We start from the raw sequence: 72089 nt of genomic DNA, 5'->3' as shown, positions 1-72089 counted from the left end.
TCAGTTTCTTCTCAGCACAATCCCGTATGAAGTGATGACGAATGTCAATATGCTTAGTTTTACTATGCTTCACGGGATTGTTAATTACTGAGATGGCGGCAGTGTTATCAATTAAAATAGGAGTGAGTAAGAAATTCAGACCATAGTCGCGTAATTGTTGCTGAATCCACAAAACCTGAGAGCAGCAGTTGGATGCTGCCATATATTCAGCTTCGCATGTTGAAATTGCAACTGATGTCTGTTTCTTGCACTGCCAGGAAACTAATCTTCCTCCAAGAAACTGACAGCCTCCTGTTGTCGACTTCCGACTCTGATTGCATCCTCCATAATCAGAATCTGTATATGCCACCAGTTCAACGTCTCCTCCCTTTGGGTACCACAACCCTAGCTTCGGCTTGCCTTTGAGATACCGCAAAATCCTCTTCACACCTTTCATGTGAGATTCCTTTGGGTTTGCCTGAAAACGAGCACAAAGACAAACAGCAAACATTATATCAGGCCTAGAAGCAGTTAAATACATTAATGAACCTATTATCGCCCGATACAGAGTTGGGTCCACATCTGCGTCACCATCTGATTCAGCGCCCAATTTGTGATTGACGCAGATTGGAGTGTCATATGGAGAACTGTCCTCCATCTTGAATCTCTTGAGTACATCATGAACGTACTTCGTCTGATGAATGAACATCCCGTCCTTCTTCTGATCAACCTGCAATCCTAGAAAGAAAGTTAGTTCACCCATAGCACTCATCTCGAACCTCTTCTTCATGACAGCCTCAAAATCCTGACACATAGATACTCTTGATGCAGCAAATATGATGTCATCCACGTAGACTTGAACTAGTAGGAAGTCGCTTCCTTCTCTCTTCACAAACAACGTACTGTCGATCAAACCTCTTTCAAAACCATTTTCCAGCAAGTAGTCTGATAACGTTGAATACCAGGCACGAGGTGCCTGATGTAATCCATACAGCGCCTTGCTCAACTTGTATACGTGATCAGGAAAGTCTGGGTCAGGAAAACCCGGAGGTTGCTCAACATACACAACCTCATCAACTTTCCCATTTAGGAACGCGCTCTTCAAGTCCAACTGAAATACCTTCATCTTTTTAAAAGAAGCAAATGCCAAAAACAATCTAATCGCCTCCAACCGGGCGACAGGAGCGAACACCTCATTGTAATCAATACCCTCTTGCTGATTAAAACCTTTAACAACCAGCCTCGCCTTATTTCTTATGATAATCCCCTTATCATCTCTCTTGCACTTGAACACCCATTTTGTGCCTATAGCATGCACATTCTTTGGTTTTTCAACCAAAGTCCAAACTTCCATCTTTTCGAACTGAGCCAACTCTTCTTGCATGGCTTCGACCCACGAGCTGTCCTTTAAAGCCATTTGATAATTCTTTGGTTCAATCTGGCTTATAAAGCAGGAGTACAAACATTCGTTCAGTATACCCGTTTCCTTAATGCTTGTATAAACACAGGTGTGCTCATTCAAGCTTTTTCTGGTTTGTACACCGGTGGACACATCACCTAGAATATTCTCCAAAGGGTGATCTCTGTGTATTCTCGTGGTCGGAACAGAACCGACATGCAAATTATCTTCCAAATTTGAAGAGATCTCATCAATGGTTGTTTCTGGCTGAGAGTGAAAAGGATTAATAAATTCATCTTCAGTCGAGGCAGTAGGGGTACCGATAGTGTTTGATGTGGAAGGTTGAGATTTCTCAATCAGCTGTCGTTGCAATAGATTCTCTTCCTCATCAAGTATCATCTTCGTCACAGCTCTTTCGTCTTCTTCAGAAATTTCCAAATCAGGTACGTTAAACGACTTAAAAAGCTTAACATAGTCGAAAAGCTCAGCAGGTCCATTGCTTGGTTTTGGCGATTGGTAACTAGTAATGTCGGTGTTACAAACCACCTCCACCTTGCAAGTCGACGTATTGAAGACCCGTCTGTTGGGAGTCCCAACAACATAACCGACTAAGATTCCCTCATCGGCTACTTCACCAAATTTCGAATTAGTCTTCAGAATCGAACAAGGAGACCCGAATGGTTCAAGACCGCACAAGTTGGGCTTCCTTCCATGCATAAGCTCGTAACATGTTTTTCCAAGTCTCTTAACGGTTAACACCCTATTCAGAACATAGCAGGTTGTAGCAACTGCTTCAGCCCAGAACATCACAGGAAGCTTCGAGTCTGCCAGCATAGTTCTGGCTCCTTCAATTAACGTTCGGTTCTTCCTTTCAGCCACTCCATTCTGTTGCGGAGTATACGGAGCGCTGTATTGATGTTCAATTCCTTTCTGAAGACAGAAGATTTCCATTTCAAAGTTCTTGAACTCTGTCCCATTGTCACTTCTGATGTATTTAACTGATTTACTCATGACGTTCTCAACCTTAGTAATTAGATTCTTCACCATTTGAGCCGTCTCATCTTTAGATTTCAGAAAATATACCCACGAATATCGCGAGTAGTCATCAGTGATCACCAAGCAGTAAGAAGTACCTCCTAGACTTTTTACATTCACGGGACCGAAGAGATCCATATGAAGTAGTTCTAGAGTACCGGCAATTGAATTGATCTTCTTGGTGAGATGGGATTTCTTGTGTTGTTTTCCCTTCTTGCATGCTATGCATTTGTCTTCAAAGTTAAAACTTTTTAAGGGAACGCCCATCACAAGCCCATTCTTGACAATGAAGTTCATCTTCCGAAGATGAATGTGTCCCATTCTCCTGTGCCATAATTCTGATTCTGATTCGCTTGCTTTTGTCATTAAACAAGATTCTCCGGTGGCCATTTCAGTAGACCTCATATCCATCACATATGTATTCGTTTCACGTGGAGCTTTCATAACTATCCATTCATCTGGTATCTGAAAACCAGGCTTTAATACGATCGCCTCGTTCTTCGTGAAATGGACAGTGTAATCTTTATCACAAATCTGCGACACACTCAACAGATTGTGCTTTAATTCCTCCACAAAATTCACATTCTCAAGTGTCATCCTTCCATTTGACACTGTTCCTCTACCAGTAATCCTTCCTCCGCTTTCACCAGCAAAACTAACTCTCGCTCCCTGAACAGGTTTTAAGTCGTGCAACAAGTGTTTGTTGCCCGTCATGTGCCGGGAACAGCCGCTATCTACAATCCAAAGATTGTTGGCAGCCCTGTTCAACTGTTCCTGCACAATAAAACAAAGAATTAGAATCTTGGGACCCAAGACCAATTGGTCTTGGATCGATACGTCCCGTACCCTGGCTTTCTCAAGTTAGCATCAGGATAATTCCTGTAAGTCCTGTTAGGAAATCTCCTTGCAGATGGAGTGTAATGCCTTCCAAACCTATGTGAATTGAAAGTGTTATATCTTGTGGTTTGGTTGAAAAGCTGAGGTTTGTTTTTATGAAAACTTGAAGTAGTTACATTTTGGCATTTTGAAAAGTTTTCATTTTTTGCAGTATCAAAATGATGCTTATGCTCAGTTTTATTTGGCTTCACGCCTCTGAATCTCGGCTTCAGAGGGCAATCTGCAACTAGATGTCCTAATTTGTTACATCTAAAGCAACACCTACTCTCTATTTTCTTGTCGAATGTTGTTTTGGATGTAGAGGCAGTGTTACCAGCCGTTCGTCTCACATAAGGTGGGACGTACGGGTTAAGTGGAGTACTCTTTTTAGAGGTTTTATTTTTATCTCCACTAGTGGGTATTACTACCTTCTCTTTCGTCTTACCTGATTCGGACAACTTATCCGAATCCGATGAGACTGGACTCGAAACAGAAATACTAGAAACAGGCGAACTCGTTTCGCCACAGCTAACACTTGGTTCTACACTTGTAATCTTGATTGGAGTTGTCTGAGGAACTTCGAAATCAACAGATTTCTGAACACTCGGATTATAAGTATAGTTGTGGTTAAAAGGTGGTGGAACCTCGTGATAACCAATTCCTCCCCTCTTCGCAGAGGTACCTTGATCACTAACGAGGTGATCAAGAATTGCCGAGGAATTCCTGAACTGCTCAAGTTTGCGATTCAGTTCCACCACTTTCACCTGGTGGTCAGCAATCTGTTTTTCCCGATCAGCAATCAATTTAGTCTTTTCCTCTAAAACTACATAACTAAGATCAATTATTTCGATTTTCTCAGCAAGTTTTGTTTTTAAGCTTTGAATGTCTTTTTCACATGCTTTTATTTTGATTTTATAACTATTTTCTCTTGCTTTCGTAAAATGGTGATCTTCTTTAATTGTTTTAAAATCAGCATCTAAACGGACGTACTGATCAGTTATCGTTGTAAGTTGCTCAGACAAATTCTCACAACTAGTACAAATATTCTTAGTACTTACCTCGGAGCGATTATCCTTGTCATCTGCCATGAAAGCGGTTTCTTCTTCAGTAGCTTTCTCATTTCCATCAACCTTCTCACATTCTTCAACCTCAGTCTTAGCCATGTTCGCCTGCTCACCAGATTCATTTGAATGCAGGTTCCAGTTGTATTCACCTGCCTCTCTGGTCAACATGGCATTAATCTCTCTATTAACTCCAGAGTGTTGTGTAGGCCGACCTTGTCCACGTTCAACTCTTTCATTTCTGCATTCTTTGGCAAAGTGCCCGTATTGCTGACAATTATAGCACCTTACCTTAGATTTGTCGAATCCAGGCCTACCACCAACAAACTTTCTCCCAGTTTTCTTCATAAACCGTTTTACTCGCCTCACAATCATTGCCATTTGCCATTGCAAATCCATCTCCTCCAGATCATCAGCATCGATCTGGTCATAATCCTCATCCAGAACAGCAGGGTCCACAATCTTCCCCTGGATGTAGTTTTCGTAGGAAGCAATAAATGATGCATAGACTGCAAACTGCTCTTCAGCAAATTTTACACTCATAGGCATCTTGGAATAATTATTGCTTGAGGCATTTGCAGAGAAACCACTTGTGGATGCTTGAGGCTTTGAAGTACTTGATCCTCCAGCAACGAAACAGACATCACCGTTCAAGTTTACAGAAACGTTTCCTTCATGAGAAGAGTCAGAACCTGACTCCCCTTTTGAGTAATAAGCAGCTGATTCAGGCCTCGAACTTGAGCCTGAGTTAACTTTTGCACCATACATACCAGGGTCTTGTATCTGATCTGTTGGTGTTTCTTTTCGAACCATATTAAGCTCATAAGTTCTGAGCTTGTTTACTGCCGTTTCCAAATCATAATTAGGAAAGTCTCTGTCTTCCCTCATAAGAACGGTGTACATTTCCCACTTCGGTGGGAGAGCATCGAGAAGCTTTTCAACGATCTCTTCTTCTCGGTAAGCAATCGAATAATTGTTAAGCTCTGTCATTAGATGATAGTATCTGGTGATAATATCATCCAGTGATTCGTTCTTCAAATATTTGAAAACGGAGAACTGGGTCTTTAAAAGTTTGATCTTTGATGCACGGATACCCACGTTCCCCTCGAATCTATTTTCAAGAGCATCCCAAAGCTCTCTCGCAGAAGTGTACTTTCGGAACGTATGGAGAACCTCTTGAGGAAGTGCCATTGTTATAGCAGCATGGGCCTTGCTCTCGGCCTCATACATTTTCTTATCTTCGTCCTCCATTTTGCTATACTTCTTAACCACATCACGACCTTCGTATTGCATAGTTGGAGGGATATATCCATCCTGGATGCACACCCACATTTTTGCATCCTGATATTTAATGTATTGGATGAATTTGTCCTTCCATGCCACGAAGTCAGTTCCTTTCATCAACCTCGGGGCCTTAGTGGCTGACCCCGCTTCTACTTCCATCTTGACTAAATCGGAGATGTTAATTGACGACATCTTTGCGAAAACCCGAAAACCCGAAAATTAAAAAAAATCTTCCAAACAGTACAGTAGGCGAAGTTAAGAATAACTTCGCTTGAAAGTTAACTTCGCTGGAAAGCGTAACTTCGCTGGGCCTTAAATTCGCTTGACTGGGCGAAGTTAAGAATAACTTCGCTTAGGATGAGCGAACTTAGGGGTAAGCGAACTTGGGAGGTAAGCGAAGTTGAGGATAACTTCGCTTAGGCGAACTTAGGAGGTAGGCGAAGTTGTGGTTAACTTCGCTTAATCCTTATATCTTCGCCGAAACCCTACTTCCAGTGACGGCAACTTCGCCTGAAGAACGGTAACTTCGCCCGATGAACAAGGAAACTGTTCAGATCTGATTTCGTCAATCTAGCAGTTTCCGATCGATGTTATGGCTTGCAAATGACTGTCAAACACGAGTAAAACACAATCCCAATAAAAAAACGTCCCGCGAATAGGTCAAACGAGACGTTTTCTACACCCGCGTGAAATCCCGAACCTCACAATCGAGCCGATGGCTCTGATACCAATTGTAGGTTCCTGGAAGGATCGTACACGGGATGTCGCTATCTTCGCAGGTGCGGAATCCCTGCGTAGGTAGATACGAGTGCAGAATATGTATAAATTAAACACACGAGCAATGAACGAACACGTTATATTGATAACCGAACACGTGACTTGAGGTCACTATTACAGACTCTAAAACACGTGAAATGATCTCACCCTGAAACTCGCTCAAAACGGCTAACCCTAAGTCCCTCACTAAACTGTTACGGTGAACAGTTTAAATAAGCACGACAACTTCGCCTCAGGCGAAGTTGTCTATAACTTCGCTTGTTCAACAAGTTCGCCTGAGCGAACTTGTTGACAACTTCGCTTGTTTGACAAGTTCGCCTAAGCGAACTTGTTGACAACTTCGCACATACAAAAACATAAACATAATCATAAACATAATTACATTACAGACTCGATTACAAATGCTAGACTATGAACTACTGACACACATGTACCAACAGAATTCAATTATCAAATAAATCGAAATACAAACATGCACATCACTTATACAACAATACAAATTTTATACTTCTTGATTAAAATATTCTTCTAACTAAAGTCTTCACTAAGTCTTCACCAACCTGCATATGCGTATAAAATAGAATTTTATCAACAACACATGTTGAGTGAGCAACACACCAGTTGTACATATAGTATAGTATAAAAATAAGTTTTTGCAATAAGTCATATGAGAATAACAAATTAACCAAATGAGAAAGTATAACTGAGATGTCGAGAAGCACAAAGGTTAATGACTGGTGTATGATCATACTAGACTGAGATTATGTTGAACCTCTCCGAATGCGAAAGCATACAAAGCAAATAAGCACATAAACAAATAAGGTATAAGATGTTAACACATAAGACAAAGTTGCAGTATTGTGTATAAGTATAAATGAGAAATATATTTACGCATACGTCCCCAAAACGTGAGAAAACAAGTAAAATAGGGGAATGTGGTACTCACCTGAATAGACAAACAAAGGAAGGTTAAGATAGCGAGAAGACGGGAGAGGTCACACGTGAACGTTAGAGCCTAAGACGAAACGAGAGCAAACGGATACGCTAAGTAACGAATTTATTACGACAATTTAACCAACAATATTAAGTTAATATTATAATAATATAATATTATATATAAGGATTAGTTATATAAAATAATTAGTTAAATAAAACACATCTTGGAAAATATTTATATATAATAATTACTTATAAATTTTATAAATATACATGGTTTACTTGATTTATACATATTTAAAATATTAGTTTTTAAGTTATTATATATACATACAGATATGCTTGTATACGTATATATATAAACGAAAACGTGAGAAAAAAACAAGTATTAACAAGTCGGTTTTCATTAAAATGGTTTTAAATTAATTATTATTATTATTATTAATATGATTATTAAATGTTCAAAAAGAGAAAATATATTAAAAACCTAAAAATCAGGGGTGCAGGGCGTTGAACCCGCGACCTCCACCCCATGATTCAAAGTCTTAACCAGCTGCGATATCTAGCATCTCGTGACATAACCAGAACCAAATTAATATAAACATAAGCAAACATCAACAGATTTGATTATGAACCCTAGCAGATTCAATTGCCCAAATCTGTAAACGTTAACCAAATTGGGCTTAGGGCTATTAATTATCATGATCTCGCGACTAAGGGATCATATACAGCTGACAATTACCTTGATTGATGACCGGAGATAGGTTAACTTGATGCTACAGTGGCCGGCGAAGGGAGGTTTATGGATGGGTAATCAAACGATGTTTATAATGTAATTATATATAGGGCTTAGGGCGGTTAGGGTTAAGGGATCATATCTTGTTAATTAATTGAGATAATAGGACTGATTTCGTGTTCTTCAAGATCCAAAGTATGTCGGCTAAGTTATAAGGAAATACAGATTGTTTATAATTGAATTAACATAATTAAAACTGTCGGTTAGCTGATCTTGGTAAGTATAACACAATAATTGATTCAATTACCAAGTTGATTGCGAGAATTTTGGTACAAGAAATTGATGATAATCGGGTCTATGAAGAAACGGGTTTGGATTAACGGGTTATTCAGATTCTAAGATGGGTTATAAAAAAATAATTTGCAGTTTAGTCCCTAAGGTTTGAAGATGGATACACAAAGTGGTAAATGTTTAGTTTGGGGCTAATATTGCCATAATTTGGAAGTTATGATTGTATAATATATTTAATTAAATAATATAATAATAATTAAATTTTTCTCGGCAAAGGCGATAAACTTCCCGAATATCGAAATAACTCGGTTTTTAAATATATGTAATAAATGTTTGAATTTCCGAGTTGTTACACTAGATCTTCCATTAATATTTACCATTTATGTGGCTAAAATTATCATTTTTTATTTATAATCATCTCAAGTATCATATTATGTTGGTTTTTAGTTAAAATTAATGGTACATTTAAATTATTAATTATTTTAAACTAAATTTATTATTAAAGTTTAAACTGTGAAACCAAACTGGAACCAGGCCGTTAGTAACGATTCAGTTTTGTCACACCCCCGTCTAAGGCCTAGGAGCATGACCCATAAGTTGGTATCGTGATTGTAAATAAATCAGAGTTGCGTTAGTTTGCGGAAAACTTATAAACTTTAAAGATCAAAAGTGTAATATTTATATATATATATATATATATATTCGAAAGACGGGATTATAACACCCGCTTAAGTTACAAAATATTTATGTGTTTAATAATTACAAACCACCATGTTTATATATTAAGTTACAAAAGAAATCCGAGCCATCGGATATATCAATAACACTTCGATATTCCAAGTGCTAATCTTGTTCACCAGCAAAATGTAATAAAATACGTCAGCAACGGATGCTGATGAACACGCTGACGCAAAATAACTTCTTTTACTTTATTACCCCTCGAGACTACGCCTGCCTCGGCCCAACGTGGCTTAGGAATAACAAAGTCAAATAACACATTATAAACTAGAGCCTCTACACTAGGTCACCTCACAAACACCGCATCGTTCGACTTCATTAAGTATCCGTAAATATACACAACGGTCGTACTCCCTGCAGGAGAGCGTCCTACGACCAAGGGTGGTGCGATCATGCCCATACATCGCATAGTACCACCTATGTAAGGATCCAGACATATGTATACCACAGCCTGAGGGCTAGGTTCATACCCATAGTTATAACGGTTTTAGGAACACATAGTTCCTTGTAAACAATTTCATATAACAAGTTTGACTCATTTGAAAACAAGTTTAAAAGTTTGGGGGCGTATTCACCTTATCTCTTTAGGATCGGCTTAACTCACCGTCCAAGGGTCTTTCCCTTTCTTTATCTCGAACCTATAGTTACGAGTATAAATATTTGTTAGTCGGATACACGATCCGGCTTAAGACCTTTAGTCTTATATCTCAATCCTCGATTGAACCTTTAGTTCATTCTCATTTACTTAAAAACATCTTGTTTAAAAGTAAATTATAAACCTTTAGTTTATATGAAAACCCGACGTTTCTTCTTCTCTAAGAAACGTAATCTTTTCTTTTATTATTTAAGAATACTCTTTATTCATTAAATAATAATTTCATAACAAAGAATATATACATATATACTTACACACATATATATTTTATCACACATTCAATATTCAATCTTTCATTCATTTCTTTGTTATGTTTTCTCTTTTTTTCTTTTATCGAGGTATCGGTATAACCTCGACTTAAGACTTAAGCCTTAAATATAATATTCAATTATATTGAATTTGATATTACGCCTAACCTTAATGGCGTTTAGAAATGCTAGGGACTTGAGCAGCACTCCGATGTCGCCTTACTTTGCTTGACACGCTAATCGAGGAACGCCAAAATCTTCAATACTCGAGGACACGACTCTCGAGATTCCTCGCCATTATAACAACACTTTCTTGATTGAGTGCGGAGGGTGGCACGAACTTCGAGGAAACGGTGGTACACAAACGAGGGTTCGGGACACGTTTATCGAGGCAGATCGTTAATACGAACTTGGGATTCTAGTGAGATGTTAGAGAGAGAAAGGAGAATGATTTGTGGGATGCCAAGAATGAATCCCGGACCTTGCTATTTATAGACATAATTTTGGTCCCTATCGCGATACGCGATGGGTCCCTCAGCAGACTAATCGCGTATCGCGATATAGGTCTGCTGACGCACAGCGTAGACCTGCCACGTGTCGACACGTGGCAGGCGCCGCTCCACATGGCGGCAGTGTTGCCACATGGTGACACGTGGCAGCAGACGGTGCCACCGTGTGCCACGTGGCACACGTGTCACAATGTGTCATGTACCCCATCGCGATACGCGATGGGGTTCTCCTCTGACTCATCACGTAGCGCGATGGGCCAGGAAATCATAATTTTCAATTTAAACCCTCAAGTTTAGATTTTGGCAATTTTAGTCCCTAGACTTTGGAAAGTTTATAATTTGAACTCGAAATTTTCATGTTGTTACATCCTCCTCGCCTTGAAACAAATCTCGTCCTCGAGATTTCTTTACTCGAACAAGTGTGGGTATTTTCTTTTAATTTCCAATTCGAATTATCATGTATATTCGGGCCCTCTACGCGAGTCCCATTTAACTTTCACAATTTTCAAAGTTTTTCTTTTCAATTTCTTTGTTTTCGAATCTTCAATTTTAATTGGACGTTCTACGAATTTTAAATTTTCATTTATTTCTACGTCTTTCAATGGCATAGCCAAAGATTCATCGGTCAAACACTTACGCAGATTCAAAATATGGAATACATCGTGTATCCCTTTCATTTCCTCGGGCAGTCGCAAACGGTATGCAACATTGCCGATTCGTTTGAGTACCTCAAAAGGTCCAACGAATCGAGGACTTAACTTTCCTTTCTTACCGAAACGAACAATGCCTTTCCAAGGCGAGACTTTCAACAGAACCTTGTCACCGACATTAAATTCTAATGGCTTACGACGAACATCGGCGTAGCTCTTTTGGCGATCATGCGTCGTCTTAAGTCGTTCTCGGATTTGGAGAACTTTGTCGGTAGTTTCTTGGACTATCTCGGGTCCAGACAATTGATTATCTCCAGTTTTAGACCAACACACGGGCGTTCTACACTTACGACCATATAACGCCTCAAATGGTGCGGCTTGAATACTTGTGTGATAACTATTATTGTACGAGAATTCCATTAGGGGTAAGTGGTCATCCCAACTTCCACCTAAATCGATCACACAAGCTCGGAGCATATCTTCCAACGTTTGAATCGTTCTTTCACTTTGCCCATCGGCTTGCGGATGATAGGCAGTGTTAAGGTTTAACTTCGTACCAAGAGCTTGTTGGAAGCTTTTCCAGAAATGAGACGTAAAACGACTGTCTCGATCAGATATTATAGACAGCGGTACTCCATGCAAAGCGACAATGGTGTTTACATAGATACGCGCTAGTCTATCCATAGAGTACGACTCATTGATGGGTATAAAGTGTGCGGACTTCGTTAATCGATCCACAATCACCCAAATAGCATTGTGTTGTCGAGTCGTCTTCGGGAGTTTGGTAATGAAGTCCATAGTAATTAACTCCCACTTCCAAACGGGAAGTTCGGGTTGCTGAAGCAATTCTGAAGGCTTTTGGTGTTCAGCCTTGACTTTCAAACACGTCAAACATTTCGCAACGTGCAAAGCGACATCCCTTTTCATTCAATTCCACCAATAGTTCGCCTTTAGATTGTGGTATATTTTATCACTTCCGGGATGCATCATGTATTTTGACTTATTAGCTTCGTTCAAAATTTTCTCACGCAATCCTCCAACGATTGGTACTCAAATCCGGTTTCCCATTCTAAGGATACCATCATTACCTTTGACTAACGAGTCAATGGTGCCATTACATTTTTGGTCGGAGATTTGGTTTTCATTGATTGCTTGAGTTTGGGCGTATTTGATTTGCTCAATGAGATCTATTTGGAGCTCTAAACGCAACGCTCGAACTCTTTTTGGTTTCTCGTGTTCTTTACACTTAAGGCATCGGCTACAACGTTAGTCTTGCCTTCATGATAAAAAATCTCGCAATCATAGTCGTTGAGCGTTTCCATCCATCGCCGTTGGCGCATGTTGAGCTTTTTTGATCAAAGATATGTTTCAAGCTCTTATAATCAGTGTACACGGTAAATCTTACTCCATAGAGATAGTGCCTCCATATCTTAAACGCAAAGATTATGGCACCTAACTCTAGATCGTGAGTCGTGTAGTTCTTTTCGTGTACTTTGAGTTGACGAGAGGCGTAAGCGATTACTTTCTTTCGTTGCATAATTACGCATCCTAAACCCGAGTGAGATGCGTCACTAAATACCACAAAATCCTCAGTACCTTCTGGCAAAGCCAAGATAGGTGCTTGAGTGAGCTTTTGTTTAAGTATATCGAAAGCCTCTTGTTGCTTCGTTCCCCATTCATATTTGATGTTCTTACGAGTTAAGGAAGTTAGAGGAACAGTGATTCGAAAAAAGTTCTCGATGAACCTACGGTAATAACCGGCCAAACCTAAGAAACTTCAGATTTCGGTTGGCGACTTCGGGATCTCCCACTTAGAGATAGCTTCAATCTTAGCAGGATCCACTTGAATACCGTTAATGTTAATGATGTGACCGAGATATTGCACCTCGTGCAACCAGAACTCGCATTTCGAGAACTTGACGTACAATTTCTCAGTTCTAAGAATTTCAAGCAAAGTTCGAAGATGAATTTCATGATCATCTTTAGACTTAGAATAAATGAGTATGTCGTTAATGAAGACGATAACAAATTTATCCAAGTAACGCTTGCAAATACAGTTCATCATGTCCATGAACGCGGCCGGAGCATTAGTAAGTCCAAACGGCATAATTGTGAACTCTTAATGTCCATACCTTGTTCGGAAAGCAGTCTTTGGAATGTCTTCGGTCTGAACTTTGAGTTGGTGACAGCCGGAACGAAGATCGACTTTTGAAAAATAGCTAGCACCTTGAAGTTGGTCTAAAAGATCATCAATTCGAGGGAGTGGATATCGGTTTTTGATTGTGACTTTGTTCAACGCACGATAATCAATACACATTCTCATGGAACCATCCTTCTTCTTGACGAATAAAATTGGCGCTCCCCAAGGCGACGAACTCGGTCGAATGAAACCTTTTTCCAAAAGCTCGTCGAGCTGTTTCTTCAACTCCTTCATTTCGGTCGGCGCTAAACGATACGGAGCTTTGGCGATTGGAGCAGTACCAGGAATAAGATTAATCCTAAACTCTACTTCACGATTGGGAGAGATTCCGGGAAGTTCATCAGGAAAGACCTCAGAAAAGTCAGAAACAATAGGAACGTCTTTGATTTCTTTTGGCTTTGACTCTTCAGTGACGTAGGCCATGAATGCGAGGCATCCTTGATTTAGATTTTGGCAATTTTAGTCCCTAGACTTTGGAAAGTTTATACTTTGAACTCGAAATTTTCACGTTGTTACAAGTTTCAACTTTCAATGGTTAAGTTTGGTTTTGGATGACAAAAAATCAGTATTAATGGTTGGACTCACAAGTTTAACTTTAAAACCATCAAAACAGACATTGAACACCCCTAAGTAACATATTAATTTATTAAAATGAAAAAAAAATTTACAACAATATCATATCCAAATTAAAGAGAATAAAATGCTCGTTTTTATGGTGCAATTTGTTTATAAAAATATTAATGTATGAAAAGGCTATAGTTGTTTAAAAATCATGGGTGGGAAGTTAGTTTACAAGTTAAATTAAAAACATAATCTGGTTAAAGATGAAGGACCAAACTTTTAAGTTGAATGAATTGTGTTTAAAAGACATGTTTACCCTTACTAACACATGTACTTCATGCTTTAAGTGTTGTAAATTACTTAAAAATGGGTGTCTTAATTTGCCATTGTTTGATGTATTATATATAGTATAGATGAGTCTGAATCATTAAGTGTTGTTTGGTTAGACCTCTGATGATGGTGCAGAATGATTATTTACCCATATGAACTATTTCGTGTTGAATGAAATCTATTTTTTAGTCAGAGCTCTTAATAATTGTACTAAATGACCAACCTTTTATTATAACCAATCAAAATACATTTTTAACATTATAATAAACTAAAATAAATCTTAAAAATAGTTCACCAAGACAATAACACAAATAACTTAACAATACAAACACAAGTAGACAAACCTCCTAAACATCAAACACAACTTGAGCTATATCTGGACAAAAATAACACTCATTTTATCACAACCAAAGTACGTCTTAAAAACTGAGCTGTTTCAACAATTACATGCATTTATCTTTCATTGTCTTTCTCTCTTGACCCCTTTTCCTGATAATCCTACAATAAATTATTATTGACACCAAAATTAGCTCCAAGAAACACATAGAAGGTTTCTTGATTCTTGAAAATATATGTTACTCGTGTTTACTGATTTTAAGCTTTTGATCATAAACAAAAAAACTAATTGCATAAAAAACAACCAATTTTGGTTAAATTTCTATATTAGATTTGACCGGTTAGAGCATTCTCAATCCATTCACCGTATTATGTGAGTGAATATTTATAATATAAGTAGTGGCTTAGTACAGTAAGTGAAACAGAAAGAAAATGTTGTGATTTTTCAGTATATTTAAAAAGTTTCTCTTGCACCCTATAAATTTTTTAATATTTTTTTAGAGTGGTTGTAAATAGAGAAGAGAAAAAAAGTAACGATAAATGTATAAATAAATTTTATTTAATTGAACAGAAAAGAAAAAATAAAATGATTTTTAATATAATTTTGAATTTAGAGATAATGGAAGGAATGTGAATGCTCTTACTTCACCAACCTCAACCTTCTACATTGTTGTATCACATAATAGCGAACATGTTTGAAAACTAACATTTTTAATGTAAATACTATGTTTTTAATATTCAGTTGGTCAACGAACACGCGGCTTGTGCACCTAGATTCAGCCCTATAACCGAGCCCGAAATACTCAAACTTATTGTCCCATTTGAGTACTTTTCTGGCAACCGCCACTATTGTCCCATCTGCAGTACTTTTCTGGCAACAACCATAAATACTATTTGGTCATCTTTTGTTACCCGCAATACCTCATATGTGGCTACCAAAAACCACGAGTTATATGACATGATTTGGCCTCAAAACCGAACCCTAAAGCATGACGTTGCTACCAGATTTTGGCCGCCTACATGGAAAAATGATTCGACTAAACTCAATAAAACGTTTTGAACTTGACAGTCTAGTTTATGAATAACATAATTATACAAAATAAAACTGTTGAAAATTGCAATCTACACGTAAATTGCAAATAACAAAAAAAACTAAGTCTTAATTACTTAATTAGTTAATTACCTTTGTATCATTTTATTAATATGGAGTATATACTGAATACGGATCCAGTCTAGAGGCAAGAATCTATCAAGATTCAAGATTTGCAATGATTGAAAAAAGGAATTAGCTGAGTTTAGTAAAAATTAAAGTGGGTAGGTAAGAATTTAGTAGAGATAAAAATGAGATTGACCTCGAGCCTAAAAGTAAGCCTGGGCTGAGCTTGAGCTTAAAAACTACTCACGAGTCAAGCTCAAGCTTTATAAATAGAGCTCTAAACGAGCTGAGCTCAAGATCTGTGTAAGTTAAACAAGTCGAGGAGCCGAGCTTGGCTCGTTTGCACCCTGTATAATCAATTGTTTATCTTTTGTCTTGAATTTGCATATTTTTTTGGTTTGTTGTTTAAATGTCAGTATTCTTCTTATATCAAAGTTTAAAACTTGTTACCCTAGGCGATGGTTCGACTTATGATACAAGTAAGCCTAAATAACAATATGTTTGATAGATTAATTTGCTTTTATACTACACAACTAACTTCATCAATGTACTATGAAACCTACATTAATATGCTATTTAGCAGAAGGATTAACCAGCTAAAAAACTATACTTGACAAAGAACAACCATGGTGCTATGGCTATCACTTCAGCCAACAACCTAACCCTAAAATTCTGCACCCCTCCCTTAACATTTTCCCGAACTAAAGCCTTAATCTCTAGAACTCCGCCCTAATCTCTAACAATCTTGTCAATCTAATTAATCCATGTTATAAAATACAAACACTATACATGTTTAGCAGATGGGAGAACAAAGAACAGTTTATCAATTTTGAATGTAAAACACACAAACGGCTATTGGAGGAAACAATTACATGTGTCATACCCCGACCTAAGGCGGCGAAACATGTCGGGATGCGCCGGATTGCCCATAAGCGCATGACACCATTTAAAGCAACAATATTTAACAAACTCGTTTAATTTCACAACATCAAAAGTCACATAACAATACTTGTTCATACAATAAACATAACAAAACATAGCAAATAAATATATTGTTCATTTTACTAATATCGTAATGGTATTTGTGACGTTTTATTCAAGCTCCCAATATCAACCTAAATGCAAACCTGTAATATTTCATAAAATAAAGTTTGTCAACACAAAGGTTGGTGAGCAATTCATAGTTTTGAAACAATATGTATATAATAAGAAATGTCCACAATCTTGTATACGAAAAAATAAATAATAGCAATAATTTAGATAATGAAAAGAATTATAGTTACCGTTAATAAGAATACATTAACGACACCTTGCTATAAGGGGTTGCCAAATAGACTAGGATTTATAGTTACCGTTAATAAGAATACATTAACGACACCTTGCTATAAGGGGTTGCCATATAGACTAGGATTTATAGTTCAACCAACCGAAAGCGGTAAACACATAAGCATATAGGCATGTACGCATAGAACACCAAATCGAGCAATTATTTATGTAAAGTATACAATAACGTTTGTGGTTTAAGACTCAAGTATAAAGTATTTAATTTGGATAAGTATGAAATGTCACCCCCAAAACGAAAGATGGAAAACGGGGTATGAAAGTACTCACTTTTAAGTAAGAAACTTGATTCGGAAAAAGTCGGGTAATCGAAAGAACGGGTCTAACGAGCAAAGCCTAAATAAAAATAAAAGCCTTGTATTAGATAGGTTGTCTTGAAAGTCTTTTAATAAATTAAATGTTTGAGAAATGTAAATAATTAAAGTTCAATGTTTAAAATGTAGCTATTTAAGAAAGTTATAACATTAGTCCTTTTAAAAATGTAAGTTTGCTCGAAACCGGGTTAAAGTATAGAGACTTAATATTTACTCAGCCTATGTTAAGTAATAAGGTGGGTAAAAATGCAAGAATGCAAGTCCCTTTGGAATAAAGATACTAAGACGGGTCTTTAACAAGTGTTCGGGTTGTTAGTTCGGGTCTTGATAATTGGTCAAACCCAAAGTCAACCTTCCAAAATAATAATGTCTTAACCAAGTATGTAGTTCTATTGTTTTAGAACTAACAACGCACATTAAGAGAGTGTTTGGTTTTGTCGGTCCAAACTTTGTTATAAGATCAAGTTGGACTCAACATTCCAAGTACTTTAATAAAATATTTAAAATCAGTTTGTAAAGTATTTTTAAATAAATATACAAGTCTTGATTGGTAAGGCACACTTGTGTGTCTTAAGCGAGTGGAAATAGGTTTAGTTCGGTTTGGTTCGGTTTCCATCTCACAATAAGTTTATAGATGGTTTCCACATGCCCAAATAGCAAAGGACTTGTATAATAACTTATAAATGTTGAAACTTAAGTTTTACAACCTAAAAGTTAACGATAAAGTCTTTAAACGAAAGTTTGGTTTTCGGTTCGGATCTAGTTTCGGGTTAAGACCGAGGTTAGAATCTACAAACCCATAACCATAGAACTTATAATAATGATTTTAGAAACTTGAATCTAACATAAAGCATGTTTAAACAATTATTTAACAAAACTAGTAAACAAAGTTCGGTTTACGGTTTAGAGCTATTTACGGTTAAACCGAGGCTAGACTTTTCAAACCCATAACCATGGAACTTCATAAATATGATAAACAAACTAAAATGAGCAGAAGTTAGTCATTGTTAGTATGTATAAACAAGTTATGTAGTTATATGTATATATATATATATATATATATATATATATATATATATATATCAAGAACACGAAGTTCTCCATGTAGCCTTACCTTACGAGGCCTGAAACTTAAACAACCGAGGCCGGATAAGTAACTACCAAAGGTAACAAGGGGTGTATATTATATATATGTTGTGTCATATACTTCAAGTATTAATAAGAGTTAGTAAGTTAGTTAAAATGTAAAAACTACATCAGTTTGACTTTAAAAGTCAAACCCGACATAAATATGAAAATAACATTGTATAATCTTTGAATTTGGGTGAGGAAAGAGTTTATGAGCAGGGATTAATGTGGGAAAGGGTTGGGTATTTATAGGAAGTGATTAATTTGATTAAACAAGTTATTTAGAGGGTAAAACTCGGATTTATTGGATAAAAGAACCAACAAGGAGACAAGTTATTGGATAAAAGAACCAATATGGGTCTCCCCCATCGCGTGGCGCGATGGGGTGGATGGCCAAAAATTCCAAAGTTTCAAAATGACATTTTTGGCCCCTGAAGTTCGTTTTAAGTTATTTTAACGCGTTTTAAGGCTCGTAAAGGATGTTTTCAATACCCAACAAGTATAAAAAAAATATTGTAACATAAAAACCATCATTTTGATTATATCATAAGTTTCGGTTTATAAAACAGGTCGGTTTACATGATAAACGGATCAAAACGAATACAAATGAGTACAAATGGGACCCGATTTTGACAAATGTCACAACATGGTCAAGAGTTGGGAGACATATGTAAAAAACAGCAAGCAACGTAGCAATTAATTGGGAGGGACATAGCGTCGATTGTTAGTTCATGGTTAGATGGGACTGCAGATGAGAAAGAAACGTTGTATTATGTTAGGGCCATTTTGGTCTACTTTCTCATTCAACGTCTTTTTAGTGAACTAGATGTTGAGAATTCCATTAGAGTGAATGAAATGTAGCCAAGCGCTCTTAATGTGAGTGAATCATACATGTCCATCTGAATGGAGCCATTCAGTCCTAAATAAACACTCCCTAAGAGTTGAGAGAGTTACGATCAAAGAGGAAGAACCGAACGCGAATCAAACGTAGTCAAACTTAAGGCCCTTACACACAACGTCAAAAGCTTTTAGCTTATTATTATTATTATTATTATTATTATTATTATTATTATTAAAGCTGAGTCATAGTCACCCCTAATTAATCTTGTTTAGAAATGCAAATTTAGAAAGAAAAGGTCAATTTACGACAAAATTCGAAATTTCATGAAGTGGGATATTTGATTATTTCAAGCGGGTCCACTCATCTCGTGTTAACATTTACACGTCTGCCTGCGTAGCACCCCCCTTTCGATTGCGACTTACGAGCCACCTGTCATTTTGCTTCAACAATTTCTTTTTCCTTCCACCAAATAATAATAAAAACCAAACGGACCACTCTTCTCATTCTCATTCTCATTCTCATTCTCATCATTTCATTTCACCGTTGACAAGACAGACAACATGCGGCGATCCGACCACAATCTCGTCATCATCATCGCATTCGCCCTAACACTGCTTCACATCTTCCATTCTACTTCATCTCTCAAGATCGGAGAAACATGTTCCACCACCACCAACAACTGCGATTCCGCCTTACGCTGTGGCACTTGTCCCGCCAGTGGCAACACGCGCCCCAGATGTGTTCGAATTCAACCTACCACCCCTACTTCTAAGGTTTTTATTATTTCTCTCTTTTAATTATCTGCTCTGTTTTTTAGGGTTTAAGGGTGTGTTTGGGATTCCTTATTTTCCTCTTCTTATAAAATAAGTCCTTCTTATGTTAACAAAGTGTTTGTGAACACATAAGGCCTTTTCTATTTCTCCTTATCAACAAAGCCAAAATAAGGGTTTTCAATAAGTTGGAGGTTGCTAACTTATACCCATACCCATTACACCCTTCCAAGTTCCATTCCCCCATTGCTAAATTATATTCATTTTGGTCATTTTAATCAATAAGTTAAATCAAACACTTTTAAAAAAATAACTTATTATCTTATGTTAATCCAAACACTTTTTATGAAACTCTTTATTAAAAAATCATAAGACCTTTTTAACCCTTTTTACTTTAAATAAGGAATCCCAAACACCCCCTAAGTTATTTCGAATAATGGTTTAATTATTTTCGGAGCAGGTTAATGGGTTACCGTTTAATCACTACACATGGCTCACAACTCATAACTCATTTGCGGTTTCGGGTACCAAATCACCCACCGGGTCCCCGGTTCTGGGTCCGGCTAACCAGGAAGATGATGTTGCATCTCAACTAAAGGTATGTCAAACTTATCTTTCAACCTCTTTAAAATCATGATTAATAATCCCGGACTAGTGAAATTAGTATGTGCATCGGTGGTAGTTTCAAACGCTGTATAAATATAAATAAAAATAAAAATAAAAATAAAAATAGTTGACTAGCAATTAATTGTAATAAATATTTGATGTTAATTTGTTCACGACTTTTGTGCTCATGCGTAAGCAAAATTAACGAGTCAATAAGTTGGTTGAGTCGGTCACATTTTATTAGCAATATTATATCTTTGTTTGAAGTTGAATTTGTATTTGAATGTTACACAAAATAAACTTTTACCACGTCTATGACTTTTGATGGTGAGTTTTGACAGATGTAACGAGGAAGCTTTATGAAATAGTTGTTAGGCTGAGGGGTGTGGGGGGCGCGAGAGGGGGCGCGAGTGAGGGCTCCAGCCAATAATATTGTGACGTGTGGCAGAGAGAGAAACTTGATAAGATGGGTGTTGGTTGTGGTGCTCGCGCCCCTGGCCCTGGTGTGGAGGGGCGCGAGAGGGGGCGCGAGCGGTTTTTTTTTTTTATTTTTTTATAAATGTATTTAAAAAACGTATTATTAAAAAAACTCATAAATTATTTAAAAAAACACACATTAATTAAAAAAACACATTAATATCTAAAAAAAACACCTTGTGTGCAATACAATATACAAAAGAAATAATTAAACAAAACACAAATACACAGCAGAAAGACTATAAACTCACAATATACAAAAGAAATATTTAAGCAAGACAGACAAAAAAAAAGAGTATGAACTCACAGAGGCATTTCAACAAACACTTGGTGTGCAAATAAAAAACATGTAATAATAATAATAATAAACATCATCAATATTCGTAATCTGTTACCGACCCAGAAGAGAAAAAGTAAAGTAGAAGCTTCAGTTCTTAATGGAAATAGGCTCTTCACGCATTTCCAAAATCCTTCACGCCAATTTCCAGCCGCGATCACCCTTGCGCCCGCCTCTTTTTCCGTGCTCGCGCCCCTCTCGCGCCCCTCTCGCGCCTCGGTGGTGTGGTGCTCGCGCCCCGGGGCGCGAGCGGATGGGCTCACGCGCCCCCTGTCGCGCTCCACACCCCTCAGCCTTAGTGAAATGTTATTTTTAAATATAGTTGATTAATTGGTTAGGTGGGGAATAAGTAGTCAGTAAATTATTAATTAAGTTATTGTTTTATCTTGAATGATAAGCATCTAATCTGTTTAATATTCCACTTGTCTGGGTGGGTGGTCATGGAATTATTAATTTTGTAAATAAATGTTTTTCAATACCAAAGCAGCGAAGTTTGCATTTGTTTTCTAGAAAAAGTATGATATTTTCAATTCTACTTCTATTAATAATATGTTAAAAAAGAACATGTCATGTGTGTCTATTAAAAAGTTTGTTCTGTCGCTCAATTATTAAAAGTTAGAACAATTAACTTTGTGTTCAACAAATATGGACCTTTTCTTTTTTCTTCACATGTATATATATTTTTATTTTTTAAAGAATTTTTTTAACATAGTTTAAAGTTCTTCTTGACGTGTTATTGGCTTAAATAAATCATTTCCGGTACTTGTAAAGGTTTTCAACTAGCATTGTTCGTTATCTTGATGATCTTTAGATCAAAGCACAAACAATGTGCGGTTTCTATACAACTAACTGTAATAAGAAATTGAATTCGACAAAAGAAAACGTGACATACATTTTGTATCGTACATTTTTTAGGCGATACTGTTAGTTAAAAATAATCCAAGTACATTACAGATAATAGATTTATTGAAACTTTATGTAGAATGGAGTTCGAGGACTAATGTTGGACATGTACGACTTCAACAACGACATATGGTTATGTCACTCCTTCGGCGGTAGATGCTACAACATCACAGCATATGTGAGTACATTAACTCAAAACAATAGTACAATACTATGCTTATTATAGCAATTATACATATAATTTAAGTTATGGTGTACTTAACTCAACTTACAGCAACCAGCTATAAACGTGCTCCGCGACATTCAAAAGTTTCTACAAGCAAATCCATCAGAAATCATCACCATCTTCATCGAGGATTACGTAACATCCCCAAACGGTTTGACAAAGCTTTTTACTGCAGCTGGTCTCACTACCTACATGTTCCCTGTAAGCCAAATGCCTAAAAACGGCAGTGATTGGCCTACGATCACCGATATGGTTAAGAAAAATCAACGGTTAATTGTTTTCACCTCCAAGGCATCAAAAGAGGCTTCTGAAGGGATCGCGTATGAGTGGACATACGTAGTTGAAAATCAATGTAAGTTTGTTTTCACGTAGGTTTAGTAATATTAGCTTTTTTGTGGTTAAATGAATTTAATTGAAATTTGTAGATGGAAGCGAGGGACAGATTGCGGGTTCGTGTCCTAGTCGGTCTGAATCAGCCCCGATGAACACGACATCGCGAGCGTTGGTTTTACAAAACTACTTTTCGACTAATCCTAATGTCACTGGAGCGTGTATTGATAACTCTGCTTCGATTATTTCCATGCTGAACACATGTCAGATAGCTGCAGGCAATCGTTGGCCAAATTATATTGCTGTTGACTTTTACCAGGTAAAATTTTGGTGTGCATTAGTCGGTTTGGTTTGATTTTGGGCTTAAACAGAACCACAATTGAAGTTTTGGTTTTCATGTGGGTTTGGTTCGTTTATGGGTCGTTTTCAGTTTTACATTCGGCCATTTGGGTTTGAAATGTTTGGGCCTCAAAAAATTGACCCAAAATATTAGAGACTTGGGCCTCATGTTTTTTTTGGGTTAACTTCCTGCTAATGAATTTAGGTATTAAACTTTTGACCCAAAATAATAGTTTTGGCTGTAAATTTAATGACAAAACATTCAAACAAGTTCTGTGTGGCTCGGTTTTGGACGGTTCGGTTTTGAAGCTAGTGCATAATCGAAACTGAACCGTCATTTCTGGTTTCAAAGAAAATGAAACCGAACCATTGATTATTAGTATAAGTGGGTTCTTGCGGTTTTGGTTTGTTGGTTTTTATGTTTTCGATTTTTTGTTCACCCCCTGGATAATAATCGAGTGTTTTTGGGTACAGAGGAGTGATGGTGGAGGAGCGGCTGAAGCGGTTGATGTAGCCAATGGTCATTTGGCATGTGGATGTGATAACATTGCTTATTGTGGGGTATATTATTTAATTCAGTTTTCTGTGAATTTCTAGTAATTTATTTGATAAATGCATTAAATGAACAAATGGGCGTGCAGGTTAACGGGACATGTAACACACCGGTCTTGTCACCTCCACCACCAGCACAATTTTCGCCCCAAGGTTCTGGTGGTTCGAGCCAGGGTTACTCACTTCATGAAGTGGTTCGACTACAATGGTTTGTTGGTGCACTATTGTCCACCTTGTTCTTGTTATTGCTGTAAGTTTTGCCTAGCTGAAGAGTATTCTCTTGGGTTAAATTCTTTTGCGGCTGACTACATGCACATTTGTATATGTTTAACCACTTGTTGCTTATGTTGTATCGAGGATGCTTATGATTCCGTTATATCTAATTGTTCGAGTTTGGTGGTCATTGTTAAGGAACCTCAACATATAGGAAACTCGAAACCCTATATAAATCTATAACGGGCCCGTGGATTAATTACTACTAAACTTTAGTTATAATATTTACTAATAATTGTCTACATATATAATCGTCATTTTGCGTGATTTTCGTTTTCTTGATGTTGAATTCGTAAAAAACGAAAATACATTTGCAAGCTGTATGCATAAACCGACACATCAAAATTCGGATCAGAAAATCTAGAAAGGTTAAAGTTTCTTATCGGAGTGGCAAACCAACAACATTCGAACAACGTTAAAGAAACTAGAACTAGATAACTAAAAGTTGAAAACAACACGATTAAATCATAATCAATGTCTTGGAAGGATCAGAAACTAGGATGATCCGAGTTGAGTTCCGAATGAAGGGTCCTGATTGATTGTTCGTGAAAAGTCGAGTACTGGTGGTCGGTTATGGCTAAGCATGTGGTTCACAAGCGGTCCATGGTTTGCTGTCATGTGGATGGACTGGTTCCCGTGGTTCAGGCCAGTGGGTCGATGGTTCGGTTGAAGAACACCTTGTGGTGAACACATGGAGTACAAATTTATCCCATTTCTCATTGTTAACATCTGAAACATTAATCAACATATTATAAGTACAAACTGATTAATTTTGACATTTATTAGTTAAAATGGTTGGAGGCCGGTTGTACCTGCACTTGAAGCTGGAGCTGCTTCAGATATTCGATGGCTTCGTCGAGCATAGAAGCCTTGTCAGTCTGATGAATCAATCATGTAACATGAAACAAATGTTAAAAAAACATGTTTTTATGTTTGTGACACAAATAGAGACAAACCTTATTTGAATTTGGGATAAGTTTCTGTAAGGCCTTCATCTTCTCATTTATCCGGCTTCTCCTCCTCTGACCGAAACAATTAGTCATTTATCAAATGTAGAACAACAACGTACACACTTTGTTACTATAATATATCGTTACCTTTTCAGACATGTTATGAACCTCGGCAGCACGTGTCCGTTTTGATGAGTTACGAGGAGGGTCTGGTTTTGCAGCCATTTCGTCCATCAAGTGTCCCAACCCCTCCTTCATAAGAGGGGAAACAATATAAAATAATTCATTTTAAATTGTAATTAGTTTATATACCTATAACCTACACATTCTTTGGTAATACAACTCACTAATGTGCAGGTGAACTTTACATAACTAAAACATAATATGAACGCACACATGAAAAAAATAAAAAATATGGACACATTTAATAGAGATATGCGTTCATTTTAAAACTAATAACATGTTGAAAATTAACTACGACAACGTCACACTATTTGTCCTATAAATTAACTAAAATATATTTAAATTTCATTATTTTTTACATTTATTTTTTAGATATGGTATTCGTTGCATTTTGTCTGAAAAATAAATGTACACATATACCGCATACACATGTAAGCATTGCTATATCTTTTAAAAAAGTGGAGATACATAGATTCATTTTACCCAACATGATTTTCCAAAGGGTTTTTCCCACTTATCATGTGGGTCGCAATTGCTTCATATTTGTCTTTTTCTACGCATGTGCAACGCAAATGTGCGCAGACACGCAACAAATTACCTAGTTTTCTACACACCAAATCGAACAGAATTTATAGAAAGTAACTTTAGATCTTTTATGTTTTAACATCTAGACTTAAATCATGTTGTAAACTAAACATTCACCCATAATTTATCATCTATTCATGTCAGCTAATACATCCAAAATGTCAAAACATGAAAGAAAAAAAATGTTTGTAGAGCAGAAATATAAATAAATATTTTTTAACATGTTTACCAAATCATAATATTTATTTATACTTAAACGTTTGTACAGTTATAATATTCACAAGTACGTTATGATAACATATAAGATGCGACATCAATATTAAATGCACACCAGATATATACTGGTTAGGTCCTGTGTTGGTACCGCCGGTAATTAAAGAGTAACGTTACTTTGAAATAAATAAAACATAATCATAAAGTATGTATGTGTACTTGGTTTAATATATATTTTCAGAACATTTATTAAAATAGATCAGAAAGTAAAAAATAGATATAGATGAGTATACAGACTACCTCACTTTCGCTATCATATTCATGATCTGGGTCGAAAGCAACTGAAGAAGAAGCCACATGAGCATTCACCGGAATATTAGCAGTGTGGCCGGTGGGGAGTTCATATTTGACTTGTTTGGAAGTGGAAGAAGAAGAAGCAGCTGATGATGATTTGAAGAGGATTTGGTGAAGGAGAAGAGATATGTCATCGGGTGGTGGATGATGATACATGTTAATGTTGGCCATTAATAAATATAAAAGCAAGAAGAGGAGAAAAGTAAAGGATATCAGGAATAGAACAAAGAAAGAGTTATGGGCTGGTTAAGCTTAAATAGGTAGCGACATGGAAATGAATAAATGTCACGCGCGGATCATAATACTCTCTCACAAAACTCCCATATTTTACAAATGATAAATATCAATACACTATATTATAAAGATAAAAAGTCCTTAAAATAATTATGTTGATCTTCACGTTTCTAACTTTAGTCATCAATTAGTTAAAATCCGTTGACGGTTATTTTGGGGATTTTAACTAATAGATTGATAAAGATATAAATGTAAAAATAACATATTAAAAGTTTTACAACTTTATATTCACATGATACAATACTTAATGTATTTAGTTAAGTAATTGCAGCTTTTTAAAGAGGTAAAATGATCTTCAAGTCACTATCCAACTACATTCAGTTCACTACAATTAATTCATACTATTTAATATTTACTAATTAAATTTTCTTCTTTTTAAATATAAGAGGATCTCACGTGTAAACATACCCATCATGTCCAATGTTGACTCGTCGACCGTTGTTAGACCGTACCCTCCTGATATGCGAGAAAACAGATGGAATTCGTAAACCCTCGCCCCCTGTCGGGTTCAAACCCAAGATTATAGCCCTGATTCATTCATTCACCTAAATGTCCTTTGAAACGGCCCAAGTGAGAATCAAACCCGCATCTCCACATAGCGAGGACATGTCTCTTACCACTAAACCAAATCAGTTGAATTCGATATTTTAATTTTAAGTATATCTTTTATTGAACTCTCTTTTAGCAATGCGTTTGGTATTATTATAATACGTGTTTGATGGGTCAAGCAGCATATTGCGTCAAAACATGTCACATAAAAAGAGTTGTTTCGGTTCAAGTCAAAACGGGTTTGGGTTTCGTCTGTTAGTACATTTATTGAAAACCTCTTCACGTGCTGTCGATCATATTAACACCTGGCACGTAACGCAATCTCAATTGCTTATTTATTTATATTTCTTTTTTCGTTTTCAAAACATGTTTTTAATGGCAAATGAATAAATTCCAGTTATCCATGGTAACCAAATGGCGACCCATACGCATGCGATTAGCATACAACAATTGGTAGCTCAAGCACAACACATCCTATTTGGCGCCGAAAATTCACCGTCTGAAGGCCCACTAAGGTAACACCCGATTGAGATCGGATTCGAACTTAAAACCTTGTGACCTCGATCCGAAATATTCACTCCCCCAATAGTGTTAGTTGAGCTAAAGCTCGTTGACTCAAAAATTTTTATAAACTATAAATTTGATAGCATAACGCTTCAAAACGTCCTCTAGTGTTTTGTACACAACACTTAAAGGAGAAGAAGGTGGGTCAAGTTTTTTCTCTAGCCAATGGAGAAGGAGGGGGCGTTTCTCCCTTCCGTCACTATACATGGTCTTATAAATTATAATAGAATTTTTATACCGATAATTGTTTTATTTTTTGAAACTTTCTAATTCGTACATTGATCTTATAGAGTAAACCTATACTTCCTCCACTCAAACATGAAAAGGGGTGGTTGTATGTTACGAAGATGGTGGAGATAGGCGTGGGGAACATTCATTCCCTTAATTAACTTGCAACAACACAAGTAACAGCAGTCTTTGTACTTTGCTCGGCACACGTGACCAACACTAACTTGTGCTGTTGTGCACAACTCCTTTGTACTTCCAACGTATTATTAAATTTGGTTATTGATTTTAATCTTATATTTTTTTCTAATCTTAATTATTAAAAGGTTATTACAAAAGTAGTTTGTAATAATTGTTGGAAAGTTACTAAAAAGTATTTTCTATGGATTCAGTAAATAAATAACTTTTTTATCTTTTTATAACCATCTTGACTTGATAAACCTGCACATTAAAGTATTGTGTCATCAAAAAATAAAAAATATAATTAAACCACCATGTGTACCTCCTTCTTACTTATCATCTATAGACTTGCTTATAAAAGCGTGTTATAACAACCAATTTATACGGAACACTAAGAACAAATCGTCTATGTAAATATCTAAAAACATTAACTGATTGTATATTTCTATGATCAATCCTAGGTTACAAATCGTGACGGTTGCATTGTTGCCATCTTTAAAGTATGATGTTTAATGTATAGAGGTTGATCGGCTACTAATTGAACATTTTATCATCAATGGCAAGACCTCGCAAACTTGTTTGTTATTTTAGTGTTGTATGGATATTTTGAGTAACTGAAATATTCTCTTAAGACCAAATGAGATTACAAACTACAGCCCGGTAGTAGGGTCTCAAGAACGGCAGCCCCCGGTGAGTTCAATGGGCAAAACCCATGGCAACAAGTTGCTTGAATTTGCTCATCGGTAGCTTTAATCATCGATATCAAAAATGTTTTTCGATACTAAATGAAGATTCGTATCAATTTTGTTATTTAGTAACAAACTAGTCTTTTACCCGGCGCGTTGCGCTGGGACAGGGGTAAAACCTAAGTGTTGTCGTTCCTAAGTATTGAGGCAGTAAGTCGAAGAGAATTTGGTCGGTTTTGGTTTCGTGCATTATTGTACCGGAACTATAACAAAATTTATAAATGAGGTGCACCATTGCACCAATGGAGTGGTGTCGGTCGGTAAAACCTAACATTTGTCAATTCTGGACGTTGAGGCGGTGAATCTACGCATATTCGGTTGGTTTCTGTCACATTCGTTACGGTACCGAAACGAAAATAAAAATAAAACGGCACTCGGTTGAATTTTATTACATTCCTTACAAACTAAAACTTAAAAGAAAAAAATGAAGTAGGCACACATGATTGGTGTCACCAGTGGTGGACCCAGGATTTTTGCCAATGGGGTACCAGTTTTTTCGGTTTACAAAATTTTAGGGTCGGTCGTTATTCGGATCGGGTCGAGACGAGGAACATAATAAAACACGGAAATATGGTGTCATTGGAAACGAGTAAGTGGAAAGAATCTAGATTAGAAATTAGATATAACATACACTTTTAATTCATTTTTATTCATACCCGAAAAACATAAACGTAAGCTATCTATAATATATATAAACGAAAACATAAAAATCCTACATGTCGCGATATGGTCGCTCCCCCTTTTTTTGGAGTCACCAGATTTGCTTAATTTTTAAATGGAGGCTTCTCATGTATTTGACCTGAATTCATGGGTATGTATCTTATCAAACCCAGATATTTCTTAAACGGGTTATAATATCTCATTAACTTAAAAACCAATCTCACTAAATATTTGATTTAAAAATCCTATAAAGTAGGAAATTACTAAAAAAATAATATCTGATTTATTTAAAATATATAATAATAATAATAATAATAATAATAATACAAGTAATAAATAATGGCCAAGCTAGAGATGTAAGCAAAGATGTCATGACTTTGTTGGGTACAAATTAATTACAAATCAGTCCCTGAACTTCCATCATATACCGTGTTAGTAACACTCGTATTAGTTTGTGTATTGTCATGGGTTATGAATTCAACTTATTAGTTTTTGTGTTTTTTATTTCACACTTCACTCATTTGTAATATACAAATTTACAATTTGTAAAAAAATTGATTTTAATATGAAACACGTGTTTCATTTATTCAACTCGCGTATAAACGTAACCATAAAAATTCTACGTGTCGTGATGTGGTCGCTTCCTCTTTTTTTGGAGTCATCAGATTTGCTTGATTTTTAAATGGAGGATTCTCATGCATTTGACCCGAATTCACTGGTATTGGTCTCATCAAACCCAGATATTTTTTAAATGGGTTATAACATCTCATTAAATTAAAAACTTAGCTCGCCAAATATTTTATATAAAAATCATATAAAGTAAGGATATACTAAAATTAATATCTAATTTATTTAAAAAAAGATATATATTATTTATAATTATAAAACCAATTTTATAGGAAAAAAAATAAACGAGTCTTGGATCTCATCAAACCCATATAGCTTTTAAACCAGGTTATAGCATCTCATTTATTTGTGAAACAATTTATCATCAAACCATAAGTATATTATTAACTTTTATACAATAAAAAATTTAAAAATAAATAAATATTAGAAACAAATAACATAAAACAACCCCCGTAATACGGGGGTAAAAACTAGTATATATATTATATATATAGGTATGGGTTATTGTACAATAATCAGTTATCGTACATTAGGTACGATAGCATTATAAACGCCGATTTTTTTCACGCGGTGACATAATCATAAATAACCTAAATCTAATTCTACAATCTAATTCATCAATTGATTCATCAGACGTCCATCCATATCAATATAATTCAATCGTCGATCCATAACAAACTAATCTACAGATTGACATCAAACTAAATTGAGTTCTCTAAACCTAAAAAATGTTCGTTACCTGCTAATAAACTTCAAACACAATGGGTCAATTTTTTTTTGCAATTAAACAAACGATTGTTGTTTATTCTTTAATTTTTCGCCTAATCATACAAATTTGAGCCTTCAATTTTACAGTTGCAACTTATTTTGGATGTTAAACAAAACTGCAGACACTGTACATTTAAACGTTCTGACAAAAAATGAACACCTTTAAACGTTCAAGTTTAGAAGTTCTGTACCAAAACTTTAGAAGTTCTAACAAAAAGGTTTAGAAGTTCTAACAAAAACATCAGTCGATTATGGAATTGCATAAATAACGCATTCAATCGAGCTCTGATTAGGGTTTAAAATATTATGTTTAAACGTTCTGAAATAAAACTGAAGACCTTTAAACGTTCTGGCCAAAAAAGAACATCTTTAAACGTTCTAATACGTTCACAGATGTTCTGGGTGTTCAAAAAAATGAACATCTTTAAACATTCTAATACGTTATAAGAAGTTCAGGTTGTTTAAAAAAGTTTAGAAGTTCTGATAAAGTATAGAAGTTCTAAGAAGTTCTGGATGTTCAAAAAGGTTTAGAAGTTCAGTATAAATTTTAGAAGTTCTAAGAAGTTCTGGGTGTTCAGAATTTTTAAAACTAACAAAAAAAAAATTAAACACCTGTAAACATGGAATTGAACACTGAAATCACTTCATATAATCTCATAATCATCAAACAATCGTCAATCGACCGTTAATTTGATCATTGATTCGATCATATGAACAAAATATTGAACGTTTGCAACTGGGTTTCTGCAAAACTCAAAATTGATCAATTGAAATTTCAAATTGATGATTAATTGGATCAATGTCAAAGTTTAATTGATCAATTAGTGCAACAATTTCAATTTCAATTGGTCAATTTTATCAACTAACCTGTGAAAAAGGCGTGACGAGGAAGATGGTGTTCACGACAGTACCTCGACGGTCGCGACGGTGGATGCAATCATTGGACGGTGACGGTGAAGGTGTACAGAATCGATGGAGCAGTGGATCAGAGTTGATGAGAGCAGAGGATTAGAGCAGTGGAGCAATGGACGGTCGCTTGTTTATTGAAATTGATGGTGTAGAAACTCGCGTACCTATTGTATGATAAAAGATTATTGTATTAGATCCTTTATCTATCTATCTATCGATATATATATATATATATATATATATATATATATGTATATGGTCTTACATAAATAACCAAGACATGGAAAACTAACTCTTACACAAATAAATGATTAATTAAAATATACATACACAAGATAAATAATATAAAAATATGTAAAACACATGTTGTCATTATATATGTTGCATGATGATAATGACTATATGGAATAAACTAAAGAAAAAACACAAACGCCCTAACTAAATAACTAATATTAACTAGGATTAAAAAAAACAACAAAAACTAAGTATGGTGATGCTTGAACATGCAACCTCTCAAATAAAAAACAAGAGACTTTCCAGTAAACTAGTTAACCTTAATAGTCTAGGTTCCAAGTTTTAATTTTTATGAGGTCCTTACAAAATTTAATATACCATTTTTAAATAATTTTTAAAAAACATTGGTATCCCGAGATCCAAATGTGACATATGCGGGTCCGCCTCTGGGTACCACATGGACCAATAAGGGTCCAACGGCACCAAACATTTCAATTATTATATATAAATATAATAATTGCTACATATACCAACTTTGTTCTTGATGTCAATTTTGTTCTTCGGTGTTAAAACTATTTGTCAGTATCAACTTCGTTCTTCTAAGCCAAAATTGTTTTTCAGTATCAACTGAGTTGTAGTAGTGAAAACTGATGTAACTGCACCGCTTATGGACTTATGGCAGCTTCATAGCCAATTGTCATTTGGTTTTGTGATAGGTTATGATGGTTTAATGCACTTATTAAACCCCTATAAACAAGAACCTTTTGGTATGATTTCATACACTCGAATATAACATATTAGGATCTCACATTATGAAAACCTTCGTGTCTAATTTTATTTTTAATTTTGTAATAAGCAATTTACTTTAAGCTGAAAACGAACTACGAACAATTTAGAAAGATAATCATAGACAAGTTCCAACGATACTACAAAATTAGTGTTCCTTAGCTTATATCCAGTGGCGGATCCAGGATTTTTTTTCAATGGGTTCACTGTTTTTAAATGCTATAATTTTATACGATCGACCATAAAAATTTCGGGTCGATTCGAAGGTTTAGGTTGGTTCAACGGTTCGGGTCGGGTAAAGCCGTAAGGTTCATTATATATCATAAATATGATAAATTAACAAAAAGCAAATATCGTCATAGAAAGGATAACATACATAATAAAGATACGATTGTCTTTAAAAACAAATAAAAAAAACTTACTTATAGTTGTTCTTTACGAATTTTCATCTTTCGGAAACGTTGCATTACATCTTCATTTAACAAAGTTCAACATAATCATTCTTTCTAATTGTAATTTTAGTAAACAAAAAAAATTGAAGCAAAACATCAAAACTTACCTTACTGTGAAGACCGAAGTGAAGGAGAGATGGATACTAGGGATGAAGAAGAAGGCCGAGGATGGTGTGGCGGAATAGGAAACGACCGGCGGTGGGGGGGGGGTTAGGGTTTGACCTGTGCTGTGGTGGGGAAGTTAAGTTGTGTGTTAGCGCTGCTGGGTAAAAAAAATAAATAACCTAACTTGCTGGATAAAAAAAAGGAAAAAATTGGAAATAAAAAAGAGTAAAGCGCCGAGGATGAGAATTGAACCCGAGTGGACAGGAAGGTAGGCGGGATTAAAGGGAGGAGTATTACCAACAAACTAGAGTTCCAGATTGTATATGGGTTCACTCTCAAAATATATATGGGTTCACTCTCATAAATTATACCTATATTCTAATAAATTTCGAAACTCAGTGGGTTCCTGTGAACCCGTATATGACTATATAGATCCGCCCATGCTTATATCCAGTGGCGGATCCAGGATTTTTTTTCAAGGGGTGCACAGTTTTTAGATGTTCCAATTTCATGGAGCCGGTTATAAAAAATTCTGGTCGGTTTGACGGTTTGGGTGGGTTGGATGGTTCGGGCCGGGTACGGTTTAGCACATAATAAAAATACGATATTGTAATATAAAAGACACCATCATTCAAGTAGCAAAAATCAACTTTCAAAACTAAAAAGTAATTGCTAATAAGTAACTATTCCATATAAAGACTTTCATGACACCTGCTAGCTACAAAAAAAATGCCAATATGGCTCATGTTATTGTAAATTTTTCATGCAATTATTGTTTTGTTTGTTGGTGAAACACTCTATTGTAGATAAATTAAAGAAGATTGTAAATAGTTTTCATGCCTGCTAGTTGCTACAATAAAAATGCCCAATATGGCTCATGTTGTTATTGTAAATTTTTCATGCAATTATTGTTTTGTTTGTTGGTGAACACTCTATTGTAGATAAATTAAAGAAGATCGTAAATAGTTTTGATGTATTACAAACCGTGGAAAGGAGGAGGCTAGAGGCGGAAAATCGTTGGAGGAGGTGGGAGCATAATTTGCGTTCGTCAATTATGTGGCTGGAAATTTGCAAGTTAAAACCCTAAAATATTAAAACACAAACCTTAAAAAGGGGGGGGGGGAAGCAAAAAAAAAACAAAACAAAATCGGCATGAACAAGCCTCGAACTTGGGACATCAACTGCAGCAACAAGTGTTTTTAACCACTCCATCAATTTTTTAGTTTGTTAAGATGGTGCACTTCAATTTTATAAGGGGGTGCACTTCATATTTTATATATAGATTTACACTATAATTTCGAAACTCGGGGGTTCCCGTACACCCCCAATCTTGTACATAAATCCGCCCCTGCTTATATCTACTTGGGGCACTAGTCTCTCTCATTTTTATTTTTTTGATTTTAATATTGAAAGGCAGTCACTCTCACTTGACTGCTCTAACTTTATCTTTAATTAGGTTTGTTCAACTCATTCAAATGGCTTTCATTGTGTTTAGTGTGGAAAATATTCCTTTTCTATCTATCAGTATCAAGTTAATCGACAATGAACTAACCAATTAATGGTCAACCCGCTCAACTCCATGTTGATAACATATATCTACTGTCTTAGATCATTCATATTAATATGCATGTGTAAAAATTGGTGGTGACACAAATTAACTTAGTATTAAAAGGCAGTGTCGTTGTCGCATAACTTTAATTGGACCACATGTTGCGATGTGGTGTTGTCACGTTAGTTTTTTTGTTAGGCGCTTACTTATTTATGTTTTTAGTTTAGTGTTTGTATTTTGTACCATCAACACCAATAGAACTCGCGTCGGTTCGTCGTCAGAATGCACAAGTTTTTTTTTTAGATGTGATGTTGTATCTGGGTGTTGATAAGTTTATTTTTTGGTATAGTTTTGGTGTCATAACTCGATACCGAATGAATTCGCATTGGTTTCGTCCTTGTGACGTGCGAGTTTTTTTTCATTTTACATTAAATATGTTAGTTTGTTGTATTTGGGCGTTGATAAATTTATCTTTTGGTTTAGTTTAGTTTCGGTGTTATAACCTGATACCGACCGAACTTGCGCCGACTCGCAACCGCACCACATGGGTCTTACAAACCAACTACACATCGTTTTAAATGCTATTTTCTTTATCACGAGTTGTCGAGCTCCAATAACATTCCGAGCGTTTACCTTTTTTTGTATTTTATTAATACCAAGCTAATAAATGTCGATCGAACTCACGTAGTTAGTGTTGGGTTTGTTACGTAGTTACGATATTATAATTTCATAGCTTCGCATCATGCTCTTCATAAAGTTCTCAAGTTCTACAATGAAGTTGGTCAAAACCCTTTGACATTTACATTCTTCCCCTTATAAAAAATCTTGTTTTCTAATTAACTAAAAAAACTATTGTTGTCACACAAATTTTTATTCTTTACACTATTGAGTACATGAACATAACTATTTTTATAAATATTAGCCATGATATTTTCTCTCTTTTCTTTTCCTCATAGTATGGACACCAACATTCTTACTAGTCTACGATATTTGTGCAAAACGTCCTAGGTGCTGGGATCAATCACCTCAACAAGAAAGTGACACAACAATAGTTAGACAAACGTACACAAAAACAAAACGCCACAACTGATTAGTTTCGGTTCTTCAAGCCCGAGGTTGTACTAATGTGTGGTAATGTGGTATACATCCGGTTCCACGCTCACCACCACCGTTGGCACGGAGATTTTCCCACATCCCTCCCCGCCCCCACATTAGAAATATTATCTTCTAGGAATTCTTAATAACCAAAACCGAATCAGTTTTACAAACTTTAAGATTCATTCATACATAATTAACAACTTAGATAAAGTAAAAAATGGACATCTTTTTATAACCCAAACACATTGATTTTCTTTCATTTAAGAGACCAATGTGTCATATGCACATGTGTTTTTTCACAACTCTTTACAAATGATGGTCAAAGTGGGCCAGTGATCTGTAGAAGCATCCAGTCCAACACCAAATCGTCAGCTTAACCAGACAAAAACAAATAATGAAATAAATCATTTATTCACCAACAAAATGTGTCAATTTCTTATTGGACCAAAAATCACCATATTAAATATTGATAGTTGATACCCCACATGAGGGACCACCGTAGTAATCAACACCATTATCTCATCAATCATCGTATGACGTCACCACATCAGAGTAAGTAAATTCTTTCCCTCAACACGGCAAGCAAAAACCCAACCAGCTTTTTTTTTACGACACTGACGTGTCAATCAAAATAAGATGGATGTCATTGTTTGATCTGACGGTTGACATTTGTTGACACGTACCTTTTGATTTGATTAACTTTGTTGCGAATAGAAGTAAAGTGGTTCGTACGAACGGGATGGAGTTTCTGTACGTGGCATGTTCTGATGGGTGAGTTTAACTGTGTAAGTTTTAGGTTACAACTGGTCTCCGTTTATAAGGCTGAGGGGTGTGGGGGGCTCGAGTGGGGGCGTGAGTGGGGGCTCCAGTCAATAATATTATGACGTGTGGCAGAGAGAGAAACTGGATAAGGGGGGGTGTTGGAGCCCCCGGTGGAGCCCCTGGCCCTGGTGTGGAGGGGCTCCAGCGGGGTATTATATAGGGGTTTTTAATGTTTTTTTTATTTTATCCGAGCTCAACGGCTCTTTTCGATATCCACATCACCTTTTTCTCTCTCTTCTCCCGCGACCACACTCACGCCTGCCTGGGGGCTCGCGCTCGCGCCCCGTTCGCGCCTCAGTTCGCGCCCCGGTGGTGTGGGGTTAGCGCCTGGGGGCGCGAGCGGAGGGGCTCTCGCGCCCAGGTTAGCGCCCCACACCCCTCAGCCTAATCCGAGTTTGTCAAAGATGGACGGCTAAGATGTACGGGGAGTTGCTAGGCTTTTGTAGCGGGTTGCATTTATTCTTATTGGAATTTGTTATTCATACATTCTTTATCAATATTTTCATAACCGGACCGGATAGCGAACCGGTAGTGCAACTGGTTCATCGGTTCAACCGGTCGAACCGGTCAGACCAGCCGAACGAATTTGGCTTAAAAAACGCTAGAAAAACAAATCTTTCAAAAAAAAATTATTTTTTTAATAGGAAAAACGGTTCAATCGGCCCGGTTTTCCGGTCGAACCGGTTTGGACCGGCCGGTTTTCTGGATACCGAACGAGCAGCAACCGGATAGGTTGTTGGACCGATTTCCGGTCGGACCGGTCCAACCGGCCGGTCCGGTCCGGTTTTAACAACATTGCTCTTTATAGAGTGTATATATAGATAGGGTGTCTATGAATAACCAAAAAGGATGTATGAATAACCATTGTCTTATTCTAAACCTTAACAGTGCTCAAGATTTGTTGGAAGTTACAATGTTTTTTGGCTTTTGTTTAGTCGATTTAGTCCCTTGTTTTTTTCTCTCTGTTAATAAATCGTCACGCCTAGCAAACATTAGTATATACCCGAGCTCGAGCTTTGAGACGAAATTTTAACTGTTCTGTTTTAGAGATTCGAACTTAGGACCTCCCATAGAAAGCCCCTAAGGGAAAACCTCCAGACCACCAAACAGAAGACTGATGGCGAATGTTATTCTCAAATAAAAGGCTAATTTCTTCTTATTAAATAGGCAAGGGCTTGTAGCCTATCAAGGCATGTAGTAACTATTCTATTATCGCATGGTTAAGTGTTTTAAAAATCTCATTATTGTAGATTTAGAATGTATGTGAGTTTGTATTTATAGAAGTCAATAATCGTCAATTGTCAACATAGGTAATGAGCATGAATTGTCGTTTTTTTATGTTTATTGGATTTTAATAATTTCTACTGAATGGTATTGGCCGATAATAATCCATATTCATTTTATCCCCACTGGCGGTCCCAAATTTAATAAAGTTGGTCCACAATGGTCCTCCGTTAAAAAGGACTTAACGACGCTATATTTTTTTCCGAATTTCAAACTAATCTTTAAGGGCTTTTGATCGTAATGAAGATACAAATCGATTGATATAAAACTTAGCTTGAAACGGTGATCCAAACAGCTTGATTATAGTTAACTGTAAGTTTGAACACTTAAATTGAGGCATTAATTCACCTTTTAAGAGCACCGTTTCGAACTCAGTGTTACATCAATCGGCTCGTATAATTTTTTTGATCAAAAACCCTAAAACATTAGTTTGAAATTCGAAAAAAAGTATAACGTCGTTAAGTCCTTTTTAACGGAGGACCATTGTGGACCAACTTTATTAAATTTGGGACCGTTAGTGGGAATAAAATGAATATGGATTATTAACGGCCAATACCATTCAATAGGGATTATTAAAATCCAATAAACCTTTAAAAAAATCACACTCCACACTTGTATTTTTTTTCTACAAGATCAATAACTTTAATATATAAAATTTGGGTTAAATGATATTTTCATACGAGATAAGAATGTATAAAAATTGGGTTAAATTGGGTCGTTTTTATTTTTTTTATAATATTTATATATTTTTTGGATTTTAATTTTATTTATTGTAAGGAAGTTAATAATATACTTATGATTTGCTGATAAAGGGTTTCATAAACAAATGAGATGTTATAATCTGTTTAAAAGCTATCCGGGTTTGGTGTGACCCATGACCCGCTTATTCTCTATTATAAAACTGGTTCTTAATATAAATAATTTCTTTTTTTAAACAAACTGGATATTAATTTTAGTATATAATGAAATGCTATAATCCGTTTAAGGGTAATCTGGGTTTGATGAGACCCATACTAGTGAATTCAGGTCAAATGCATGAGAAACCTCAATTTACAAATAAAGCAATTTGGTGACCTGAGAGAATGCAAGAAGCAACCGGAAAGCTTTTAAATGTTTCGTTTATATATCTATAATATATACACACGAAAACATAAAAATCCTACGTGTCGCGATGTGGTCGCTTCCCCTTTTTTTGGAGTCACCAGATTTGTTTGATTTTTAAATGGAGGCTTCTCATGCATTTGACCCGAATTCACGGGTTTGGATCTTATCAAACCCATATATTCCTTAAACGGGTTATAACATCTCATTAAATAAAAAATTATTCTTACCAAATTATTGGTGTAAAAATCCTATAAAATAGGATATACTAAAAATTAATATCTTATTTTTTTTAAAAAAGATATATATATTATTTAAATTAAAAAACCAATTTTATAATAAAAAAATAAATGGGTCTTGGGTCTCTTCAAACCATATGTATATTAGTAACTTTCATAAATATTATTTATAATTAAAAAAAACCAATTTTATTGAAAAAAATAAATGGGTCATGGGTCTTATCAAAACCATATAGCTTTTAAATCGGGTTATAACATCTCATTTATTTGTGAAACAATTTATCATTAAACCATAAGTATATTATTAACTTTTATACAATAAAAAAATATAAATTCAAAAAATGAATAAATATTAAAACAAACAATATAAAACAACTCACGTAATACGGGAGATAAAAACTTGTATCTGATATAAGATATCTAAAACCTGTGTAGGGAACACTACACATTCATTTAAGCGTATTAAGTAGATCTTTACATCAAAAGTTTTATTAGTTTAAAATATAGAAAAATATATACTTTTCATTTTTTTAGGTTTATAGCAAATTTCACTTTTATTTTTTAAATTAAAAAATAACATAAATCAAGTTTTCAAAGTGGCTATCAAAGCTAAAGCTAAAGAACAATAGAGTAAAAAAAAATACACAGAGAAAGTAGAAATCTTGTGTGTTTGTATTAATAAAAGAATATTAGTTATGCTATTTGTTAAATTAATACGGTAAAAAGACATAAATGTAGTAGAGATCTTGTGTGTGTATATTAATAAAAGAATATTAGTTATGTTATTTGTTAAGTTAATTCGGTAAAAAGACAAAAATGTACTTATACGCAATAAATATTTCTGGACTTAATAGAAAAAAATTTACGTTTAGTAGTGGAAAAGATATGACATAGATGATGAATATTTAAAGGTTAATTGCCGAATTTATTTCTTAAGATTCCTGCCCTAACTAGCTAATTTGTTCTTTTAAAGGACAAATAATAAAAAAACCAAAAGGCATCTTAAGCATGCAACAAGAGGCACATAAGCATTCACAATAGGTTCATATTATATGAGTGTGTTATATATTTTATGTTTTTCTTGTTTCTGGTCAGGTCAACGGTTCAGTTTGATTAAAATCCTAAGATGATATTTGATGGTCATGCGTTTGGATTTGAGGACTAGAGTTTAATGATTTTGCAAAAATAAGGCTTGGAATATGAAATTGAACAACTATAGTTCCTTAATGATAATTAATCAAAGAACTACACTTTGTTTGATGAGATTTAAGCATTTAAACCAGAAGTATTTTGGTCCTAACAATTAGTTTTTTTTGGTAGATGGAATACTGAAGCATGATTATTAATTATAAACTTTTTGCGATGTCTTTTTTGTTTTGGGTCGGTTAGCTTCTCGTCATTCTGTGCCTTGGTGTTGAATAAAAATATTTGTTGTTCGTTAATAAAAAGAATGAAACCGAAGAGTGATTATCGAAATTCAATAGCAAAACTTTATCATCAAATTAGTTCATGTTTGATTATAGCCAAATGTTTAACTTAAAACTATAATTAGAAATAAATTTACATAACAAACTATGGCATAGGCTATCATATATCTTACCCTTAATCCGTAAGAAAAAGGAAACAAAACAAAAACCCAAGAAAAAAGGAAAACAAAAACATGCTAAAAGAGGGAACTGGGCCCATGTTTTCAAAAAACTATGGCGAGGTGTTTACCACTAGACAATGGTTCCAATTTGTCTAGTTCACTCATAATTTATAAGTGGATTTACTCTTATATTTTGTATACGTATTCTATATGAAATCCAAAACTTAGTGGCTACAGTTCCGAAGTTTGGACGAAAACATAGGGGAGCCGAACTCGATATGTATAAAAAAGTTCATAAACGAGGGAATGTCAGACTCAATATGTATGAAAATTTTCGAAAGAAAACACGTAAATCTACACTACTGAGTAAAATACGCTCGGGATTGGGGGGGGGGGGGGGGTCACCCCCGCTCATAAGGAAGCTAGCTTCTCATGAACTCAAACTTGTGTATGTATATCCTACCTGATCGCCTTCCCATGGACCTCCTTGCTCACGTATACCTGTTTCAAGGATTTGGCCCAGTAATCTTATTAATTATTAATTATAATTTCCGATTATCTGAATTGTTAATTATGTGTGTGAATTGAATTGTGAAGGACGAGCAGCGTGTGTAGAAAATGGAGGGAAGGCGTAAAGCGATCGATCGGGAGAAAGGACGTTCGTCATGCTTACGCTCTCCGGGAGCTTGATATGTACGTCTTCTTCGATTACGAAAACATAATACAAGTTGTTAATATACAGATTGTCAAATTGTACCATGCGATCATGATTAATTAAGTTTAATGTTATAGAATTGAAATTGAAAACAGAGATCAATTCGATATCTACTTAACAATTAGGGCGCGCTTGGATATGTTTGTTTACTTTAGTTTAGGCCTGTAAATGAACCGAACGCTCTATGAACTGTTCGTTTATGTTCATTCATTTGATAAACAAACACACATGAGCAAAAAGTGTGTGATCATTTAAATAAACGAACAAACATCAACACATGTTTCGTTCATTTATGTTCGTATATGTTTGTTTGTGTTCGTTTAAGTATGTTCATATATGTTTGTTTATCTTTGTTCAACTATGTTCATTTATGTTCGTGAACCTTTCGCTTAGATTTTAATGAATGAACATAAACGAACACAAACATGTTTATTTTTTAAACGAACAAACATAAACACCAATATTTGTTCGATTAAGTGTTCATGTTCTCATTTAAAGTTAAATGAACGAACACGAATACGCCTTGCTCGTGTTCGTTCGGTTCGTTTATAGGCTTATGTTTGTTACATAGTTTGTACGCAGGGGTATTATTGTCATTTTGTATAGTGTTTGTTTGTTTCATAGTTTGTTAGACTGTTGATGATATTTTGTAGAGATTCATATGGATGCTAATCTTGTACACTCTTTGATAGTGAGATTTACAACATATTTTTCACATACCTCATTAAACGTTTATAAGTATTAACGTTTAAATCCTTGCATATCACGAAGACGATCAGTGTTTACATATATTGAATCTTTTAATCAAATTTGATGTCCCTATTGTCTCGGCTTTACAGTTCTTTGTGTTATGGTTTCAGTTCTAAAAGCCGTTGGGGATGCCAAATTACAGATAACGGACTGAACCAATTGTCCACAGCAAAATGCATTGTAAACCTGACCTCTATATCGTTATGGGGTATGACAGGGATCACTGACAACGGCGTCGTTCAATTGGTATTGATATCACCATTCCTTTTATTAAACCGTTCATACATTTTTAATAAATTTTGAAATCATTTACAATATTTTCGTTATACAGATTTCAAGGGCAAATTCTCTGCAACACCTAAACATTGGGGGTACTTTCATAACCGATGAGTCTGTATTCGCGATTGCTGCCAGCTGTCCACATTTGAAGGTTGGTTTATTTAACTTTGATCACTTGAGTTGTTTATAGGATAATAACAATCATTGGTATGTTTAAACCTTCAGAGTGTGGTATTGTGGGGATGTCGACATGTAACTGAAAACGGACTTGTGGTTTTGGTAAACAAGTGTCCCAAACTAATGACGATAAACGTATGGGGGATGAGAGTGCCTTTTGACTCTTTCTTGACCCTGTTGACCATTCGTCCGACTCTTCAGATTGTACCTCAATTGCTACTCAATATGGGAAATATACCTCTGTTACCTGTTTTTTGAGGTGGTGTGAATGCATTGTGTACAGATTTGTTAAATCGTTTCGTGAATAATGTGTACATATGTTGTTATTGTAATTAATTTATCGATAAATATAAACTGGACATTGCAACATGTGTTTGTGTGTTCTTGCCACAAGCAATGGTATGGTAAATGTGTGTTTAGACTTTTTAGCTTTTGTCAAAGTTTGGCTGTCCGTTTTTAGTGAATCCTACGTGTTTCTGTTTACGTAACTATACATAGACACAAATGACAAAACCTAACTCGAATGTTTTATGTGTTGCAAACAATTGATCCTTGAAATTGTAGGAATAATCATATGTAAAAGGAATCAACCCAAGATCTAATGATTCCAAAAAGTATTGATGTTTTTATGTTTTTTTCTCCCAAACTTACATTTGACTTTTTTAAATTTACTAATGTCCATAATGACTCATTATATGCATATAGTTGTTTATAAACATATTATACTTTTACCGAGAAGCTTCCGAGGATATGAAGTCATACACCTTTTGGAGTGTTGCTCATTCCTCTTCTGTTGTATAAATTATAGCCTAACTGGCCCTACAAAAGTAATCAAAACATTGAACCAAAGTGTTACGAAAAAGTCAAGAATAAGATGGTTGATTAATTAGTTTACAAGTTTGAAAGTCACAGGAAAGTGGCTAGAAATTTCATTTTGTTTACTTTCAACTCATTTAAAGAAACAGAACTTGTTTGGACCTCCTCTTCTTCTTATCTATGTACCTTGCATATCTCTGGCCACTTCTTTTATTTATTTAGAATTACAATTAGAGGTTTAATTCTCATCAAGACAAATACTTGACTATATTATCTTATTCATCATCTTTTATTTCCTTTCATTAAGACACCATAACCACGAGTTCCAACTTATTCGAGTATAACCAGATTTTGAACCAACTCAAGACTTACACCAACATTCCACAACATCTCATATCATCCTTTAGCCATTTCACCTTGCTAATCTACCAGTCGGATCAGCAAAACAGGTTCAGCAAACCTATGTTGTGGATTGGGATCTATATCGCATTAGCTTCACTTCTTTGCACCCTTGCTATGGTGGCTGACTTGGTACATGGTATACGCAACAGAAAACTATGGTTTCCATGTAAATACTTCACTCTCAATGCCGCCTCTCTTTCAGTCATAGCCGTTGCAATCAAGCTGCCAATGGATCTAAACAATTCAATGCCTGGTCGTATGGACCTGGATGCAAAGGTCGGAAGCTTGGCGTTTATGTGCACCATGATGGCTAATACATTGCCCTCTCTAGCAACCATGGAAGAGGATGTATATTTTAACACTTGAAGAGGATATTGAGGTTGCTGAGAGAACACCAAAAGGCATTACAAAATCCGTCAACCTTGTGATCCAAAAGGCTGCAAAGAACCACCCAATAATGTTATGAAACTTCTACAGGAATCATGTAGCGATTTTAAAGGAGATGTAACACCATCGCATGCAGAAGATTGTTGGAGCTTAACATTGGTAACTCTTACAACGGTTGCTATATCTCTTCCCGACATTCCAGATGAAGTAACTGATAGGCTGCTAAGTGGTGTGAGTGAAGGTCTTGTATATGTGACACTTGTGGAGGAAACCTTCAATGCTAGTAATGATTGTTTAAGCATGCAAAAGGCGGCTAAATCATTGTGGGTAGAAGTTGAAGTACATCACAAGTGGTTAGGCAACAAGCTGAGCAAACTTGCTCCCCAGGAGAAAACAGCAAAACAGATTCTTGAGTGTTTTAGAGATACAACTGAAAGCATGACGAAAACTGAGGTAGAAAGATTAAATATTTGTGCCAACTCAATGTATCGTGTTACTCAAACAATCCTTTTATCCGACCACCCAATCGTTGATAATATAAGCCAAGAGGAGCTATTCAATAAATTGTCAACAAGGATTGCTGACATATTGGCTGCATGTCTCTCCAACTTACCACGAGTCATTGCAATGAAATGCCACACAGATGTGATAGAGAAAAGGGAGGCGAGTGTGCATGCAGCAGCCCGACTTCTTGGTGAGACTATGAAGATAATAAACACCCTTCAAGATCACCAACTCCCAAGCTTAAATACGTGTGAGATGCTTATTGACAATGACGTGCTTATCTAAATTACCGTTCCTTTCGTCAAAAACCATTTTATTCATTGCGGCATAAATTTCCTGCAACTTCTTTTCTTTAGATGAAGTGTCATGAGTTAAGATACATTTTCTTTTTTCTAATCGTTACCCGGGGGCTGATGAAGGAAACTAGATAGTTATATATTGTTTTTGAAGTGAAAGCGGATTATAATGTGAAAGCGGATTATAATTTGTAGTAAAAGATTGAATTTCATTTCATATGTAAAAAAGTTATGAAAAGTAAATATAAGTATGAGAAACTGTTTACCCCTAGATTGAATGATTGGTCAACTTTACTTGAAGCGAGTTCAAATGATCAAGTTTATAAGATTATTACTATCTGTTACCATAGATGAAAGTATATTGATAAAAATGAGTGGATAGCTAGCTAGGATAGGAACACGAAGGTACACAAAGGTTGGGATTATTTAAGAAAAAAGAGACGTAGCGCTCGATTTGAATTTTGAGGCAATCTTCATGTAACTGATGTAGAAATTTGAATTCAGACCAACATTTGTAACAACTGAGCAATACTTGTCTACAAATGCAAATAACAAAGTGGTCTCTAGTGTTTTTGCTTCTTGAACTGGGAAACGAAAGAGTTTGTTTTAAACCTATATATCTTTTGCTTTGATAAGCTATATTATAAGTTAAATGAAATAACCTTCTAAAAGTTTGTTTTCATAACTCTCTTAAATGTTTTATTTTTCTTTTCTATTACACCCTCTTGCACTTTGATCACTCTTAGATGCAATAAACTAATAAACTCGATACATCTTAGTGAAAACAGTTTTCAAATGAAAATGGATAATTAGTTACCGGGGTTTATTTTCAAGCATGATTGTCTGACAAACAATCATAGCTGAGTCGATACTAGTTCCGATCTGAGTTCATAACGTTACTAGCTAAGACGATCAACTCAAAGTCTCCATTATATGCATATTTGACTCATACTTGACTCAAGTTAACTTTTGACTTGATTAGTTTTTTTTTAAACGGACAACTTTTATTAAAATTTAAAAGTAGACTGATAAATATTAGCCCCAACATAAATCTATACTATTTAATCAATAATACGATACACTCCTAAGATTTAAAGCGAGAACATATACCATTCCTCCCATTTTGGCTCGATTAGCTGACTTATTTATTTTAGTTGTTACGATTTTAATTAACAATAATAATGAAAATAATAATAATATTATTTGTATTTACTATCAAATAATATTTTATTATACGACCGGACCGGACCTGCTTTGGGCTTTAGGTTAAAAGGTGAAAAACCTCTCCGCCGGCGTCTGAATATCCTCGCAAGCTGGTGGTTACAGGTATATCTATTCATTTCATTCTGCTTACACTTAATAATAATATTATTATTCCATTCAATTGTCTGCTTGCTTCTAACATCACACTTAGGGCTTCCCTGTGTATGTATAATTATTTGGTTGATAAATGTCGTGCTATATCACTACCATTTCTTTATAATTCGTTAAACCCCTACATGAATAATGAAAGTTGTGTATAAACCCTAATTTTTAGAAGCAAGCTTAAGCATGTCATGATTGAAATAGGAAAAATTGCTAAGCACGAGAAGGCGTGTGTGGAGAATCAACACGTCTTCATTACTTTTGCTTTTGATACATTTGGGTCTCTTGCCCCCAATGCTGCTACGTTTCTAAAAAGAGTTCAACGAGTCGTGCACAGTAACTCAACGACGCCGACGAATGATAATTTTGTTTTCAATAGGGTCGGTTTTGCCATTCAAAAGGGGGTGGCGGCGCAGCTTGTTGCCCGCTTACCTGCCTCTGCCTCTTTATTGTAATTGGATCCTTAATTTATGAATTACACGTAAACGAGTTTCCTAGTAAAAAAAATAGGATTATAATATTTGATTTTTGATTTAAACACTGTATACAGACTATATAGCTTATTTAGACCATCATGTTGCATTCATTTTTCGTAACTTCTAGTAACTTAGAATCATTTGCAGCCGTGGGTATGACTATGATTAGAGCCAAAATAATAACACAATTAGGCTGGTTTAATGGACCTTCTTTCACCACACCTTTTACAGGGAAGCCCCTTGTTTCCGTTTTTAAAACCACCGTTAAATCAAACAGCAAACTCTTTCCAAGAACTCATATCTTACACTCGTCTTGCAGAGCAATGTCAACCACAAATGGAACTTTTTCGTCAAATCCTCCTGTTGCGGTGAAGGAAAACATTGATCTAACCGATAAAGAAAAACAGATATTTAACCGTTTGCTCGAAGTCCTTCATCATTTCAAACTTGAAACCAAGCTCCGCGTTGCTGGCGGGTGGGTTCGTGACAAGCTTTTAGGGAAAGAGTGTTATGATATCGACATTGCTATTGATAATATGTTGGGAAGAGAGTTTTGTGAAAAAGTCAACGAGTATTTGACTTCTACAGGGGAAGAAACACAAGGGATTGGTGTGATTCAAAGCAATCCGGATCAATCCAAGCATTTGGAAACCGCAAGGATGCGCCTTTTTGATGTTTGGATTGATTTTGTCAACTTAAGATCTGAAGATTATGCTGAAAACAGCAGGATTCCAACTATGCAGTTCGGTTCTGCAGAACAGGATGCGTATAGAAGAGATTTGACCATTAATAGCTTGTTTTACAACATCAATACATCCGAAGTTGAAGACTTTACATCAAGAGGGTTACAAGATTTAAAATCTGGAAAAATCGTGACACCTTTACCACCAAAAGAGACCTTCTTAGATGACCCGTTAAGAGTTTTGAGAGCGATTCGGTTTAGTGCTCGGTTTGAGTTTGAAATGGTTGAGGAGTTAAAGGTTGCAGCTGCAGATAATGACGTGAAATCTGCAATTGGTGATAAAATTAGTAGAGAAAGAATCGGTCATGAAATCGATCTTATGGTGAGCGGGAATCAAGCGGTTAAAGCAATGACTCATATATCCGAGTTAGGGTTATTTTGGGTCGTCTTCACATTACCCAAAAATTGTGAGCCGTTGATCTTGGAAGATCATGATAAGATCTGTGTTGGGTACACGGATGCTGCATGGAAACAGTTGCAAGAAGTGGGATGTGTTTTTAGTGATGAACAAATAAGGTTGTATTTGTACGCCTCATTGTTTATTCCACTTAGGAAAACCGTTTATCTTGATAACAAAAAGAAAACCATACCCGTTGTGAACTATATTTTTAGGAATTCGCTTAAGTTGAAAGCCAGTGATGCTGATGATGTCATGAGGCTGCATAGCACAGTTGAGAAGTTTTTATTGTTAATTCCTTTCGTGTTGTCTAATGACATTACACAAATTGGTGAGATCAAATGGGAAGTAGATGTTATCGATGTTGATTTGTCATTGAAATTAAGGATCTTGTTGGGTTTGGTTGTTAGGGAAATTAAGGATTTTTGGAGGGTTGCATTAATGCTGTCTACTCTTTTACATGATAAGGGTTCTTGTTTTGAGGTTGATGAGCGGGAATTAGGTAAACGAAGACAAGTGTTTAAGGTGGTTGAGGAAGAAATATTAAAATTAGGATTGGAGAAAGTGTGGGAAGTTAAACCTTTGATTAACGGTAAGGAGATAATAAAGATTTTGGAGCTTGGAAAAGGGGGTCCGGTTGTTAGTAAGTGGCAACGGAAACTGTTACAATGGCAGCTCGCGTATCCTTCTGGAAATGTTGAGGAATGTGTTGATTGGATGACGAGGCAAATGCACATGAAACGAGCCAGAACATGAAGTGACAGGTTTATTTAGAGTTCAATTTTTGTTACTAAAATGCTTAGAAGTATGTAGGATTGTAGTGGTATTTGGTTGGATGTTAATCTTTTGTTTGAAGTTTTGAATGGAATTGAAATCACAATGTCTAATTTGCGCAAGTTATCAAATATGATAAACATAAAAGCTTTTGGTCGATTTATGTTGCTTAAGCATGTTCCAAAACGATTAGACTTAAGAGTTGATTTTTGTGTGTAATATAATTTTCTTGAATTGGGTAGTGTGTGTATTTCTAATTAAAGAAAACCAAGTATTTTGGTCGACTATGCTATACATCAAAACCCCAACAAACAACAATCTTCAGTTAATCGGTCCAAACCAACTGGTTCATTGTTCTGTTTGGTTAAGTCGGTTATTTGCTCACCTCAAATCCGCCGCCTCCACCACCATTTTTCTGACCCAAACCAAATTGATATTTTGTTCAATAGCTTGTTTTGCCCTGGGCCAGCTTGATATACTTTTTTGAACCGACCATTTTTAATCCGAACTCATTTCCTGTCGCCCGAACCCGCTGACCTGCCCAGTCTGCCATACGTAATCTAAGTAATATATATTAATCATATTCCAAAAAGAAGATGATACATTACAGTTTAGAATAAACAAACCAAACTAAATAGTGGGAAATACAAAAAGAAAACAAGATAATAAGGGCCAGCTCCCAAATGCTGCATCTTGGTTTCTCCTACTTGATTTACCAAAAAACCTACAAAATCCAACAAAATATGGATTTTAAAACTGAAGTTAGTCTGTTTGGCATCTAGAAGTCGCTAAACAACCAGTGACCATTAAAATGCAACTTAGGATATAATCATTATGTCATGAGATGAAACCAAACATACCTGAATCATAAGCTGTTTATATTCTTCATATCAAACCAATGCTTGGCCTTTCACCATATAAGCCAGACATGAAGTATACCTATCCTAAATATAACTTAATATATATATATATATATATATATATATATATATATATATATATATATATATATATAGCATACAATAACCAAGCCTCAATGAAGTCGTCCTCAACGCTTCAAATGACATATTATCTACTTGAATTAAAATACCAACATATTCATCAAAAAACAAAATCCATAAACAACAAAGAGACTTGTAAGATCTATTTGCGTGGCAGATGCAGTCACTTGTACACTTCCCGAAAAACTTCCAGAATTACCCGTTGGTGATGTGGAGTTATTAGATATTGCATTGTTTTTGCAAGCCCCGAAAGGTGCCCCAGCCTACAAAAAAAACATTTTTATAATGATATGAATTTTATTAGATTACTAATTAAATAAAATAAAGACAAACCTGGCAAGAAGCGACTGAAATACACCCACATAATGTCTGGCCATTCATTCTATCCAAAGCATCAAAAACACCACCTCCATCACTTCTCTGTAAAACTCATGAGTTAGCATATGGAATGAGCAAATTACCATTTTACCCTTGTATGAATATTAAATACCATATAGAAATTGACAGCTAGGAAGTTGGGCATTGTATTCCCAGCTGCTTTGTAACAGGTGGCAACCATATCCATCAATGGTGCTGAATTCTCTTTGCAAGCATCCGCTTGTACAGGCATCGTTGGAAAGTAGTTTTGAAGAAAAAGAGACGCGGTTTTTGATGTGAGCGGTTTTGATTCTTTTCTATTCGGGCATGAACCTTGTTTGATTCCGGGATCCCCAGCTGAAACATCATACAAATTTATGTTTAATCACTAAAACATCCATATAATCTCACTTTTTGTGACTTTTGACTCGAATTTAGCATTCGGTCACCGTTTTGCATGTACTACCGAAAACACCGACTTTCGCTATTAAATGTATGGATTATAATTTTCGGTTTTTGGTTAGGTTTGAGCCCAAACCGACCCACACACACCCTAGTTTGACTTGTGTTCTTTTTTAGAAAAAATTAAAATTTGACCCGTTGGGGATAAAACACAACCAAAATAAACGCATTATAAGCCAAACGGGCCAACACTACCACATCTACAAAGACTAGGTACCTCGATATGTAGGAAAGAAACCCCAAGGAAACTTATTATAGGCCATATACTAATAAGCCCTAACAACTATAATTGTCAGTTAAGTGATACTTACGTTCATTTTCCACCATGTATCTCCATTGATAAGCAATACCTTCACTAGCTTCCTTTGAAGAATCAGAAGTGAAAACCAATAACCTATGATTATCTTGTGCCATATCAGTGACCTTTGGCCAATCCTCGCCCTTTTTAGGCATTTGTGAAACCGGAAACCAGTACTTATCCAAACCAGCATCCATGAATAATTTAGTCAACCCTTTAGGCGTATGCACATAATCCTCAATTATAATCGTCACAATCTCGGTTGGATTTGAACTCAAGAACGCTTCCACTTCCCTCAACGCGTTAATCGCAGGTTGCTAAACAAATTATTAACAACATTAAACACATCGTGAACCAGTAGCTTTGACTCTTAAGTTCAAACAAATGAATATAATAATAACAAAGATGATTACAAAGGCGGTGATGTTGTAACACTGTCCACGAAACGAGTGACAGAGCCAGATATCGTTCTCAAAGTCGTACATATCCAGCATTAATCCTCTAACTCCATTCTAGCACAATTGAAACAAACGGTAAAAAAACAGTAAGAGAAAATGATGCTTATATATAGTTGATACCAAAATTAGCAAAATATAAAAGAAATAAACATACTTACTCTTAACTGATTAGTAACAGAATCTTCCTGATTGTAAAATGTGATGCGTTGAGGACCGGTCAATAACGGAGCATCGACAATTGAGAAGGCATTGTGTGTTACAAGCCACGTGTACTTATTAAACGGCAACTCATTGATCTAACATGAGAAAGTAGTTAATCAAATTAATTAGAGTCCAATTCCAACAGAAGAGTGTAAAGTTAAAACACGAATGAATCGAATGCTTACAATGGCGGTAGGGATAATAGCTTGGCCTCTAGTGCAGAAGGGCTGAGTCTTGCCTAACTGAGGACAATTGCCGCAATAGAGACCAGGCGCACAATCAGTAGCTCCAGAGCATGATTCCAGTAACTGTTGTTTTCAGATTTAAGCAATCAGTTAGTTAGTTAGTTAGATTAACAATTATTAAAGTGGAATTGAAGAGATCTAGATGAACCTGGCAATCGCCATTGGAGCAAGCAGAGGTAGTGAGAAAGAAGCTGAAGAAGAAAACAATTTGAAGAAGAAGAAGAAGAAGCAATGATATCTTCATGATGTGATGTGATGTTATTGTTCCACAAGATACAACACCAGAACAAGGTAAAGTTAGTTGTTATTATTATTAAGCATTTTTAGACTTATGTTAGTTGGGTAATGGTAATGGTATATATCTTGCGTTTACACCCACAACAATAATAATAATAAATAATAATAATACATTTGAGGTTACCGTTTTATAGCTTTTCCTCAAAAGTCAAAATAGGTAGGAATAATGGATCACTTGAAGAATGAAATTCAAGATAAAATAGTACCTTTTGAATTTATTTTTAACTTTGTAATGCTAGGTCTTCAGTCATTTCTATTGGATATAATAATTAAATAGGTGATGATGTCTAATTGGATTGTGTTTTCTTTAAAATGGTGTTTGTTAAATAAAACTTAAATGCCTAGATGTCACGTGACAACATTCTGTTCAAAAATAGTTACTAAATGATGTCATAAATTATATTGATAATACATAGAAATGGAATTCAACTATATGCAATGCATTTAAACCATATAGTTTGGTATTTGCGTATTTACAAGTCCGATTCAATATTTGACCGGGTTTATAAGCCAACTCAGTTTGAAATTCTTTATTGAATTAAAATTTCTAATTCGAACTTGGCTTGTTTATAACAAGGTGACGATGATATATTGTGTGTTAGTAAACAACTCATTGAAGATTAAGATTGTTTGGTAAGCTTAAACATAAATCATTGTAAACACAATATTCTAGACATTGTATGGGTGAAGAAAAAAATAATGTGGTGTCTGTCAAGAGTAGTGACATTAACATCAACATGCACTAAGGGTAACACATGGCATAAAGATAAAGATTGTGCACCAAACAACCATATGATGCACGGATGAAAGATACGCCTAAGACTTTGGGTAGAAGCACAAGAAACTATTTTTTTTTTGTCTTAAGATGAAGATAAAGATATAAATAAAAAAGATAAATATTGAATAAATATTGTCTCATGATAAGAATGAAAGAATATGTGCCTTGACATAAAGGTAATACTGGACAAGTTATGACTAATTATAGGTACCAAGTTATGTTTTCATGATATGGTGATTTATCCCATGATTTTTCTATGATGGCATGAATCACCATGAAAGATGTGTTTTATATATTAAACCTCCTTGAACTATTTTCACTATATATATATTATATGCTAACCTGATTACTTAACTAGTTGACTTTTATTTATTTTAATTATATAGTGTGTAAAACGTGCACGTTAGAAGCATAATCCTTAACGATCAAGTGAGCGACACGAGTGGTAAGGATCACCATTCACAGTTCTAAATAATTGTAAGTGTTTTAGGCGATAAATCTTAGCTCACGAACTACTATTTCCTTACTATTCTATGATCTTTTTTCTAATATATAATATTCAAAAAAAACTATAGACTGTTTAGAAATGTATGCGACAAGGACGGCTCAAGAAGAGTGAAATAAAACACGAGTTTTGACTTTTGAGCCCCACTTCCCTAGGGCCCCTACTTTCAATATATATTTGTGTGTGTAATTTTGGGCTTTGAGACTGTTGGTGGCGGGATTTGGTATCTAAAATTTTGCGTTCACATATGATTGAAATCATATGATCAAATACAAAATAATTTATTTTTTGTAAAGTGTCTCAAATTATTATTCGTTTTAGACTCCTAAAAACTTGAGTCAGCCTTGGTTTACGAAAGTCAGAATGTTTTCAAATAAAGGTCAAGAGAAAAAGTAAATCTATCGAAAACTAGTGTGTATATGTAATACTTGTTAAAAGAGTAAAAGTCAGAATGCTTTCAAATAAGGGTCAAGAGAAAGCGCAAATTAATAATAATCTATCGAAAACTTTTATCTATCATCTAATTTTTCTTTATGTATGCATGCACAAGTCCTCTTATCTTCTTAGTAAAGCGCATAGCATAACATAACATAACAACCTCTATATGCATGGTTTTGTTTTCCAGGGTTTTCTTATACTTTCCTCAGTGTATGTCTTCCATGTTCTCAAATGCTATAAAAAACCATCTGAATCATCATAGCCTTAAACATGAAATAGAGTTCAACTTAGGGCTTGTTTTTTTAACTTATGGCATTCTTTGAATCTTATATCGTCTTTGGTATAAAGTAGTTTATTCTCTAATAATAATGATGTAATATCGACCATATGATTTAAGGTCAACTCAAAGACAACATCAAAGGCAATAAATCCTCGACCAAGTTATAACCCGTTTTATGGCAAGGTAGGTAAACATACACCTTTTCAGCGGCTATATTGGCTGTCATGGTATGCTTACTTCCATCGCCAAGAACCGAAACAGTTAGGCCCTTGATAGACTTACAAACAAATGTCCTTTCAAACATCTTGTCAGTTGCCAGAGATAAACACCATTGCATCAAACATCAATCCAAATAATCTTGGATACACATTACAGTTTTTGAAGTTTTGCCGGGATGTAACAACATGGGATTGGTATTGATATACCTAAACCCCATGTGCAATATTGGCTATACTTTAATAGTACTATACATACAACTGGTTATGACATCTGGGTAAGGTAGAAACTAAAGCTATAATTTCGGGTTAGACTATAATAACATGGATATCTTTGTGGGTTCTTTTTCCTATTTTGGTTAATAACATGGATATCTTTGTGGGTTCTTTAATTTCAACAATGATCTAAAGAATAGAACAGAGAATTCAAGAAAGTCATAACTTATTAGACCGTTGAAATTAAAGCTATATATAATATACTCTTGGAAATTGGAAAAATTAAATGTTCATTGATATAAAGGTTAACCAACAATTACAAAGTAGTAAAAAGAGTCAACGACAACAAAATGCATGTTACAAGTAAAAATGTGGTGCAGGAGTCCATTTCTCAAGAGTTTTCCCCCTCTCGGCGCTAAAAAACGAATACTATAAAAACAAACTCCCTCTCTCGAATGGATATATAATAATGCACCAATGAACAAACACAACAAAAGGAATTTTACCTATAAATGGTAAAGAATTGCCCGAAATGTCGGCATGTTAATTAAAAGCAGGTCAAGCAAGCTTCTTTGCATGGCCACTTGACGGCGCCGTGTCATCTTTCTTTGAACCAGATGACTCGGGCTTCTTAGCCCAAGCAGGAGCACGGTCTGGTTCATAGCGATAGTCATAAAACAGTTCTTCCCCAGCACATATTCTTTCTTTAGCAAATATACCTACCCTGTGATCTCCAGCTACCATAATAACCTAACCAAACAATTATATAATTATATATTTATACATTCACACACTCTTAGCCATATGTTTGAACATACCTTTGCATAGCAGTTCGGAACTGGTGAATGATTAGCAAACTTTAATTTATCACCTTTACGATAAGCATCAAGAACATACTGCATATAAAAATAAAAAGATAAAAGGAAATGTAGTGACTAGAAGAAAAGAAGTTCGTGTATTACTTGATCATTGAGGTTGAAGAGGAAAGATGAATTTTCCCGATCATAGATCTTTCCACGTTTGTCAGCTTCACGGTGTGAGATCAATTCTCCAGTGTACTCACCCAGATATTCATGCTTAGGTACACTATTCTGAAAACCATCAGCCAAATGTGAGTTGCTTACAACAAACAAAATAAATGGTATTTTACATTTTTACCAACTTACCTTTAAGAAAGCTCCCCAGCCTGACACATCAGATCTTCCTAGTAAAACCTGCATCCATATCATCACATTTTATGCATTAAATCCTTCTTGTTTTGTGAACAGAAAATGATTAACAAAATAATAATAATAATAATTTACCCGTTGCTGTTGTTTGAGAAGAAGCTTCATGTTCCTACACTCATAGTTATCACCCCGCTGCCCTGGAATCCCTAGACTGCCATCACCACATCTGCAAGCTCAAATAAACAGGTTAATATAATTAAAAAAATTAACATAATAATATAAAGAAAATGATCTAGACATGTTACCCAATCCAGCAATTCCGGCATACGTCAGGGTCACATTCTCTACCCGCAGCAAAGCAAGGGCATTGACGGCTTCTACACTGGCTTTTAGCACAATGACATCCTCTAAACCGAGTCTTGCATGTTTTTGGACATCTAGTCAACATATATATGATCATATTAAAAACCAAAAAAAAAATCAATTGAAAATATATAAAACTGATATGAATTATTATAAATAATAAGGAGCTTACCCACAGTACTTTTCACAGCAAGTCCCATTAACAAAGCAAGAACAATCCTTTCCACAGGCAGTTTGACAACCGCACGGATTATATTGCCGACATGGCAGCTCTTTTTTATCAGAGATGCGTTTTCTCATTGAATGGTATCCGGCCGACTTCCATGAATATTTTAACCGGCGAACTTTACCTCTTCTGCGTAAAAATCTAGATCTTCTTTTCAATGCATTACCCTGCGGTTCGATTATCTACAAGTGTTAAAAAATATATAGTATTTTGATTAGTAATTGAATAATCACTAACCGTATTCCCGTTACTATCGATTCTGGATCCATCACTAAGAAAAGTTATGTTGTCACCCCCTTCAGAAGATAGCTTATTTTCAGAGCAATTCATTGCATAATACACCTCCGAACATGTCTTCAAACCATTCATAAGATTTCTAGCTATTAAACAGCTGCAATGATGATAAAAACTAAATTACAACCAGACTTGTGTTATTGATAAACCAAAATTATCAACCTTTAAATTGCAGATAATATCATGCTACATGCCGGGTTGGGTCAAACCAGAACGCTTTATGTCAAAAAAGCTACTTATTGATAGATAGTTGGTGTGTAAAACATGATTACAAATATATATATATTATTTCAATAACTAGGTAATTTTTGGTGTTAAATGATTTAGTTGGCTTAACACACTAGCGTTGGTCAACATTCGTGTTTTAACCCGTTTGACCAGTTTCCTTTTTCGTTAATTGTGAAAAACCGCATCATGTACTGACCTGTTCCTGCCAAAAATCTCGAGACCTTTTTCAAAAAGCGATTTTTCAATAGTTTTCCAGTTTTTGAACTCGATCACTTGTCTACAATTACTCTCATCACCAAACTCTTCTTTCTTCCATTTTTCATCACTGTTAATCACTGGCTGTGCACTAGTGATCTCCTTATCACCACTAGGGACTGAAGAGTCTTTTCTCCTACACCTTCTAGCACTCAAAGATTTGGCCTTTAGAGAAGATGAACTGGCTTCTTCACTTTCTTTATGTGAACTTGATCGAACCCCCAAATCACTTGAAACAGAGTCAGAATCAGAAGCATCCACCTTCTTTTGCCTTTTCTTTATTGCAACCAAAACATGATCAGATATACGTTTGCTATTTCTTTGGCGGGTCCCACGTTTTTCCAAAAGTTTACTCTTGTGTGGGCCCGGTCTAGCATCCGACTCGCTACTTTCAGATACGTTTTTAGCGTTTGATGAGGCGTTTTCACTTTGGGAAGACTTTAACCTCTTTGATAGAGAGCGACCGTTTGACTTTTTTCTTGATGACTGGACATTATTACCGTCTGATAAATGGGCAGCTTTTTGTTCACTATTGAGCTGCATATAAGATGGTACTGTACTGTCATCCACCTTTTGGATCTGAAAACACCAGAATAAAAGGTCCTCAGCTAAATAATTAATAACCTTTTGTGATAAATGTGAACACCTAAAATACAGCAAAAATGCAAAATAGAAAACAAAGCTACAAAAACATGTATAAGATAAAAATTGCAATTACCTGACGATAGCAATGTGGACTACAAGGTACCTTCTCCTCTTCTATGCGGTTTAAAGTACATTGCTTTTCAGCCTAAATATAATGTAAGGATTAATTATTAAACTTAAGATTACACACCATCAACACAATGACAGCTCAGGGGTAACATAGAACCATATATTAGTCTTAAATGCTAGATTCTAAAACATGTTTGCTTTTGGGGACAGAAAATGTGTTAATTAGATTCACTTTAAGGGAACGAACTGACCGAAGTAAACGAAAGTGAGCTTACAGGAAATATAAGGTCCTGAGAACATCCATGTAATTTACAGTCAAATACCTGCCAATAGGAAAACACAAAAACAGATACGATTAGTGATACAAATCGGGTTGGTTCCAAAGAGTTGCTTGTCTATTCTCGAAGGGGCAAAGTGAAAAGTGGCTAATAGTTATCTTGAGGAGAAAGCATTATAAATAGGAGGGGAATATTATGATTAGTCATTCATGAATTTTGTTAAGATTGAGTAGGCTCTGGCACGTGCCAAGAGAGAGGGTGTGACCCTGGAAATTGTTATCTGTCCTTATCACTTTTTTCTCTTTCCTTGTAATTTCTTTACTTTCAATTAAACAATTACCTTCCTATTATCTATCAATCTAATTTCAATCCTATTTACATTCAATATATACAACCTGTTCATCTCGTTCCTTATTATTGGTCCGACCTGCCTTGACCTGCCGATTGTTTATCTTTCATCTCCGTTTTTTCTCTTTTCCATGGAAACTCGAACAAATTCTCGGTTGGATAATCAAGATGCTCAAATCAAACAGTTGCAAACTGATGTAGCTGATATGCGTACTTCATTAGCGGTTCTAGAGACAGATCGACTAGAATCTGGCGAATTTCGTAAGGTCGTTCTCGCCTGGATGTCAAAGCAAGAGAAGAAGACTGTGGGTGAGTCGTCGGGATCTGGCACCTCCGGCGGAGAATTCACGTTTTCCGGCTCCCATCCTAGATCTGATCTGTTGGATACCTCTGATTCTGTTCCGTGGGCTGTCAAAAAGGTAAAACTCCCTGAATTTTCTGGTTTTGATCCACAGGGGTGGATTCAGAAAGCCAATTTGTATTTTGATATGAATCACACAACTGAGGATGCTCGATTGCGTTTGGTTCGTTTGAGTATGATTGGGGTAGCGCATCATTGGTTTACGATTATAACGCAAATCCGTCCTACCATTTCTTGGATTGATTTCCAATCAGAATTGCTTCAGCGTTTCAGTGGTTTAGTAATACAAAACCCGTTTGAGCAATTAGCTACAATCAATCAAGGCGATTCCATTTATGATTATATAGATGATTTTGAATATCTTCACTTTGGTTCCACGACTGCCGGAATCACAGCCGATTGGGTATTTTGTTGCGGGTTTAAAAGATGATGTGAAAAATGTTAGGTTCGGAGTCACACACAAACACGAATACAATAGTAAAACCGAAAGAATAAACGAAAGAGACACAACGATTTAAGTGGTTCGGTCACGGTGTATGACCTACGTCCACTGTCGATAACTAGGGTTTTCTTATTATTGAGTGATACAAACTTACAAGTACAGGAGAGAATATATAGACTAGACAATTAGGGTTTAACCCTTTAACTAAACTGGGCCTGATTAGAGCTTTTGGGCTTGGCCAAAACTCAAACAGCTTAATCTCCTAATTCTGTCTATTCGTCTAAACCGGACCCGACCCATGATGGATCGGAGACCACAACATAACAATCTCCTACTTGGGCTTCGAGACATCTTCTCTAAACCACCACTTGGATGCGTCAAACATTTCAACCTGCTCCCATTTGGAGACGTAAAATGTCTTCACCTGCATTGCCTTGTACATGTAAAATAAAACCCATCTGGTTTTGCACCTCCTAGTTACCCTTCGCCTTCTCAACATTATTCCTGAAGGCCTGCTGAAGCTCTGCACAGCTTCAGCTTATCCAGTATCACCGGCTTGGTGAACATATTTGCTGGATTCTTAGCACCTGAGATATTTTTCAAACTGAAAACACCATCACTGATCAAATCTCTGACAAAGTGATATCTCCTCCCGATGTGCTTAGTCTTCGAATGATAGACTGGATTCTTCGCAAGTTTCACTGCACTCTCATTGTCACAATATAAGAAGAACTCTGCCTGTTTCTTTCCCAACTCTTCAAGAAAAGTTCTCAACCATACTAATTCTTTACTTGCTTCGGCTGCTGCCATATATTCTGCCTCAGTGGTTGATAAAGCAACACTTTTATGAAGTCTGGACATCCAACATACTGCTGTTCCCCCAACCGTGAAAACATAACCAGTAGTACTTTTAAACGTCTTCTTACATCCACCCAGATCAGCATCTGAATAACCCCTGAGAATTGTATCCTTCCCCTTAAAACATAACCCCAAACTGGAAGTACCCTTTAAGTATCTGAGTAACCATTTCACCGCTTCCCAATGTTCCTTTCCCGGATCCGACATAAAACGACTAACTACCCCGACAGCATGAGCAATGTCTGGCCGTGTACAAACCATGGCGTACATGAGACTGCCAACAGCAGATGCATACGGAACTTTAGCCATCTCTGTTCTTTCTTCCTCTGTTCTGGGAGACTGGTCTTTGGTAAGTTTGAAATGACTTCCCAAGGGTGTGTTTCTCGGTTTAGTCTTCTCATCATTCATCCTGAATCTTTCTAACACTTTCCCTATGTATTTCTCTTGGGATAGTGTTATGGAGCCATCTTTCTTTCTGGATATACTCATCCCCAAAATCTGTTTGGCTAGACCAAGATCTTTCATCTCAAATTCATCAGACAACTGTTTCTTCAACTTGCGAATCTCCTTCATATCAGATCCTGCAATTAACATATCATCTACATAAAGAAGTAGAATGATATATGAGCCTTTAAACTTCTTTAATTAGCAGCAATGGTCGGCCTCGCATGATGGATCGGAGACCACAACATAACAAAAAAGTGGGTTCATCTCCACCGCCCTCAATCACGTCTGGACGCCATGTACTTGGCTAAAGACGTTGAGTTGATGCTTCGCCCGGAGTCGGGTCAGTCTTCTTTGGGTCGTTTTCGATATCTCAACCCAACGGGTAGTCGAACGTTCGGGCTTAATTGAGGGGCCACAAGGCCGATCTGAATCTCGGTCTTTCTTTTCTCCTAAAGTTGGTGAGCGGGTCTCTTCTCCTAAGTTGGAATCTCCCCGATCTGTGTTAAGCCCTAAACTTCGTTTTCCAATGACTGATAGTGGGCAGGGCTCTCCACGTGATCGTGGGGTTCGATCTCTTTCACGAACGGAATGGGAAGACCGTCGAAAGAAAGGGTTGTGTTTCCGATGTGGCCAACAGTATGGGCCCACCCATAAGTGTCCAGAGGGTAGATTGCGGGTGTTGTTAGGGGATGATGAGGACGACATCCCACTTGGAGATCAATGTTTGTTACAAGCTGAACCGTCTTCACCTTCTGATGTTGATACGGATGGTGTTGTGGGTACATGTAATGCGTTAGAATTTGTAGGTTCATTGGCTTCTATTGCACTCTCTGCGACAATGAAATTGGAAGGTACTTTGATGGGTTTTTCCATTTGTTTATTGGTGGATAGTGGAGCTTCCCACAATTTTATTTCTAGACGTTTAGTGGAGGCATTGGGTTTGTCTTCTCAGAAGTTTAGTGGCATCAAAATTAAATTGGGGGATGGTCAATTTGTGTTTGTCTCGGAGCGGTGTGTCTCTCTTCAGGTTACTATCGGCCCGTGTTCTTTCACTATCAATGCGTTGGTCTTTGATACTGGTTCTTTGGATTTCATATTGGGTTTAGAATGGTTAAAATCTTTGGGGGAAGTTGTCCACGATTGGCAACACTCTTGGATGCGTTTTACTTATGAGGGTGTTTCGGTTCAGTTACACGGCCTGCAAACCGGTTCTTCGGCTTTCACAGCACTATATCAGTGGCTCTTTATGGAGGGTACTTTGGTTTCTTCTTCGGATAACCAACTTTCTTCGGCTCCACCTCCACTCACCACCTCTCAACAATCTGCTTTATCTTCACTCATTCAACAATTTGCTGAGATTTTTCTTCCACCTACTTCTCTTCCCCCGGTCCGCTCTCACGATCATAACATTCAATTATCCACCTCTGACCCGATTTGTGTACGCTCTTATCGCTATCCACATGTCCAGAAAACAGAAATTGAAAGACAAGTCCAGGAGCTGCTGGGTATGGGAATGATTAGACCAAGCAAGAGTGCGTTTTCTAGCCCGGTTATTTTGGTACGCAAGAAGGATAATTCTTGGCGAATGTGTGTTGATTACCGTGCTTTAAACACCGCAACCATTCCTAACAAATATCCTATTCCGGTTGTTGATGAACTACTCGATGAGCTTCATGGGTCAACCTATTTTTCTAAACTAGATCTTAAATCTGGTTATAATCAGATCCGTATGCGGCCTGAGAGTATTGAGAAAACTGCTTTTTGTACTCATGACGGTCACTACGAGTACTTAGTCATGCCGTTTGGTCTTATGAACGCTCCGGCTACCTTCCAACCGGTGATGAATGACATTTTTCGTCCACTTTTACGGCACAAAGTGGTTATATTTTTTGATGATATTCTTGTTCACAGTTCCTCTTGGGAGGATCATTTGAAGGACGTGATGGAGGTTTTTCAGATTTTACTTGTGCATCAGTTTAAAGCGAATCCGGAAAAGTGCAGTTTTGGTCAACGTTCTATACACTATTTGGGTCACATCATTGATGCCAATGGAGTTGCCATGGATCCCAAGAAGGTGTCTGCTGTTTTGGATTGGCCGGTTCCACAAACCTTGAAAGCTCTACGTGGTTTTTTGGGATTAACCGGTTATTATCGGAAATTTGTCAAGAATTACGGTGCCATCGCTCGGCCTTTAACCGATTTAACAAAAAAGGATTCATTTTTATGGTCTTCATCAGCTCAACATGCTCAAGCAGGCTTTAGTCTCGGCTCCGGTTCTTGCTCTTCCTGATTTCTCTCTTCCTTTTGTAGTAGAATGTGATGCTTCGGGCTGTGGTATTGGGGCTGTTTTAATGCAGCATAAAAGGCTGATCGCCTACTTTAGCAAGGCCCTGAGCGATCATAATCTGTCCAAATTAGCTTATGAACGGGAGCTCATGGCGTTGGTTTTGGCTGTCCAACATTGGCAGCCATATTTATTGGGTTCTACGTTCACGGTGTGCACCGATCAGAAGAGTTTAAAGTTCCTCCTCCAACAACGTGTGTCATCCTATGATCAACAGAATTGGGTGGTGAAACTGTTGGGTTACGATTTCGACATTCAATATAAACCGGGCCGTGAAAATCGTGCAGCTGATGCTTTATCTCGTCGAGCAGAGTCGGGACAACTTCTTCAAGCTATCTCCTCTCCAGTTTGGCTACAGGGGGGCTTATTATTGGATGAGGCTAAACAAGATGCTGAAATTCAAAAGTTACTTGCTAAATGTTTGGCTACACCGGATACTTGTGTGGGATATTCAGTAAAAAACAATGTGTTATTTTATCAAGATCGGGTGGTCATTTCCCGTAACTCTAAGTTCATTCCTGCTCTTCTTCATGAGTTTCATGTTACTGCCTCAGGTGGTCATTCGGGTTTTTATCGTACGTATCGACGCTTAGCTGCAAATGTTTATTGGCCGGGAATGACAACCACTATTAAGCAGTTTATTCGGGAATGTGACACGTGTCAGCGGTGTAAAGCTAGTTCTGTGCTACCCGGGGGCCTTTTACAACCGTTGCCTATTCCCGATGTCGTCTGGGAAGATCTCTCCATGGATTTTATTGTGGGGCTGCCACCTTCGAAAGGTTACACGGTTATTCTCGTAGTGGTGGATCGTTTATCGAAATATGCTCATTTTATCCTTTTAAAACATCCATATACTGCCAAATCTGTGGCTGAGGTTTTTATTAAGGAAATCATTCGTCTTCATGGAATTCCTAAATCTATTGTGAGTGATCGGGACCCTTTATTTTTAAGTAAATTTTGGCAAGAAATCTTTCGGTCCATGGGTACTCAACTTCAAATGAGTTCCGCTTATCACCCGGAATCGGACGGTCAAACTGAAGTTATCAACCATTGTGTGGAATCGTATTTGCGGTGCTTTGCAGTTGATCAGCCTAAAACGTGGTCAGGTTGGTTGCCATGGGCGGAACTTTGGTATAACACAACATTTCATGCGTCCACGGGTACGACCCCTTTTGAGACGGTCTATGGCAGGCGTCCTCCTTCGGTGTTCCAATGTATTTCGGGTGTCATTCGTGTTGAATCTGTTGCAGGGAACTACAAGACCGTGACGAAGCTTTAAGACAACTTAAACTTCATATTTCTAACGCTCAAGGGTCTATGAAGCTTCAGGCGGACAAAAAACGGCGTGATGTGCAATTCGCTACAGGTGAATGGGTGTATGTTAAATTGAAACCGTATCAACAACTTTCAGTTGCTAGTCGAATTCACCAGAAGTTAGCAGCAAAATTTTTTGGGCCATTTCAGATTGTGGACAAGGTTGGGCCTGTGGCCTATAAATTGCTTCTTCCTGTTACTTCTAAAATCCACCCTGTTTTCCATGTTTCTCTGTTAAAAAAGGCGGTCTCGGGTCAAGTTGAGGTTGTTCTTCCTCCTGAATTAGATATGGCAGATTCTCCACATTTGCTACCTCATTCTGTGTTGGCCACTCGTGATGTTCGGGATGGATCAGATTTGGTAGAGCAATGGTTAGTGCAGTGGCATGGTCATACGGTGGACGATGCTTCGTGGGAGGATGCTGAATGGGTTAAAGCTCAATTTCCTGCTTTCAGTCTTGGGGACAAGACTGATTTTGAAGGGGTGGGAAATGATACAAATCGGGTTGGTTCCAAAGAGTTACTTGTCTATTCTCGAAGGGGCAAAGTGAAAAGTGGCTAATAGTTATCTTGAGGAGAAAGCATTATAAATAGGAGGGGAATATTATGATTAGTCATTCATGAATTTTGTTAAGATTGAGTAGGCTCTGGCACGTGCCAAGAGAGAGGGTGTGACCCTGGAAATTGTTGTCTGTCCTTATCACTTTTTTCTCTTTCCTTGTAATTTCTTTACTTTCAATTAAACAATTCCCTCCCTATAATCTATCAATCTAATTTCAATCCTATTTACATTCAATATATACAATCTGTTCATCTCGTTCCTTATTAATTAGCAAGTGCAAGGATAGTGGTGTGTGAAGAGACAATAGACATGTGTGACACACAGATTCGCACATTCAGAAAAAGGTGAGAACATAGGGTTTGTTTATATATGAATGTGTCCATGTGTATTAGTCTAAAACCTAAGTAATAAAAGAAATGGACATGTGTGGCACACAAATTTGTATATTCAAAAAAAGTGAGAACATAGGGTGTTTATATATGAATGTCCATATGTACAAGTCTAAACCTAAGTAATAAAAGAAATAAGTAATGCAATACTCTATAAATTAGATATATAAAGACTTATCATACTTACTCTACTCAGTTACTAAACTTATTATAACTAAAAAGAATCAAGGAGTCAGCTATATAGCACACTAAAACCCATGAGTGATCACAGTCAAGTTATACTTCAGATTTTTAGTCTTGGGTTTAAATATTAATATTAATAACAAAGCAAAATGCTTACTAGGCATCGCCGACAAAATAGGTTGTCAAATGAGTCCAGCGCAGCTTCAAGATCTTTATCATACAACGAACTCATGTCAAACTCAGAATTTCCTAGTTTAGAGCCTTCAACAGCATTTTCTCTGTTAACAAGGACTTCATATCTTGCCTGTATGAGATGGTCCATCATATGTGAAAACGCAAACACAAAAAAAAGGCAAAAATACTTATCTAAATGCTTACCTTGACTTCTGAAGGTTTTCTAGACAGCTGTTGCGCCAGTAAATCCAAAACATCAACAGATGAACCAAGCTGTTGAATGGTCATTCTGGAACAATTAAAGATTTAATGAGAATGCGGTACTATTATGATATACATGACTAGAAAGTATAAATCAAAGAGCTTTTGTAATTAAAGAAATCTGATTTATATGTCGGAACAATTTTGAGTTGATGAGACACATAACATATAAAATAAAGAGCACCAACCTGATTATGTAATCTTCAGAGTCAACAAACTCTTTCTTTTCCTCTTCTTCATCAATTGCTTCCTCTTCACTGTCACTTGCAATTAGTGCTTCACCACCATTTTGATCATAGTAAATTCTCCGGCGACCTACTACAGACTGGTCTTCTGTCATTCTTTGATTCCTGCATAACTCATAGTTGTTTTAAGAGATGTACCACAATTTAAAACATATGTTTGACAGCATTTAAAAAGAAACAAGCACAGATCAAGATCACCTATCCAAGAAAATCCAAGTGGTGTAAGGAGGTAATTTCTTCACTTCTGGAAGCTTGATAGGCCTGACAGCATTTTTAACTGCAATGCTAGATCCTAGAAGAATTGCTGAAGCATGTCCATCTTCCTGAGAGCTAGTGCTGTCACTGTCATCATTGCTTGCATTGACACCGTTTTGCATATCAATTGCGTCCTTCTGCCTCTTTGTCAACAAATCAAAAGTTTGATTTGCATCAGCAACCCTTGGTTTTCTTCTTTCTACTGACAACTTGTGATGGTTGTGTGTCACTTCAGCTAACTTAATCCTGTTCTCTTCCATTCTTCTCTGTAAGAATAAAAATATAAAACCATCATAATGAAGATTCTTTACCAAAAATTGAAATAAAATATATTGTGTTGTTCTTAGACTAACCTTGATATAAGCACAACGATCAGCATCAACTTTCTCTTTTAAGGAGTCAATAACCAGTGAAACTTCTGAGGGAGCAATAGCTCCTCCTTGTGGTCCCACAACCTGAGAAATAGAAATACTATTTTAGTCTCCCAGATTCCAGCATACAAACCATCCAGGTAGTCGGTGATTAGTAAAAGTTATGTTGAAGCAACCATATAGAATGGCACATCGTATTGCATAAACATTCCAATAGCATAGGAAGAGTGTAATCAATGTTTCATTAAAATCAATTGTGACTTAATCGGAGTGAAGTATTTGTGAAATTTAAAGCAGCAAAATCTTTATGAATAAGGTAATAGAATTTGAAATTGGTGCCAAAGTTATAAAATGAACAAATAACACTAGAAAGTACAAACAAACTTACATATGCCACATAAGACTAGTGGATATGCATTAGATGTCATAGGCTACCTTACCAATGAGCTATTCACTTATACCTTACATATCATATCAGACAATAGCACTTGCATTCCATGTAACAATGCTCAAATCATACACAACATATGCCACACACACCAAGAACTGTCTCATAGTCTCCATCGTTTCAACAAACAAAGAGTGTGTGAAGACCTTAAGTTAGCACATATTTTCACACGTCCACTATGCCAACTATAAGTATTCAAACTTGGTCCCATGTGCATGCACCATCTCTTAGATTAAGGTTTGAATAGTTCATATATGCACAAATGTCAAAATTAAAAACTAAATCCGAATTTTAGAGTAGCAGAGGGTATACTCTCTTCTAACTTAAATCACTATAATTACTCTTCGGCTTATTGAAAGTTGAAAACATTGTTGTAAGCTCATCACAATCTATGTGATTAATCGTCTCATTGAACATGTGGTGTAAGAGCATGTCCAAGAGAGAAATAGGTTGGGCATTTAGAGTATAGCTAGTAAAATCCCATTCATAGCACGCTATTAGTAGGGTCTGGAGATGCTAGTATATCTAATTTAATAGTTAAAAGTTTTCAATATATGTGTGTGTATATTTATATATGTTACTTAATTCGTTGGTTTTTTAATCTTATTTATGAGTATTATGTTTTAGATTGTGAAGTTGCATACTGTTTTTGCATTATTTTAGCAAATAACTGATATTGAATTTTAAGAATTTCAAGTGTAAATAATATAACGTATAAGTAATTTTATCGTTTGTATGTCAAAGGTGCGTCTCTCGTATGTGGTGTGTGCGACTTGTGTGCCTCTGGTACCACATGATATGTGCACCCTCGTATCGGATATATGTTGCGCCTTCACCTCCCCCCCCCCCAATGCATCAATGCACCTTGCGCCCAGCGCCCCCTATTGCATCATTGCGCCCCACACATTTTAAAATAAAAGGAGGTACATTGTGTTATCTTTAGTAGCACGAGCATGAAAGACCGGTATCCTAACCTTAATAATGAGCCAACTTAATGTGCTCATTTAAAAAAGCAGCATTTGCCAATTTGCTCATTCATGGCACTCAAGAGTCAAGATAACCTCATAACATACAAATGTCAACATCTACGTCTTTCAATAATATGGTATAGAAATTACCCTTCATGTCCTCTTTAAGAGCCATGGATTTCTTTTTTATGTATCCTTCCCCATTCATTCATGCTCATGAACTTCTCTTTCAAGAATCGCACGTCAAACACTCCCAAAACCGTTATCGTTAGACATCTACAACAAATGATAAACAATAAAGTCCCCTTTTAAACTCAATTCCCACCCCCACCCCCACCCCTAGCTACATTTGTGGTACTTCCATGTCCTTTACCATTAGCCTGAAACAGTTTTCATGATATTTCTATCTTGTAAAACCCTCATAAAAGCATACACTTCATACAGCTAAATCTCAATATAATTAAATACTTATATGAACGAAAGTATCATTCATAAATAAGCAACGGTTGACTACATTAAGTATTTGCAAAGATAAAATCTCACGCTTGAATATGTCTTTTCTATTGCCCAAACAAGTTCACTCCTCTCAACTGTGCTGTAGCTTTTTTTCCATACAAACCTAACATTTTTCTTCGCTTATAGGCCAGTTACATATAGATGTGGATGAGTCCAGTGAATAACATCATATTAGTTAATGCCATTCATGGCAAATTCTCTTCAAAAAAAACTCAAATAAAACTAACAGAGATATGGCGAGAAATCTAAATCCTATAAACTGTGTATACAATAACATCACATTAAACCCTAAACATCAACCTCTAGTGCATTACAACTTCCAGATAAAAGTCTTCACCTAATGCAACAGTCAGCATTATCTAGTTAACACTTTACAGCACAATGTTGTTACACATTCATCTAACAACTGTCCATAGCTCACAATTATAGATCAAAACAAGCAATTCCACATCCTCCACAATACAAATACAGCCTAAATAACCACATACCAATTTCCTCTTACATCCGATGATAAAAAACCTAGCAAATAAGCGACTAACTAGAAGCATTAATTGAAATAACCGTACCGTAGACGCATCCGCAGATTCCGATGGAGCTGCGACGGCGGAGGACGGAGGAGGAGCCTTCGGCAGCGACATTTCCGGCCGCCGCGAGTGTAAGGTGTTGAGGAGCACAAACCGGTGAGTAAAATCGGTAAGAGATCGGAATCATGCAAATGCGACGGAAGAAATTGGCGAATTTGGGGTTTGAAACCCTAGATTAGGCCTTTTCGGGGAAGCGCGGGGTCAATTTATATGCCACATTTGTTTAATTAATTACTGCAACGGCCGAGTCAATGGGTTCCATTTCATGGATGGGCCTCAATTTGGTTTAAACTTGTTTGAGGAAAACTAGTAGATTTTAAGATATGTGCCTAACTTAGATTTTTAATTTTTTTTTGAGTGGGATAATGATCAAAACCACCCTTTTTATCAATAGCATTAAACAAAAAATATCTAAAACCAGTTGCGGCCTAATCATTTAGGAGGCCTAAAGTTAAGTAAAAATATTGGAGCGTTTTGCATTGTCATTATTCGATTAACAGTTTTAAAATTATTTTACTATTTGGCCCGTTAACAAAATTTGATCCGTTAACTACAAAACAAAATCCTAACATATCTTTGTGTGCCCAACTACAATATATATAAGTAGTTTGTTGATATAAAAACTCCAACTTATACAAAATTGTTTTATTACAGAATTGTGTAAGTAAAAAAAATCTCGTTATAACACAAATGCTAGAAAGAAAACTAAATAAAGAATACAAACCAAAAAAGTGCATGAGTAGTAATAAAAATCACAAGAAAATAAAATAAGAAAATAAAATAACTGAGAGCCATTTCTAAATTATATTGAAATTTGAAACTATCAATATATGACTAACAATTAAAATTTGAATTTTTTTATAGTGAATAGTTCCTTCAAAAATTAATGAAGGTGGACATTTTCTTTTTGGGTCTATTCCACCACCTAGCGAGAAGCTCCTAAAACAATTAAAAAAAATCTAATGTTGTTGTTGAGAATTGAGCACGGATGTAGTATTTCACAAGGGGACTCTTACCGGTACACAGCAGCAAATGAATTGCAAGGGAATTAAACTACAAATAATTTTATATGTATTATAACAATAATTTTTATTTTTTTTAAATAAAAAGGCGAGGCCTTAAAAATTTGGGGGCCTAAAGCCCTAGCTTCACCTGGTTAGCTTGTTGGGACGGCTTTGCCAGAAATTAGCCGCTTTCTAACATGTCGGATTCGCCTGGTATCGGCCTAGTAAAAAAGATCTTCATGTATTTGAATAATATTACCAAGTAGATCTTTTTACATCCACATTGGACAAACCGTTACATGATTTGAATAGTAGATTCAATGAAGACACGATGGAGTTGCTATCTCCTAGTTCTAGTTTAGTTTCAAAAGAGAATGATGTTGATGAGATCTCTCTTGTTGAGAAGTATTATCCTGAAAATTTTATCGAGCAAGAGAAGAATGAATTGTGATGTCAATGGGGGATTTTTAACGTTGAAATGACATATAATACCAAGCTAAGTGGTGCATCAACTATTTTTATCTATGCATAAGTCTTGTTAAAACTCAGAAACGTGAGACCTATTATATGGTTAATAGAATGATTCGACTAATCTTGACATCTCCTTTCTACCGCAACAACAGAGAGATGATTTTCAGCCATGGAAATATTCAATAATTGCCTACGCAATAAGATGTCAAATGAGTATCTCACGAATAGCTTGGTGATTTACATAGAAAAAGAAATTGTTGGAACGCTGATTTAGATTTCATAATTGATAAGTTCAACGATATTAAAAGGTCCCCGAGCTGCGTCGTAATTCTTTTTCTAGGTACTCACACTTCATCTCACCTCATCATAAATATTTTATGTCTTTGTTAAAAACTTAACTAGTTTTTTTGTCAGAAGTCAAAACGATCCTTTGAATGAATGAAATGTTATGTTTTTTTATGTGTTGGAACGGTCTTTTATAAAGTTATGTTTTTTTTATTGTTTTCCTGACCCATGCCATATCGTCAACCCGAAAATTTTTGGGTATGTAACTTTTGGTCACCATTGTGAGTTGACCCAAGCTTCATATTTATTATGGCGGACCTCATATATTCTCTCAAGCTTCATATCTATTCCTTCGGGCCCAGCGGAATTATATTACATACAAAAATAAAGCCCGACGGGATAGATATGGAGACCCGACATAATAGATATGAAGCCCGGCCGGATAGATCCATGACCTATTGTTTAAGTGTATAGTCTAGATGTGGTTGGTTCAAAAATAGAAGGATGTCTAACAGATCCATCGGATGTCAGTTCTAATTTATTGGATCAGTTTAGAATATGATCATTTTAGGTATTTTTTATTTTGAAGGGTTGTTGAAGAAATGTTGTTGGTAAAAAAGGCTATTTTGGTCGTCATTGTTAT

At 36.0% G+C, this 72089-nt stretch overlaps 5 protein-coding genes and 1 pseudogene across 6 annotated transcripts; 3 read left to right on the top strand and 3 right to left on the bottom strand.

The window, feature by feature from the left end:
• Positions 1-19896: 19896 nt before the first annotated feature.
• On the top strand, positions 19897-24324 carry LOC143546076 (PI-PLC X domain-containing protein At5g67130-like). The gene is made up of 7 exons (XM_077037821.1): positions 19897-20154; positions 20612-20749; positions 22554-22652; positions 22749-23052; positions 23126-23349; positions 23844-23930; positions 24011-24324. Exons 1-7 carry the CDS (start codon positions 19942-19944, stop codon positions 24173-24175), a joined length of 1230 nt encoding a protein of 409 aa, XP_076893936.1. The 5' UTR covers positions 19897-19941; the 3' UTR covers positions 24176-24324.
• Positions 24325-24438: 114 nt separating this feature from the next.
• Positions 24439-26650, bottom strand: LOC143546066 (transcription factor SPATULA-like). The gene is made up of 5 exons (XM_077037813.1): positions 26426-26650; positions 25292-25396; positions 25151-25216; positions 25007-25072; positions 24439-24923 (listed from the first exon to the last, which is right to left on the bottom strand). Exons 1-5 carry the CDS (start codon positions 26648-26650, stop codon positions 24690-24692), a joined length of 696 nt encoding a protein of 231 aa, XP_076893928.1. The 3' UTR covers positions 24439-24689.
• A 6972-nt stretch (positions 26651-33622) lies between these two features.
• On the top strand, positions 33623-43599 carry LOC143546065 (F-box protein At5g67140-like; annotated as a pseudogene). Its single transcript, XR_013137546.1, has 6 exons — positions 33623-33641; positions 41723-41781; positions 41857-41952; positions 42835-42970; positions 43056-43154; positions 43229-43599. The product of XR_013137546.1 is annotated as an F-box protein At5g67140-like (transcript).
• Positions 43600-46837: 3238 nt separating this feature from the next.
• LOC143546064 (tRNA nucleotidyltransferase cca2-like) lies at positions 46838-49658 on the top strand. Its single transcript, XM_077037811.1, has 2 exons — positions 46838-46911; positions 47746-49658. The coding sequence occupies exon 2, from the start codon at positions 47750-47752 to the stop codon at positions 49319-49321; it is 1572 nt and encodes a 523-aa protein (XP_076893926.1). The 5' UTR covers positions 46838-46911; positions 47746-47749; the 3' UTR covers positions 49322-49658.
• A 692-nt stretch (positions 49659-50350) lies between these two features.
• Positions 50351-52658, bottom strand: LOC143546063 (PI-PLC X domain-containing protein At5g67130-like). The gene is made up of 8 exons (XM_077037810.1): positions 52510-52658; positions 52302-52424; positions 52074-52211; positions 51871-51969; positions 51471-51774; positions 50831-51054; positions 50674-50760; positions 50351-50603 (listed from the first exon to the last, which is right to left on the bottom strand). Exons 1-8 carry the CDS (start codon positions 52603-52605, stop codon positions 50421-50423), a joined length of 1254 nt encoding a protein of 417 aa, XP_076893925.1. The 5' UTR covers positions 52606-52658; the 3' UTR covers positions 50351-50420.
• A 2855-nt stretch (positions 52659-55513) lies between these two features.
• On the bottom strand, positions 55514-70007 carry LOC143546075 (histone-lysine N-methyltransferase CLF-like). The gene is made up of 17 exons (XM_077037820.1): positions 69669-70007; positions 67153-67254; positions 66743-67065; positions 66488-66649; positions 66243-66327; positions 66022-66168; positions 58615-58662; positions 58344-58415; positions 57567-58204; positions 57086-57239; positions 56795-57015; positions 56565-56696; positions 56395-56485; positions 56257-56304; positions 56053-56181; positions 55909-55986; positions 55514-55840 (listed from the first exon to the last, which is right to left on the bottom strand). Exons 1-17 carry the CDS (start codon positions 69738-69740, stop codon positions 55649-55651), a joined length of 2694 nt encoding a protein of 897 aa, XP_076893935.1. The 5' UTR covers positions 69741-70007; the 3' UTR covers positions 55514-55648.
• Between the last annotated feature and the right edge of the window lie 2082 nt (positions 70008-72089).

The sequence above is a fragment of the Bidens hawaiensis genome, unplaced genomic scaffold (genome assembly GCF_021521415.1).
Source record: "Bidens hawaiensis isolate Kalapana, Puna unplaced genomic scaffold, B.hawaiensis_p1.1 tig00014201_1, whole genome shotgun sequence".
NCBI classification, from domain to species: Eukaryota; Viridiplantae; Streptophyta; class Magnoliopsida; order Asterales; family Asteraceae; genus Bidens; species Bidens hawaiensis.
This window is presented reverse-complemented; position numbering and strand designations above follow the sequence as displayed.

Bases quoted from the DNA above. Each gene is read 5' to 3' on its own strand.
- LOC143546075 (XM_077037820.1), bottom strand. From the start codon at position 69,740: ATGTCGCTGCCGAAGGCTCCTCCTCCGTCCTCCGCCGTCGCAGCTCCA. The intron at 58,416-58,614 runs GTAAGCTCACTT...CATTATATTTAG, and splicing joins CTCAGGACCTTATATTTCCT to GCTGAAAAGCAATGTACTTT. The intron at 56,182-56,256 runs GTAAGTTGGTAA...GATGGTTTTCAG, and splicing joins GCTGGGGAGCTTTCTTAAAG to AATAGTGTACCTAAGCATGA.
- LOC143546064 (XM_077037811.1), top strand. From the start codon at position 47,750: ATGTCAACCACAAATGGAACTTTTTCGTCAAATCCTCCTGTTGCGGTG.
- LOC143546066 (XM_077037813.1), bottom strand. From the start codon at position 26,650: ATGGCCAACATTAACATGTATCATCATCCACCACCCGATGACATATCT. The intron at 25,397-26,425 runs GTAGTCTGTATA...CCTCTTATGAAG, and splicing joins AATATGATAGCGAAAGTGAG to GAGGGGTTGGGACACTTGAT. The intron at 25,073-25,150 runs GTTTGTCTCTAT...TTGATTCATCAG, and splicing joins TTATCCCAAATTCAAATAAG to ACTGACAAGGCTTCTATGCT.
- LOC143546063 (XM_077037810.1), bottom strand. From the start codon at position 52,605: ATGAAGATATCATTGCTTCTTCTTCTTCTTCTTCAAATTGTTTTCTTC. The intron at 52,425-52,509 runs GTTCATCTAGAT...TGAAAACAACAG, and splicing joins GCTCCAATGGCGATTGCCAG to TTACTGGAATCATGCTCTGG. The intron at 50,604-50,673 runs GTTTGTCTTTAT...TTTTTTTTGTAG, and splicing joins TTTCAGTCGCTTCTTGCCAG to GCTGGGGCACCTTTCGGGGC.
- LOC143546076 (XM_077037821.1), top strand. From the start codon at position 19,942: ATGCGGCGATCCGACCACAATCTCGTCATCATCATCGCATTCGCCCTA. The intron at 20,155-20,611 runs GTTTTTATTATT...TTTTCGGAGCAG, and splicing joins CTACCACCCCTACTTCTAAG to GTTAATGGGTTACCGTTTAA. The intron at 23,931-24,010 runs GTATATTATTTA...ATGGGCGTGCAG, and splicing joins ATAACATTGCTTATTGTGGG to GTTAACGGGACATGTAACAC.